At 34.3% G+C, this 63,988-nt stretch overlaps 3 protein-coding genes across 5 annotated transcripts in view; 1 reads left to right on the forward strand and 2 right to left on the reverse strand.

Annotated features, from left to right (window-relative positions):
- The window catches only part of LOC117907734 (alpha-(1,4)-fucosyltransferase), a 10,723-nt gene extending 2,289 nt beyond the window's left edge, over positions 1-8,434 (reverse strand). Inside the window, exon 1 of the mRNA XM_034821377.1 lies at positions 7,818-8,434. Within this exon, the coding sequence (XP_034677268.1) occupies positions 7,818-8,285 (468 nt within the window). The 5' untranslated portion in view covers positions 8,286-8,434. The remainder of the gene's footprint in view (positions 1-7,817) is intronic.
- Positions 8,435-21,972: 13,538 nt separating this feature from the next.
- On the reverse strand, positions 21,973-59,904 carry LOC117907000 (DEAD-box ATP-dependent RNA helicase FANCM). 3 transcript variants are annotated; one of them, XM_034820304.1, is made up of 23 exons: positions 59,753-59,904; positions 59,414-59,672; positions 58,478-58,621; positions 53,903-53,985; positions 53,617-53,731; positions 48,167-48,258; positions 47,238-47,292; positions 47,037-47,158; positions 46,838-46,951; positions 40,229-40,422; positions 39,503-39,633; positions 38,533-38,593; positions 38,316-38,386; positions 37,299-37,348; positions 37,061-37,226; positions 36,762-36,889; positions 36,318-36,653; positions 36,041-36,233; positions 32,437-33,099; positions 31,837-32,310; positions 31,553-31,604; positions 31,158-31,307; positions 21,973-22,807 (listed from the first exon to the last, which is right to left on the reverse strand). In XM_034820304.1, the coding sequence occupies exons 1-23, from the start codon at positions 59,795-59,797 to the stop codon at positions 22,264-22,266; spliced, it is 4,242 nt and encodes a 1,413-aa protein (XP_034676195.1). In that variant the 5' UTR covers positions 59,798-59,904; the 3' UTR covers positions 21,973-22,263. The 3 variants fall into 3 exon arrangements, 2 of the variants coding, with proteins under 2 accessions (XP_034676195.1, XP_034676196.1); XM_034820305.1 differs by lacking the exon at positions 48,167-48,258 and having other exon boundaries at positions 53,617-53,709; XR_004649933.1 differs by lacking the exon at positions 31,553-31,604 and having other exon boundaries at positions 22,723-22,807.
- Positions 51,797-52,467, forward strand: LOC117906425. Its single transcript, XM_034819440.1, has 2 exons — positions 51,797-51,800; positions 52,361-52,467. The coding sequence occupies exons 1-2, from the start codon at positions 51,797-51,799 to the stop codon at positions 52,465-52,467; spliced, it is 111 nt and encodes a 36-aa protein (XP_034675331.1).
- Positions 59,905-63,988: the final 4,084 nt, after the last annotated feature.

Here is a 63,988-nt window from a genome sequence, read left to right on the forward strand (position 1 = left end):
TAGTTTATTTTCTTTTTCTTGAAATAAATTTAGGTTTCTTTCCATCATGAAAATGCATAATACTATATCAATACACAAATAAACACACATAAAATATGTCGCAACTGACATAATAATTTCTTTTATACTTCAAATCATAATGCTATCTTATCCTTCTGGACTAGCTTCTTTATCAGAGCCCATCTAGTTTGGCCAACAAACTAACCACTCTCTTGGCCTTCTTATTCATAAAGAACAATCTAGAACATTTTCGTTAACATTCCTTCCATGCCTCTTTTCAAGGGCCAACGTGAATAGGGCTTTATCATTCCATTATATCTAACTCAATTGATTTATATTTACCACATAGGCATTGAACTAAAAGACATATTTTATCTTGCTTTAATAGGAAATGAGATTACTCAAGGTCAGAGAGTTATTCTAGAAAGATTAAAGAAATTGACGTCGTTTCATACAGAAATAACACTAAAAGATGAAAAATGTGGCTAATGACTTTTAAATCTTCGTAACTAAGTACAAAGAAATGAAAGCATTTATAAAGTACTGGAATTTCTATTGTCAATTCAATTCCTTTCTTTTCCCCAAATTCCCTCATTCTGGGTAAAATGTAAAAATTCCAACTAATCAAGTTTCTAAGTTATTCCAATTAGGAGATCTTGCAATGGATTTCAAAACAGAATAGGTGTTCAGAAATTTTCTCTATTAGAGATTTAAATCCCTATTTGATTCCAATATTGGTTATTGTAGTTTTAATAAGGTTTCCTCATGCTTAGAAAGTTTTTCAAGATTGTACACAATTGCAATACAGCTTAAAAAGAGATTGGAGTTTGATTAATTTAGTCTTTTGGTTTGATTATTACCCAATTTCTTCCTCATCTTCATGCTACCTCCTTTAGTCATTCTTTTCCTCCTTAATTATTATGCCAATCATAAGTGCAGTACAGCTCAAACTAGCCACCATTTCTTCATTTTCTAAACTGAAATGCTTAAGAAGAGATTAGAGTTTGATTAATTTAGTCTTTTGGTTTAATTATTTAAGCCCAAATTACCCAATTTCTTCCTCCTCTTCATTCTACATCCTTTAGTCATTCTTTTTGCTCCTTAATTATTATGCCAATCATAATTGCAGTACAGCTTAAACTAGCCGCCATTTCTTCATTTTCTAACCTGAAAACCAAACTTGTATAACCCTAAAGCCTAATTCTACCTTCCAGTAATCAACCCAACATCCAAAACCAAATTCCAGCAACTTATTTTCTGGAATTCAAGCAATAATTATTTGAACCCCTAAAAATTGGCTTCCATCTTCAAAAACCTAAGCCATAACCTCTCCTAGGCTTCCACCCACCAAATTAAGCGAGTCTCCAATACCTTCAAAAATGTTGTCTCTGTCATGTGTCCAATACCTACTTTTAATCTCACAAATATATTCACATCTCCATCTATATATCTAATATATACAACTTGTAATGAAATTTTCAAATATGACATAATATCTGTAGATAACATTGTGATTCTCAAAATTATCAATACATCAACACATTCACTTTGCTTAGTGACAAGCACAAATAATTATCAGTAATTCAGTTTCTTTAACGTTTTTCTCTATGAATTAAAATTCATATTGGGCACTGAGGAAACAGTTTCTACTACTTTATGGAAGAGACTTGATATTATAGAAGGTTTATATCCAATATCAGAAAATGGAAATACTATTACTATTGCTTAAATGAAATGCATGCCACTGCCACTTCTTCTATATTGCATTCCTGTGTATTTTTATCCTTAAAAATGACTTAGTATCTAAACAATATAATTGAGATATCAATTATTTATGCATTTGATGAGTTTCAACCCGTGTTTGAAACTTAAATCTGCAGGAGAATTCAAACCAGCACATTGTTAACGAAGTTGATTTCAAGTAACCTATTACTAAAAAGGCTAAAGAAAAGCACAATGCTCTCATATTCTACAATTGTTTTTGGGTCATTAATGTGCTTCAAGCTATTTCCCACAACTCTAATAGCTAGAAAATCCCTATAAAAGCATCTCAAAGTACAAAACCCTAATCAAAGAGGCCATCTTCTCCATGTTTGCAACATTTTCAGATGCTCCAACTAGAAGATCCTCTTAATCCTTTTCCTCTTTTGGTGTTTGGTCCTGGCTTCTTGGTTCCCAATACCATCCACATCAGATTTACTCCCACTCAGGCCAAAAAGGTAATTTCTTCAGCATAGATCTGTTAAAAAGCAAGTAATTTCTTGTGTTCATATACTTATAGCTGTATGCCTTTATAATAATGTGTAATTTCTTTTGGTTTATGGTTTTTGGAATTCCTTATGTTTAACTTTTGTTAGCGGGAGGATTCCTCATCCTTCTATTATACTTCTTAATTCCTAATTCAATATATCACATTGTTGTTTCTCATAAATAATAATAATAATAATCTGTATTCCAGTCCCTCAGGTAATGAAAGCTTTAACTCAATACGAACTCCAAGTGGCATCAATTGGGTTAAGAAACAATTTGCTTGACTTGTATTTGGGCATGGTAGATGAATGTTTTGGTGGAATGATGATTTCCTCATATACCACATGGTGCTTAAAGCATTCAGACTCAAATTGCTTATTGTAGTTCCAATAAACATGCTTTTATAAAAAACAGAATAGGATCACATATATAAAGAAGGAATATACAAAGAAGGATGAGAAAATACTCAAAGGAGAACTAAAAGTACAAGAGTTTTTCAAAGAAAGCAAAAGAGTTAAGGTTAGAATACAAATTTTTAATCCAAAGAAATAATTGTACAAGGGACACCACATAATTCCTTGGTGACCACCATCCAAAACGTCATGAGGAAACATAAGCTTTCTCACTTCTTGTTCTCAAATATTTTGGGATTCCTCTTGAGCCAGATAACACAATGTAGCAAAGGTATCTCATCTCCACAAAACTCTCCCTCTAGAACTCCTCCGAAGTCCATAGGAAGGAGATACCCAACATATTATGATGCCTCATGTGGCAATTCACATGATTCAAACCAAGAACACCTCTATCATAACTCTGGTTCAAAGAGGCAGTCAAGGAAAGATATGATTAATTGTCTTCCCACTCATAAAAATAGTGCAGCATCCAGACCTAATGGCTTTATAAGGCTTTTTAGTCCCAAACAAGAAAAACTTCTTTAGTATTGACCTTCTTATTACCTACCAACCATGCCAAAAATTTAACATTTTGAGAAGGCTTAGATTTCCAAATAAATTTGGTTTGAGTAACACAACCAAGGAATCAGATACAGGAAGAACATGGAAGAAGGATTTGGAAGAGAAAAGGCTACTAGAATCCAAGGACCAACACATCTCTTCTTGGGCCACATCAACCTCATTATTTTTGACACATCCCTTAAGCTTTAGGTTTTTCAGGTTTATGGGACTTAAAGGCCTGAATTAGTTTCTTCAGTCCTGGACTTGAGCCATGGACTAGGGCCTCAAATCTATTTCAATTGAACACAGGTTCCCTTATATTGCCTTTGGAGCCACAATTGACTTTCCTGGCAACCATTTTTTGGATTATGAAATTTGGTCCCCTCCTACTTTTATGAGAAACTATCCTTGCATTATATTCAAAAAGTAAGAGTTTGTCCAAAAAAAAAATGATGACAAGCCTTTCAAAAGAGGAAAGATAATATAAAGCATATGAAGCATAAAGGAAAAACCCTGAGTGAAAAGCATTTACCTTCCCATGTGTAAGAAGATAGAATACCAAAGCTATATGGAGCATAAGAGCACCAACAAAATCAACTAGAAAAGAAGCTCCTCTATATGCCTGCCGATCAGCATCTTGATTAGCCAAAGCCTCTTAACCTACATCATGATTTGATGGAAGATGGTGATCTGAGCTGTGCTCTACTTTTGTCCTGTCTAAAACTTGCCAATTGCCTAGAATCATTTCTCGTTAGGCTCTGAAAGCTTCAAAAGTCCCCTTGCCTATCAGCTTCTTGATTAGCATCTTCACCTAAGCCTATTGCATAGAACATAAAGTGTCTACTCAATGTCCTTGCTCTAAATTTCTCCACCTAAGCCTTTTCTTTCCTCCTTGACTTGTGGAGTCACCAAATTCACCTAACTAATTTTACCTCCATCTTCATCCTTTGTAATGGCTGTGAGAATAACAGTATGTGTGCTCACACTATCACACACCTCAAAATCAACATTGTAAGTCTCTTCCCATTTTCAGTGACACCTTAACAATGACTTCAGAATGGAATTTGAGAGGTTAGACAGTGGGTTGATGTTTCATAGACATCAATTATATGGCTAAAACTGCTCATTAGGCTCTGAAAATGTCAAAAATCCACAGGTGGATTCTTACTTCAATCCTCAACCTTGTCAATTTTGATGATCTTACCCCTTCAAATTTTCAAATTTTAAAAAAAAAATAAAAATAAAATCCAACACGTCAGCCAACCCTGTTGATTTTATGAAGAAGACACCCTATTTAAGTGACAAAATGTGGAACAACACTAAGCCCCTCACTCCCGTGGCTCCAATAATAGGCGACCAACCAATGACCAATCTGAAGGACCCAATGTTTCAAATATGTAATGCCTCTAGCCCATAGCCCAAAACAGTTTTTTGATGGGTAAGTAAGAGCTTGTATTAGAAACGCCTAGAAGCGGTGAGAATAGTGCACACAAAGTATACAAACATCGCCCAAGAAACTAGGCAAAAAGAAAGACCCCATAGCCCCAAACAGTTATGGACATTAACACACTCAAGCATTAATCTCAGACATTCCTGAGCTACTAAATTCTGATGTTCCATTTTTTAACACACTCATGCTCTATTCTTGGACACCCCTGAGCCACTATATTCTGTTTCACATCCATTCTCTAACTTCGATGGTCCACTTCTAGCCTCTGTATTTCTTATGTCTTCAGAGAATCCTTCAGATAGAAGAAAACCCACATTGATTGAGCCACTGCAGTTCTCTTCCTCCAGGATGAAAATAGATTTAGTTTACCTTCCTCTTTATTTTGCAGGTCTTCGTGATACAAATTCTTGACCACCCCCATAGCTATTCTTTGTTTTGCAGGTCTCAATAACATGAACCTTGATAAACTCCACCCCCACCCTCACCCTCCAGCCATTTTAGCCAGCCTTTTTCATCTCTCCTGACTACAATTTTCAACAGTTAATCTTCAAACCATCCAGCCCCTTCCCACTGAAATCTGAGTGGGATTAGAGCTCCTCTGTCCCATTCTGTTAATACCATCCATGAATCTCCATAGGCAGCTTTTTTATTAATTTTGGGAGTTTTCCACTCAGAATCTACACTCCATCCTTCTTACCCACAAAGAAGGTCTTTTGAGGATTATTAAACACAAATAAAGCAACAAAACATTCTTGATCAAGCAAGCATCTTTGCAAGGATATTGATATCTAAAGGAGAGAATAGATATGAACAAATCCCTGCCAACAGTGATTTTCCCAAAGTTCCATTGAAAAATCTAAATGTCCCACCATTTCCCAAAATCAATGTCTCTATAAATATATACTTATCATCAAATCTCAATATGATCTTTGATATCAATAAACTTTCCCCCTCAAGCACTGGCAGCTGCTGGTTGGTAGCAAACTATCAATACCAAGACAGAAGTTTTCAGGCTAATGGTTAACAGGATAGAAGCATACTCATATAGAAAACAATGAACTTGATAGAAAAGTTTGCAAGCTGATGACTAATAGGAGTGACCTATTACATAAGCTCTAAAATGTAAGTGGGTTGAAAAAGCTGAGTCAATTTTTTAAACTTCTATAAATATGATGGTGCTAGTGGCCCTATGCACTATAATGCTGAGTCAAGGTAAAAACTCAAATGCTCCAATAGTGAATCACTGATTTAATTGAATAACTAAATTAATGAATAGACCTTCCTCTTCGTCTCAGGTCAATGAATCTTCTCAATTAGAAGATCCCCTTATGGATAATACGAATTCCAGTTGATCAAGCCTAATTCTAATTCATGGGCTGGTCCATCCTATTCAATTATTCACAATCAAGAAAACTAGGTTCTCTTTCAAATAAGCGCTAAAAGAGAAGAAAGACTAAAATGCCAACAGACTTCTATTATTGAATTCATCCAACCCAATAGTACCCATTTTGGGAACATCTCACTAAATGGATTAATAGCCAATCCCTAAAAGAGACTATGTAATGAACTTTGTCTTATGGTGTAAAAACTTAAAAGGTGCATCTTCATAGTGATAATTATATAAACATGTAGGTTGGGGTTTTGGAAGGATTGGTAGAAGTAAAAGCTTTCAGATTCTCCAATTTTCTAGTAGAAAGTGATTATGCTATTGCCATATCATGGGAGACTAAGAAAGAAAGAAGACCATGGAAGTTTGATAAGTGGTTGCACCCCTAACATTTCTCTATAGTTAGGATGTTTCTTCTCTTGGGCTCCTCTCTTAAGTAATCACACGGCATATGCGTTAGCCAAACATGAAGCTAGGCATATGACTTTTTTTATAGGAGATCTTACACCTATGTGAATTATAGTTAGATTTGAGCTTTTGAACTAGTATACATTTACCTACCTTTATGATCCTTCTTTATATAAAGGATTGTGTACTTCTTGGATGGATTTCTTATCCTTATTTGTACTTAATATTTCAATGCAATAAAATTATTGTTTTTCATTAAAAAATAAAAGGAAAAAATAATAGTGATAGTTATATCAACAGTTTAGGAAAAAAGTGTAGTTTGGGAATTTAAGCATTGAGGTGCGAAGAAAATACAGGATGTCACAACTGAACCATGTCATCAATCATCTTAGGTACACCACCTTACTAGGAGAAAAGCACGCTCTTATACCAATGGTCTAGAATTGCAGACAAAATAGCTATTAATAAGCTAAAATTACTTCAAAACCATGAGAAGCTGGTTTTCTGCAAAATTCTTCTATTAATGACATCAATGCTAGTCATAATAAGCTCTGAGCAAAGAATATTTCAAAGCAGATTGAGCTAGATCCAACAGGAAGGTCTATCAATGTTTCTATATCTTTATTGGAAGTAATCAGTTGCATTAAATGTTGACTAATAAGTAGCACAAATTTGAATACAGGACAATGAAATCAATAATTTTGGTTACTGACCTCTGCTCAGGAATTGGGTTCTAAAATAGAAGGAAAAATCTTTGAAGATATTGTATGAATCTTCTGCTGGATTTGAATGAATAAGAAAGAACACACATTTTACAGCTATATATGCATATATACATACATACATGCATACATACACACACATATATATAGACACACAAGAATAACATGTTTGGTAAGACTTTCCAGACGCCATCTCCGGAAAAATTTCCTAAAAAAAAGGCTGTTTTCTGGCAACGTTAAAACTCTTTTTCTACCTTCTCAGAAACCACGGAGGATTCTCAATAAAGAAAAAGGAAAATATAAATACGAAACCACAAATTCAAAATGTGAAAGATCAATAAAAAAATTCCATTAATACAGAATTAAGAGGTTTAGGGGTAAGAAAAAATTAACACAAAAATGTAAATGGGAACCATGTGTCATGTCAAGATTCCAACTCTGAGATGGGATCTCTGGTCTAATCGATTTTAGGTTCTTGATCCAAACCACTTCTCACCACAACATAGATATGAACAGTTGAATTACGATTTGGGCAAGAATAATAATGGATGTGTAATGAGATGGGCAAATTTCTCACACTTCCAGAAAAAATAATAATGAAAGAACAAGAAAAACAGAGCATTGAGCTAAAAAAATATGAGAAGCACCTGAAGTGGAGGAGTGGTGGTCTCAAACAACAAAGCATCAGGCTTGTCAGCAAGAACCGAAGACTTGGTCCACAAACAGCTCAACCCACATCGGCATGAATACAGATTATCCAAATTATCAGGAATCCAAGTCCACCCTTTAACCAAAATCTCAACATGACGCATCTGCAGCACCCCGCAGTCCAGATCACCATCAACGTCTTGCAAAGAAGAAGACCCGTTTTTTATCAATCCCTTGTGGGTTTCTCTGAAGCTGGAACAACCCACTTGAGAGTCCCACTTCTTGAATGCCCCCAAGAGGTCCCTGAAGGGGTCAGAAGAGTGATGATTCAGGAAAGTGGACATGTTAAGGGATGGTATAGAAGTGGATGCAGATGGGTATTGGAAGAAGCTGAAGAAGAGGAGGATGAGGAATGCAAAACCCAGCATTGTTGCAATAGCCAAGGTGTTAACGGACTTCAACAGCATGGTGAGGTGAGGTGAGACTGGGAGCCTCTTTGTCTCCCTCTCTTTTCCAATGGAGAAGAAAGAGAAAAAGGGGAGAGCATGGGAAAGGAGAAGGGTGGTTGCAGAGTTTGATTAAGGTGAAAGAATCGTGAGATTTGTTGGACTGAGTCGTTCAATTTGACTCAGGTGGCTTGCGTTTTCAGACCGACTTCCGTTAATTAAACTCCCTTAACATCAAGGAAAACGTTATAATAATTACCACTTCTTTTTTTTTTTTTCCCTGAACAGTTCATGTGTTATTTTCTTACCAGTTCCGAAAATTCTAAATTATTCAACATATGAAAAATAAAACAAAAATAAAAAATAAGTACTCACTTGTTATATAAATTAGATTTTAAATAAAAATAGGATTATTCATTTATTATTATTATTATTATTGATTGGTAATTGTTTTGACCTGCTCCTCTGAATGTTGAGCCAAGTATTATCCATCATCTGGTACAACACAGAAAGACAACATAAAAAAACAACAAAGATCAAGGTGGGTCCCTCACGTGGACCCCTTTCCGAAGATCAAGTTAATGAGGAGGAAAACAAACAAATGATCAATGGAGTAAAATCAATGTGTATACTTTGTTCATGGTGAGGTTCTCTTCTTATAATTGCCTTTTATTTGAGCATTTACAAGAACATGCTAATGGAAATATTGGTTACTCGACGCCTTTAATGACATTTTTATGTCTCCTTTTGAAGTTTAAGCTATTGAGATGACTATGGAATGATTTTTATGGTTTGTTTGTTTAACAATTGAACATGGGATTAAGTCGTTACCTTGATGTCCAATCCTCTAGGTCAAGTCCCTTTGTTAGTGGTTGTTCTTCCTTTGAGGCCAACTCGTGGCTTGAAGAAATTATGGCGTGGATCAAGTCACACTGAATGCTCTACAACATGGTAGATCTCCTAGGAGGCACAATGATGATTGTTGAATAGGTCTCTAGTGTTTCCTCTATGGTGGTGGCACGTGCCAACTGATCCATGCATCCCTAAGTTTTATAAAGTGGGTATTAAATAAATAAATAAGTAGTATGTACTCACATTTTTTACATCCTTAATTTCTTGAAGGATTTGTTAGTAAGATATTTTGAACGGAGTATATGTGAGGCAAGGGCACTCATCCCTCTAAATCTTGGTGCTTTCTTGTCCTTCCTTGGGCCTGACTAATTTTTGTCAAAGTGGCAATTTCTAGATTGAGGATGTCCTGATTGTAAGGTTTCACTGGTAAGATGAGTGATCGTTAGGGTCGATTTGCATGTTTAGAATTTTGGGTCTTCTTCTAACATGACATACTTCCTTGTCTTTGAGAAATGTCACTAAACACTAGAGGCCAAATACTTGGAGAGTGAAAAAAATAAAAAGGCCTAATCCTTTAGGCAGCTGATTAAAGCCACAAATCGTGGTATAATGACATAATTAGAGAGTGAATTATGTGATCAAAAAGTTCAACTCACTCAAATTGTTGTTAAGACCCTAGCTATGAGCCTAACAGATACCTTGAGCTAAATTCTAGATTTAAGAGATGAAAGGGATGAAAGTTGCAAGAACCGCTTTCATCCATGGTGTTGAAGAGGCTTGATTTACGTCAAAGGAGCTTAAAGGGTTGTGAAATGTGATGGGAAGCACAACAAATGCAAATGGAGTAATACATAGCATGAGAGTTGAGAAATGAAGATGATAAAAAGAGTTAGAGAGCAAGCAAACAAAAGAAAGAAGGTTGAAGACCATAGCTTGAAGTTCAACATGGAAATTGGAATTCAAAATTTAGCAACAACACATACCCTAACTTCGAGGTGAATATTGAAAAACTTTCTAAGAACAATTTTAGGAAAGCTATATATTTTTTTAAAGCTTGAGAAGTCAGGAATTCAATGATTCAAACATTGTACGAATCGATATTAAAATAAAAAAGTTATGCTCATTTGAAGACAACTAGGCATAGTTGAATGACCGTTTTGAAATGAATCCAATTTAAAAATCACATACTAGCTTCAAGACCCTGCCTCATCCACCTCTAGAATTGCATCTTTGGCACTCCATGAGCACTAAGTGGGCTTACACGACTAGAAATCAAGATTTTAGTATTTTAAAAAAATTATTTTTAGGTAATTATTTGGGGCATAAGTGGTCATTAGGATCATGCCACGTACTAGTTTTTACTTTTGCTATAAAAACTCCAATTTTAGGTTTTGGAATATCATATATAAAATTCTTAGTGATTTCTTCAAAGAGATGAACACATTAAAGATTTTCTTTCTCTTTTAATTATTGATTATAATATTGTTTTTAATTTCTTTGAAATCAACAATGATTCTTCCTCATTCTTTTATGGATTGTATATGTGAAAACACACCCATGAAAGGCTAAAAAGCCATCTTAAGGTGTGAATAATGAAAACTTAAGAGTTAGATTTAAAGGGTAACAATGAGTGAAAGCAAAGTAATAATGGATTGAATGAAAGGTTAAGGCACTAATATCGGAATTAAGATACCTTGTAAAGTTAGTTTAGCTTAGGAGATGGTACAATCACGCATTCCTTAATACTAGGGATTCTTGGCAATTCTTGATCTGTAGTTATCTGATGTTTTACCATTGTTATCTATCCTAAAGAAAATCTTCACAAAGTGGTAAAAGCCTAAAACTCTTAAACCTAAACCTAGATTTCATCCCAATTCATCAATTAGGTAATTCAAAACATAAAAAAAAAAAAAAAAAAAAGTATTAAAAGTTAGGATACATATCAACTTTGAGGTATGGAAATTAAGTTGATCTCGTTAGGTCATGCATTTTGATTACCCTAAGACTAATTAAATTATATACATTTGTTTCTCCTAAAGGTCTATACTTGAAGTTAGATTGTGGAACCCCCCAATCTTGATTAACTAAATTAATAATTAATAATTATTCTACAATTTAAATAAGTTTATTTTAGGAAATATTTTTCCATAGTTTATTCTTATTTATTTAAATTAGTTTTTATTATCTTTAGCAAATAATTGCTCTTTCTAATAAAAAAAAGAACCGATCATAAGTTAATCCTAGAGGATGATAACTCGAAATACTACAAAATCATGGTAACCCTATCTCTGGTTTTTCTTTATCAGGATTATCATGAATTTAGGCTTCAATATTTTAATTATAACAAAGACTTGCAGTCAAGAAAATGACACCATTACTGGGGATCAATGTTGTTTAGATGTTTTTGTTGGGATTGAACCCCTAAAAGCAAGACATGATGTAACAAAGATAGGTTTAACTGTCCATTTGCTATCCTTTTGGTGCATTGATATTGATTTGAGGATTCAACCTATGTCTCTTAAATTGTACATGACTTATATGCATTAGGAGTTACACAGAAGATACAAGTCATGGATTCTTTGTAAATAAATAAGTTGTCAACAATTGGTTCATGGATTTGGGCAATATAGTAGAGACTATGGTACATCACCTTCTAATTGGAGGGATGACTTGTCTTGGTTGTTGAGATGGGTTTCCCATGGTGAGTGCACTAGTGTATGTAATGCACATTGTACATGACCTACAATGAATCATGATGTAAGCCTGTTAATTATCATGATTCACCAAGCTACTATACTGTATGCACTTTTAACCTTGAGAAAATATTGAGTTTGTGCCAAAATCAACAGGATGCTTTGACCTATGTGTGAGATCCTAAAGTGGTCATATATTCCTATGAATTAGGTCACTATTGATGGAGGCTAGTGGTAACAGGTATTCTCAATATAGGTACCATGATATTTCAAGGGATTGAAATAGTGTGTTTCCTTGAGTGATCTAAAGGACATGTGATCATAAAATCTTTGGTCATAGTAATTCTTTTAGTAGAATTCAGCATATGCTCCTTAGAGCTAGAGTATGTAAGTTGATCACATAATAAATGAGATTTGTAACTCAAAGATTTGAGAGGTAATCTTGATAGGTGATAACATTACCTTGTTAGATTACGAACACCAGTTCATGAGGAGTCTGCATGCAGTGGATAATAAGTCACAGATCCGAACTTCATCTCATTGTTATTTACATAAATACTAGAGTGCAATTGATTATTTTTAGTGGAATATTGAATTAACTTCAAAATTAGATTCTGAGAGAGTCAGTAGTCTTATGGGTCCTAGTGGTCCACACTCTAAGCTCATGTACCATGATGACATGGTTTATGAGGGTTGGATTGACTCTAGGTTCATACTTGTGTATAAGGGCATTTTGGTAATTATGCAAAGTTGCATAGAGGATAATGAACAAGGTATTTAGATTGGGTTAATTGATTAATTAGATGACCTTATATGGTTAATTAATCAATTAGGATCCTTTTTAGGCTAGATTAAGTGACCCCAGCCTTGATGGGCTTAAGTCACTTAAGCCTAGTGGGCAACCCTATAAATACCCCCTTAAAGAGTTAGGGTTTCCTAATGACTTTAGTTAGTTGTCTTCCATTTTTAGAGAGAGAGAGAGAGATGAGGTTTCCACCTTTCCAAATTTGGAGTGTCAAGATTGTGGTTCTAGTCATCGGACGGAAGATCTTGGGTGTACGAGACCTCCAGACTATTCAGACATGTTCTCCACCTTAAGGAATTAATTTGGGAACATCCAGATCTAGGTATGGGGTTCATATCTCCATATCTATAGTTAATAATGATTTTTATTGTCATTTTATTCTACTATGATAGATTTAGAGATGTCTAGGGATATATGCATGCACCTTACAAGATTCAAGGCATGGGAACGAAGTAATTCAAGGTTTCCAACAACTGGTATCAAAGCCCTAAGGTAGGTTCTAACATGTTACTTATTCTTTTTAATACATGATAAGTAATTTATGGGCCAAGTGGGAGAAATGATGGAAACATTTTTTATTTTAAATGAAATAAAATAAATGTTTTAAGTTTTGTTGCCTATTTAAATTTAAATTTAAATTTAAATCCCATTGAGATATTATTTTCCCTAAAATGTGGGATACACTTCTTGGTCTTGTAACCACCCATCTACAGTCGTAGGCCACATCTCTTAGTGGTAGCTACCCATCAATATTTATTTCGTCTTATTTGATGGGAAGAAGAAATCATGAAATATTCTACATTAAAACTTTAAAGGGATAAGGGTCTCTAGTCTATGAGTTGTTATCGATGCATGGGCATAAGATCTTGGAAGAACTAGCCAACAAATCCCTAATTTTCTTATATTCTTTATTTGCTCCCAAAAATTGCGAATCTGATTGTCATGGCTAGAAATATGATCTTGGATTTCCATTTTCATTATTTGCAATTTTGAGAATTTTCTAACATTTTGGTATCAAAGTCATATCTCTAGTTTGGCTTTCGATTTAGTTTGAAATTTATATTAGTTTATTTAAGGCATTTTGAATATTTGTTGGTCATTTAATCTTTTCGATGATTTTATATTTTGGGTTTCGGTACAATATAAGAAAGAGAAATAATCTTAAGTTTATTTGGGTTCAATTATTTTATTTGTACAAGATGTTTTGTTTTTCTCTATACTGTTATTTGGATCTCATATTTATCTATTGGAGATATATTGATCATATGAATAGCATGTATGGATTAAGTTTTATAAGTAGTATTTAGAATCACTACTTATAATTGTTTACCATTAAGTTTGGTAATTTTTTATGTCATACTAGAGTAACATGTGATTAATTAAGTAATAGCCACAACATTCTTAATTATGATAATGTTGATGACAAATGAAAATTTAATTTTTGTCACATAAAGTTAATGACATCAATATTTGTAAATAAATAAATAAATAATATATAATAATTTAACCCCACAGGGTAATTATTATGTTTTGTATTTATTTAGGATGGGATGGTAAAAAAAAAATCTAGTTGCCCACAGGCCTAAAAAATAAAATAGTCCCATTATAAAGTAATTAAAAAAAATCATTTGTGTATCATATTCTTTTCCCATAGGAAAGTTTATGATAACACATTGATTTTTATTGTTTGGATTAAATTACATGGGTAAATTTTAATATTTGCTTCATTGCATGTTAGTAAGCTTTGTTATTTATTTTGCAGTTCAATCTTTATCTATTCCAAATTTTGATTCATCTTGTGTGCCTTCTCTAAATAGTGATAACTATGCTGATTAGAAGGAGAAAATCCTACTTACATTAGGTTGGATGAACCTTGATTTAGCACTTCATACGGATGAGCCATCGGTTCCTATGGAATCAAGCACCCAAACTAAGAAAACATCATATGAACGTTGGGAGCAATCTAATCGCTTAAGTTTCATGTTTATCAAGTCTAGCATTGGGAAAAGAATTCGTGGTTCGATTCCTAACTGTGCTAAAGTGAAAAAATATCTCAAAGCTTAGAGCAACAGTTTAAGACTTCTGATAAGGCTTTTGCTAGCACCCTAATGACAAAAATGTGTCCCATGAAGTTTAATAACATTAAAGGAGTACATGAGCACATAATGAAAATGAGAGATATTGTTGCTCAACTTAAGTCATTGGAGATTGAGATGTCTAAGTCATTTTTGGTTCACTTCATCATTTATTCTTTTCCGACTAAGTATGGACCTTTTAATATTTCATACAATACACATAATAAAAAATGGTCTATCAATGAACTTTTGACCATGTGTGTGCAAAAGGAATGAAGAATCAAGAAATGATTGAAAGTACTTATTTGGTGAATCAAGAAAAGAAACTAGATAAAAAAGGCAAAAGAAAACAAAACGCATCTCTTAATCAAGTTAATAAAAGCGACAAGTGTTTATTTTTTTGCAAGACAAAAGGACACATCAAGAAAAGTTGTCCCGAATTTAAGGCTTGGCTTGAAAAGAAAGGTAATCTCATCTCTTTAGTGTGTTACAAATCTAATATGGTTCATACTTCTTATAACACTTGGTGGATTAATTCTAGTACTACAATTCATGTTGCCAATACCATGTAAGGCTTATTAAACCAAAGGAAACCAACGAAAAGTGAACACTCTATATATTCAGGAAATCAGATAAGTTAACATGTGGAAACAATTAGGACCTATAGACTTGTTCTTAGATTTGGCTTTGTTTTAGACCTTGAAAGAATTTTTTATGTTCCATCATTTTCTAGAAACCTTATTTCAATTTCAAGACTTTTACCTTATGGTTTTAGTTTTAATTTTGTTGGTACTTCATTTCATTTGATAATAGACAATGTTATTGTTGGTGATGGTATTTTGGATGATGGTTGATTCAAACTTCATTTAAATCCTAACCTTGATCATAGCCTCACAATTATGCATGGAAATGTTGGCATTAAGTGTGGTGTTATAAATGAGAAATCCTCCATATTGTGGCATAAGAGATTAGGTCATATCTCCATTAAAAGAATTAAAAGATTGGTAAATTATGGAATCCTTGAGGATCTTGACTAATTTTGGTATTTGTGTGGACTGCATTAAGGGAAAACATACCAACAAGGCTAAAAAGCAAAATGTCAGGAGGACTTTTAATGTTTTAAAGATCGTACACACTAACATTAGCAGTCCCTATGATATGTGCTTAAATGGTTAGAGATATTTTGTCACTTTTATCGATGACTACTCACAATATATGTATCTTTTTTTGCTTTATGATAAGAGCGAAACACTAGATGTTTTCAAAATCTATAAAATAGAGGTAAAGAAATAATTGGATGAACAAATTAAGATCATGAACTCAGATAGAGGTGGTAAATATTATGGTAGATACACTAAAAGAGGACAATTACTTGGTCCATTTGCAAGGTTTCTACAGGAACATGGCATTATTGCTCAATACACAATGTTTGGCTCACCATCCAAAAATGGTGTGCTCGAAAAACAAAACCGAACCTTAAAGGACATGGTTAGGAGTATGATTAGTAACTCTAACCTCCTATTATCCTTGTGGAGTGAAGTCATAAAGACAACAACATATGTACTAAACCAGGTTCTAATTAAGGTAGTTCCCAAAACGCCATTTGAATTATGGAAATGTTGGAAACCCAGTCTAAGGCATGTACATGTGTAGGGTTGCCTTGCTGATGTTAGAGTTTATAATCCAAAAGAGAAGAAATTAAACTCAAGAACAATCAGTGGATATTTCATTGGCTATGAAAAAAGTCTAAGGGATACAAATTTTATTGTTCTTCTTGTGTTACAAAAATTATAAAATCTCATAATGCAAGGTTTTTGGAGAATGATGTGATTAGTAGGAGCAATGAACATCAAGACTTAGTGTTTGAGGAAAACCGCAATATTGAACCCACTCTTGAGTCTTCAAGTAGAGTAATTATTTCCCTGGATAGTCATCAGGATTTGACAATCTAGGAGGCATCGGTTGTTAATGAACCACATCATAAGGATATTCCGATAGATCCAATTATTCAACATCCTCAACAAAAGAATGTTGATATAACATTGAGAAGATCTACTAGAGAAAGGAGACTTGCAATTTCTTCGGATTATATTGTGTACCTACAAGAATCTAACATTGATATTAGTGCTAAAGATAACCCCATTATGTTTTCACAAGCTATGGGTGGAAGTAAATCCACATTATGGTACAATGCCATGCAAGATGAGAGGGATTCAATAGCTCATAATCAAGTCTAGGATCTTGTTGAATTGCCTAAAGAAGCAAAGATCATTGGTTGTAAATGGGTTTTTAAAACTAAAAAACTCATTGGGCAATATTGATAGATATAAAGCAAGACTTGTATTCAAAGGATTCACTTAATAAGAAGGAATTCATTATCATGATATCTTCTCTCTTATTTCAAAGAATGATTCATTTCAGATAATCATGGCATTAGTAACCCATTTTAATATGGAGCTACATCAGACGGATGTGAAAACAACCTTTCTCAATGGAGATTTAAATGAAGAGGTTTATATGAAACAACTAAAAGGGTTCATCTCAAATTGGAATGATCACATGGTTTGCGAGTTTAAGAAATCTATATATGGGCTAAAATAGGTACCCCATCAATGGTATTTAAAGTTCCATGATGTTATTTATTCATTTGGTTTTATGAAGAATATTATGGATCAATGTATATACCATAAGGTTAGTGGGAGCAAAATAATTTTCTTAGTCTTCTATGTGGATGATATTTTGCTTACTTCAAGTGATTTGGGCACACTTCAGGAAGTAAAGCGATTTCTTTCACAACAGTTTGACATGAAAGATATGGGGGAAGCTTATTATGTCATTGGCATAAAAATTAAGAGAAATAGATCTCAAGGAATATTAGGACTATATCAAGAAATTTATATCAATAAAGTTCTTCGCATGAAGGATTGTTCACCTGGTATTGCACCAATCATCAAAGGTAACAGATTTAGTTTGAGCTAATGTCCAAGTAATGATTTGGAAAAGAAAGAGATGAAAACATTCCTTATACTTCTACAATTGGGAGTTTAATGTGTGCTCAGGTCTATACAAGACCTGACATTGCTTATGTAGTAAGAATGTTGGGTAGATATCAAAGTAATCTAGGTTTGGAACACTAGAGAATTGCAAAGAAAGTCACGCGATACCTTCAAGGGACTAGAGACCACAAGCTTACATATAGGACATTTGATCATTTGGAAGTGGTTAGATATTCAAATTTTGACTTTGTTAGCTGCCTTGATTCTAGAAAGTCAACATATGGATATGTTTTCTTATTAACTAGAAGGGTCATTTCATGGAGAAGTGCAAAGTAAACATTGGTTGCTACTTCAACCACAAAAGTAGAATTTGTATCATGTTTTGAAACAACGTCACAAGTTATTTGGTTGAGGAGTTTTATTTTAAGGCTTCAGGTTGTTGACTCAAAAGACATGTGATCATGAAATTTGTGGCTACAATAATTCCTTTAATGGAATTTTACATGTGCTCCTTGGAGCTAGAGTATGTCATTTGATCACATAATAAGTGGGATTTGTAACTCAAGGATTTAAGAGGTAATCTTGATAGATGATAGCACTACCTTGTTAGATTACGGACACCAGTTCATGGGAAGTTTGCATGCAATGGACAGTAGGTCACGAACCTGAGCACTTGATGTCTCATTGTAATATACATAAGATACTAAAGTGCAATTGACTCTTGACAGTAAGATGTTGAGTCAATTTCAGAATTTGATTCTAAGGGAACCAGTACTCTTATGGGTCATAGTGATCCTCGTTCTAAGCTCATATTCCTTGTTGGCATTACTTATGAGGGTTGGATGGGTTTTTAGTTCACTTTTGTGTATAAGGGCGTTTTGGTAATTATGTAAGATTGCACATGGATAAATGAATGGTATATATGGACTAGGTTAATTGATTAATTAGGTATTGTATGGTTAATTAATCAATTAGCAACCTTTTTAGGCTAGATTAAGTAACTCAAGCCAACGATGACTTAAGTCACTTAAGCCTAATAGGAAGCCTATAAATACCCCTTTAGGGGTCAGGGATTAAGGTTTCTAGGTCTTGCTATTCTCATCTTCAATCTAGAAAGAAAACCATAGCTTTCATCTTAGTGCCTAGATATAAGGAAGAGTCATCGGGCGAAAGATCTTGGGTGTATGGGAAGCACACTAGAATCACATAAGTCACACGCACGAGAATCTCACAGGACACGCACGTGGATAGCGGCATAAGGAGAGATTCTCCAATTTTTCTAAGCATGTTCTTTACCGCAAGGAATTAATCTAGGAACATTCAGATCCAAGTGTAAGCACTTTTTCTTTACATCTTTATTTTATAATGATTTTTTAAGTTATTATTTTCCACTATGTTAGATTTAGAGAGCCCTAAGAATAGATACATGCACTTTATGAGATCCAAGGCATGGAACAAAGTAATTTGAGGTTCCCAACAACTGGTATCAGAGCCTTAGGATAGGTTCTAGCATGTTAGATTTATTCTAGGGTGTGCTAACTCTGTTTTGTAGGGTTGTTTTATTCATCTCAAGGACCAAATGGATGAATGAATGAGATGTTTTTATTTGTTCAATTGAATGAATGTTAATACGATGATTATAATTGTGATTAATTGTTATTTTTTTATTTGAATGAATATGAATGGATATGATCTATGCCTTTTGTTCTCTAGATTGGGTACGATTGTAAGTTCCATCAAAGGAGCATATGAATTTTTATTGTTGTAAAAATTTTAGTTTTTTGTATCCATCTATGATGACCCAAGAGAAAAGAAGGAATCTTGAAAGTTCTTTTTGATATTCTATGGTGGTTAAAGAAAAAAGAAGTATTTTTGGAAATTCTTGGTTTGAGATCCATCATAGCACAGTGACATTGACTTGAACTCAAAATTGGGACTATCTTCTAGTATTTTCTAGGGGCAAGTGACATATGAATTTGAAGCTTAAGAAGTCATGAATCCAATAGTTCAAGTGGATTGCAATTCAAAGTTGAAATGAGGGAGATATGGTCGATTGAAGCAAGGCTACTGAAAGTGCATGGGAGCATAATGATGTCAAAATTGAGCCAAAATAATGGCTACTTCCAATAAGTTTCCCGAGGCATGTCACCTAACATTTTGAACCTTAGTAAGTCAAGAATCCAATGCTTCTAATAGATCACAATTCGGAGTTGAAATGAGGGAAATATGGTCAACCAAAGCAATGTTGTACAAGGAGTATGTTGTTACGTGATTGCATATGGGTCCAATTCCTTTTAGTTGTTTGGGCTGAATTTTGGGCCTTTTCTTGGGCTTAATTTTTGGTGGCAATTGGGCGTTTCTGGTTTTCTCTTTTCACTAACCCCATTTTTTTTATTGTAGGGCTATTTTTGGTAATTTGAATTTTATTCAAATTTTAATTACCAAATATGCAACAAATTCCTAAAGGTCATGGGAAAAGTTTCTATTTTTTTTATTCCCTTATTTTTATTACATGCTCTTGATTAATTGCATATGTAACCTTAAGATATTTTGGTATTTTTAATTGAAAATATTTTTTTTTTTTGTTTTTTTCAAAATTAGAAAACTTATTTAAATTGGAATGTGCATGGTTAGGAAAATTTATTTTAAAAGAAAAGATAAGTTGAAAAAAAGATTAAGAGCTTTCGTACCTTTTTAAAATTAATTCTTAGATATTTTAATTTTATTTAAAATCTTCTCAAATATTTGAGATCTCTAAGAATAAAATCTTTTTTTAAGGAAAAACTTTTATTTTTTCAAATCTTTATAAAATAGTATTTTTTTTTCTATTTTACACAAGATTTTGATTTAAAGAGAATAAGTTAATTTTGGAAATTCATGATAGATAATTTATAATTAAGAATGGTTACCAAAATACGTATTAGAACCCAAAGAAAAGTTATTTGGTATTCTTAGTAAATTTTCATAAAAATATATTTTCCAAGATTATCTTTTTAAACTTATTGTTGCTAAGAAGATTACTATTTCTTTAGAACTATCTATTTATTAAACTTGAGGAAGTTTTCATGTTCTTTCTCAGTGAGAGAAGGAAAATTATACTTATAGTTGGTCCGTTAGGCTCTCCCCCCAAAAAGGAGGAAACCATTTTGTTTGATGGTTCAATGATAAGGAATAAGAGAACAATTCTTTTAGCACAAGAGTCTCGGTTTAAAATTAAATAATAGATTTGAAAAATCTCATGATAGAGAATTTATGATAAGAAGGGTTACCAAAATAACTTTGGAAAGTTTTAGTAATTTAATGAAGATAGAAGATATTTTGAAAATATTTTTCAAAATGGACCATTTAATTTTTTTTTTTTGGAAATAAACATTTTTTGGAGTTTTTCATAAAGAATATTTTATTCATTAAGGAATTACTAAATGGTCCCATTTTTGGTAGTATTTAGTGGAATAAATTATTATGAAATTTTCATGAAAATATTTATCAAGTTGAAAAAGTGTAAGAAATAAATAAAGTAAATCTTATGAGGATTTTTTAATATGAGAAGTAAAAGTTCATTTCTTTGATAAGGTACTCTCAAGATTATTTAAAATCTCATAAATTGATAATTTTCTTATTACACAAGAGCTTACAATTTGGAAAATAAATATTTTTAAAATTTTTATTACCAATAATTTATCATTAAAAGATTATTAGCAAAAGGCTTTTGAATAGAAACAAGAGAAAGAATAGGAAATGCATGATAGAGTGGGGGGCTTGTGGTTCTACTTCTTATCTTTTTGGATATTCTTTATGATATAGTGGAAAGATTCTCTTTTACATATATATATATATATATATATATGACATGATCAAAGTTAATTTTGAGATACTATTTATTGTTCTTGGACTTATCTTTGTAGATATTTCTATACATGTCACTAGCTACTAACCTTTCACCAGAAAATGAAGTTATTTTTTAAAAAAATAGTCCGTGATGATGGTGTCGCCTTTGGAGAAATAGGGTTTGGTGTTGCTTCAGGCTGATGGCCAACTCTAGCCTCTACAATTGTCATGAACCCAAACCTATGTAACCTAGCCAAGTTCTGGTCGTTTTACTTGTATACGTAAATGCTAGTTACTTCAAGACTTAAATTATTAGGTGATGATGGACTAGTTACTCCAATTTATTAGGCTTAATAAATTGGAGTACCATGCATTGAGGTTTGAATTCATCTTCTTCTGAAATTTTAATACATGTCAAATGAAGTTTGCAATTAAATTAAAAGCTTTAGTCTTTAGGTATACCCAACACACAGGCTGTTTTGCTCCATTCCTCAGGGATCAAAACTTTTATTCTGAACCATTTTAATTACAAATGATGAGGACATACAGCATCTGAGTACACTGCCCTTCACAAATATGCCTAGTTTACATGCATTTCTATCATAAATAACACCTGTCTGCACTCCCTAAGATGTTCATCACATTGCTTCTAAGAACAAAAAAACCTTGTACCCATCAAATTTCCAGGCTGCAGTAGTCCTTCACACAAATTCTGCAGGGCATTGCTTGGAATTTTATATTTCCAGACTATTAAATCCCAAGATCAAATGTTGGAGAACCAAAAAGATCCAGACTTTGTGGGTCTTGCTTCTGTGTGAACAACTCTGATTTGTGTCTGAGTAGCATGGTAGCTTGAGCTTCCACTGCATCAAGGTCAAGCCCCTCATAAAATTGATCATCATAGAACACATCTCCAATTGTTTCGATTTTCTCAGCTTGATGTTGCAAGGATGATTCTTTGCTGGCAGCCTCCAACTGAAATTGTCGCTCTAAGTTGATTACAGGAACAGATCCACCTTGATAAATGCCCAATTTTCTTTTCCGACTTTCCAACTCTCTCTCATTTTCTCTTGGGGAAACACTAGTCCATGGTATTGCTTCTGAGGAGATTATTTCTGGGTTGATTTGAATGGAAACCGTATTCCTCTCTGAAGACTGATTTAGAGAATATGTTGTCTTGCTCAAAGAGCTTCCAGTTTCAGTTATCCTGGTCATGGGAGCCAGAGTGCAAGGACTAAAATCAGCAGAAAAGTTTGGCTGCCTCACAACTGGTGATTGACTGAGTAAAGAACGCCTGTTATAAAAGATCAATTAGTTTCTATATAGCCCAATAAGAAAGCACAGACAATAAAATTCAGAGTAATTCTAAAGAATGAGAAATGAAAATTCATCATCTGAAGATTTTAGGAATGGACCAAAATCAAAACAAAAATATTCCTCCATGGAATAGTTCATCACAAAATAGTAAAATGAGATTCTAATAAGGAAAAGTTGTCATGTTCGGTTGTAGGTTAACAATTACGAGTTACACAAATATAAGAAAAGGTGTTTGTAGTAATGCACCCACAGTTAGGAGTGGGACAAATCTTAAGACATGACAGCAGTAAGAGGCATAGTACAAAAGCAAAGTACATTTGAAACTAAAGTGGTCAATTTCTTGGTCCATCTGATGTTTCCAGCCTCCTCCAAGTTCAAGAAATTGAAATTCTCTATATTTAGAGGCGTTTTGGTAATTCAAGAGAACAACCTCTTTGATGTCACAATTGGTAGTCCTTACGTACAAGACTTTTCTTTTGTCAAATTTTAGACCCCAAAACTTTATTTGAGCGCAGAGATTCTGGCAACTGGATTTCTGAACCCCAATCTATGTGTTTCAATGAATTGTCAACAAAGGAACATTGCAGATTATTTGTACTCAGTTGATGGTGAGATTCCATTTATTTCCCCGTTTTTGAAAAACTCTCAAAAGCCTTAGAGCCACTGAGGCTATCACCATAATCATCATGATCATTATTTTACAATATTTATTGTGTTTCTTTTGGATTGGAAACAGCAATTCATTTCATTACAAATGAAACAAATAGGATTAGAGGAAAGAGCTATCTATCAATGGAAAAAATAAGAATAGAAAAAACGAATAAAAGAACAAAAAAGGGCATCTCCCTCCCAAAAATTCTAACTAAACTTAAAAGGCATGAAATTCCGTACAAATACCTTTAGCAATGAAGCCCCTTGCTTGATCAACCAATTTGTTGTCCAGTTAGCTCAACAGGAAATCTAAGTTTAAGAACAGCCCAAATCCCTAGACAGATCAATTGCTTTTGTGTTTGTGAAAGTCAAGTTTTTAAGGTCTCACTTCTCTAGTGAGACCCACAATATAACTAAAGCCAAGTCTCCTACCACAAAGAATCCATGAATACCCATAGATCTCACCAGACGCAATCCTAGTCTTGCCATATTCTTCTGCAATGGGGTGCACATCTTTTCCCTCAACTAGCAATACTCTATATCCTCCTCATTCTAATTCTACATTCTTTCCTATAATAGAACCATCTACTGATACCAAAAAAAGAAAAAACAGAGGAAACAGGAATATATTTTCCTTTTAAACTGAAAGCCCAACCACTTATTCCTAATCCTCATCTTATCTTCAGCCCACTAGTTTCCTCTTCCTGTCCAGATACTTTCCTAATTATTCACAACCAAACCCTCCCCCCTCTGCTTCCCTCCCTCCCTCCCCCCTAGCACACATACATCCATCTACAAGCTCTAACATGTTTTCATTTCCACAAAAACTCCAGAAGAAATGGATTGCCTTAACCTAGCCTGCTTTTTAATAGATGACAGATGTTCTCTACTTCTAAATGTTATCCTACATCAGCCACAGACTAAGTCCTTTTCTTGCAGGGACATACAGTATAGTCTCAAATCCTGCTTAAGGATAGAAGAAATATAAATGAGAGAAAGAGCAAGATAGGAGATTCATCAATTGAAAATCATTTTTCTATATTCGTTTCTGGCCTCATTCACTAAGATGTGAAGCAAAAAGGAATAAAAAAAGGATATTTGGCAGCCAATTTTAACCTATGTTTGTTATAAGAAGCTTCAAAATATGTGAAGCACACATTTCAGGCATGACATGCCAAGGGCTTGTGTATGGGATATGTTTACAGCATACTTATTGGCTAGACATGTACCTAACAGGGTTATCCAACAATGAAAAAATAAATAAAATTCCTTACTTATTGTAGGTAACCTTAGACGCACATTGGACATCTTAGTGATATCCTTCAATCTGGCCAAGTGAATAGAATGGGGAAAATGGAAATCAAGGCCCTGTTTGTATAATTATTTGTTGAGCTGTAAATAGAATAGGAGAATTATTTTCCTATTAAGTTAGTTTTCTATTTCTGTAAATAGATAGTTTTATGATTTAGGAATAAGTTAGTTTAGGAATAAGTTAGTTTTGTATTATGTCTCTTGTTTCCTATTTCTTCTCTTGTAATCTCTTATATAAACTGTGTGTATAGTCAATCTAATATACAAAACTTATTATTTTTCATCCCATATTTCATGTCATGGTATCAGAGCTGTAGGTTTTAAGACCTGCGCATCATTCTGGCCTTCACAGCTGGATTTTTTTTATTCACGTGTTCTTTTACCAACCTTCATTGCTTCTTGGTTTTTTTTTTTTTCGCAATCTGCCTTAATTCCTAAGAGATTAGGTTTTTTCGTGGAAGATGTCGGAGGTTGCAAAGACGACTACTACATCACAATTGGAGGAGATTGTTCGATCTCAACAACCCGGGGAATTGCAAAACATTTAGGCTGCGTATAGGCTGGATGGAAAAAATTACCTTAATTGGTCTCAACTTGTTCGCATTGTGCTGAATGGGAAAGGGAAGATCAGCCATCTTATGGGTACAGGGCCAAAACCAGGAGATCCTCGTTTTGAAGCATGGGATGAAGAAGATTCTATGACTCCTGAGATTAGCGACACATATATGTTCTTGGCTACGGCTAAGGATATTTGGGACGTAATCCAACAGACGTATTCAAAAGCTAGAGATGCGGCTCAAGTATATGAGGTTAAGGTGAAGACGATTGCTGCAAAACAGGGAAGCAAAACAGTTACTAAATATGCTAATCAATTGAAAGCTTTGTGGCAAGAACTTGATCATTATAGGGTGATAAAAACCAAATATCCTGAGGATGCCGCTGTTCTAAAGGATTTCATTGAACAAGATAGAGTCTATGATTTTCTTGTTGGGCTTAACCCAGAATTTGATCAAGTGAGAATCCAGATTCTTGGCAAGCAGGAGGTTCCATGCTTTAATGAGGTGGTCGCACTGATTCGAGACGAGGAAAGCCGAAGGAGTGTTATGCTTGAACCACAAACCTTGGATGGATCAGCCCTAGTTGCAAAAACAGAATATTCAGAGCAAGAAAAGAATGATTTGCCTAAACACTTAAGTAGAGACAATCAGTGGAGGGAGAACAAGGACAATCTTTGGTGCACCTTTTGCAAGAAACCAAGGCACACAAAAGAGAAGTGTTGGAAGTTGAATGGTAAACCACCAAGTCATGAATGGGGAAACCGTGGAAGGCAATAAAGGCCTCAAGCACACATGGCAGAGTAGCCCAAAACTGAGGAAAATTCAGCAACAGGCGAGTTCAATAGTGAAGAAATGGAGAAGCTGAGAAGCTTGTTGGGATCCTATAACGACCCGCACCCAACCATGTAGATATTGTCCGCTTTGGGCCCAAGGGGGACCTCACGGCTTTAAAACGCGTCTACAGGGTTAAGAGGAGTCTTTACATATATAGCGCCAGGAACATTCTCTCCTATCCGATGTGGGACATTACAAACACCCCCCCCCCATGCAGACACAACGTCCTTGTTGTGTCCCATGGGATTGCAAGGGCCAAACAAACAAACACCCCTTGGGTCCAAAGCGAACAATATCTACACGATTGAGAGCGGGTCGTTACAGATCCCTTGACAAACCTACTGGAACTTGTTCTTTGGCTCTTTCAAGTACACCTTCACTCTCTTTTTGCATAAATGCCTCACATAGGGTTTATGATGACTCTTAGATAATAGACTCCGGTGCCACAGACCATTTGACCTCCAAATCTCAACTTTTCCATACCTATACCCCAAGCCCAAGTAACAAGAAAATTGCAGTGGCTAATGGCTCTTTAGCTACCGTTGCAGATTTTGGAGACATATACATCACACCTACCCTTATTCTTAAAAATGTCCTCCATGTACCAAAATTATCGGCCAACCTTGTTTCCATTCAAAAGCTTATCCATGATCTTAAATGTTATGCTATTTTTTTCCCTTCTTATTGTGTTTTTCAGGAACAAGGCTCGGGGAGGAGGATTGGACTTGCTAAGGAAAGGAGCGGTCTTTACCACCTTGAATCATCTCAGAAAACTAGTAATAATTTGTTGTTGTCTTTTCTCAGTTCCTCAAATAAAGATACCATTTGGTTGTATCACCTACGTCTAAGTCATCCATCTTTTAGGATTTTAAAGGTCACATTTCCTCATTTGTTCCAAGGATTAGATATTTTTTAGTTTCATTGTGAAACTTGTGAATTGGCAAAACATACTCGTGTATCTTTTCCTATTAGCAATAAAAGAAGTTCTCATCCTTTTCATTTGATTCATAGTGACATATGGGGCCCTTTTACTATACCTAATGTTTCTGGGGCTCGTTGGTTTGTATCCTTAATTGATGACTGCACTCGGGTTACATGGATCTTTCTTCTTAAACAAAAATCTGATGTTAGCATTGTTATACCTAATTTCCATTCAATGGTTCAAAACCAATTTGGGGTTATAATAAAAAGCTTTAGGACAGACAATGCTAAAGATTACTTCAACCAGATTTTGTCACCTTATTTTCAATCATAGGGTATTCTCCATGACTCATCATGTGTTAACACACCCCAACAAAATGGGGTAGCCGAGAGGAAAAATGGGCATTTACTCAACACAACCCGAGCCTTACTCTTTCAAGGGAATGTTCCTAACTCCTATTGGGGGGAAGCTGTTCTTGCTGCCACATACATGATAAATAGAATTCCCTCACGAGTGTTAGACAACAAAAGCCCCGTAAAGATACTTAAGAGTTTCTATCCGCACTTTAGAACCTCAAATGGGCTCACTCCTAGAGTATTTGGGTGCACTGCATTTGTTCATGTCCACAGCCAACATAGAGACAAGCTAGACCCCCGAGCCATAAAATGTGTCTTCCTCAGTTACTCATCCACTCAAAAAGGATACAAGTGTTACAATCCCTCAGCCAAAAAATTTTACATCTCTGGAGATGTCACCTTCATAGAAAATAAACCTTTTTTCCCCAAGTCCTCTCTCCAAGGGGAGATTTCAATGATGGAAGATAGTCCTTGTGAGTCCTTTGAACCTCTTGACCTTCCTCATGTCTCAACCCATGGTGATGAAGAACCTAAGTTACCCAATTTTATCACTGAACCTGTGTCATCCCCTATTCCAACCAGTGTCACTTGCAATTTTCCACAGTTTCCTAAGGTGTATTCAAGGGAAAAGGTCATTCCAGAAACAAAAGCATGTCCAAGAATCCAACTCAGACCCTGGGAATGAAATCACGGTAAGATCAGACCCACCTTTACATACACAACCTGGTGAAACTTCCACTGACTCAACAAACAACCTAGACCTAGACCTTCCCATTGCTGTCAAAAAAGGCACCAGAGAATGCAATAACCAACCACTATATCCACTATCACACTATGTGTCTCTTAAGCACCTATCACCAACCCACAAGAATTTTATTGTGAGTCTAAACACCACTATCATCCCTAACACTGTTTCTGAGGCATTAACAAAAAGGGAATGGAAGGATGCTATGAGAGAGGAGATGAGTGCATTAGAAAAGAATAAAACATGGGAGATTGTTGAAAGACCGAAAGGAAAAAACATTGTTGATTGCAAGTGGATTTTCACACTGAAATATAAGGCTGATGGATCTCTTGAGAAACATAAAGCAAGATTGGTAGCCAAAGGGTACACTCAAACTTATGGAGTTGATTATCAGGAGACTTTTGCTCCAGTTGCAAAAATGAATACTGTAAGAATCCTGTTGTCACTGGCTGCCCACTACAATTGGCAACTCCTACAGTATGATGTTAAGAATGCATTTCTTTATAGTGATTTAGATGAAGAGATTTACATGAACATCCTACCGGGATTTAAGGGAAACACAGGTAACAAGGTGAGCAAGCTGAAAAAGGCCCTTTATGGGCTAAAACAATCTCCTAAGGCTTGGTTTGGGAGATTTGCAAAAGTCATGAAAGAGTCTGGGTATAAACAAAGCCAAGGTGACTACACTCTCTTCATTAAGCACTCGGCTGCAGGGGGAGTAACTGCTCTTCTAGTCTATGTTGACGACATTATAGTGACTGGAAATGATGAGAGAGAAAAGCATGAAGTGAAGTAGAGGTTAGCAACAGAGTTTGAGATAAAGGAACTAGGGAAACTAAAGTACTTCCTTGGTATTGAGGTGACATATTCCACACAAGGGATCTTCATCTCTCAACAAAAGTATATGATTGATTTATTGGCAGAAACAAGGAAGATTGGGTGTAAACCAGTCTCTACCCCAATGGATCCAAACCACAAGTTGGGAGAAGGTAAAGAAGAACCAATGGTGGATAAAAGAATGTACCAGAGGCTGGTTGGCAGGCTCATATACTTTGCTCACACTTGGCCAGACATCGCCTACTCGATGAGTGTGATCAATCAATTCATGCATGATCCAAGAAAACCTCATCTTCAAGCTGCTTACAAGGTGTTGCATTACTTGAAAGGCAACCCCAGGAAAGGAATTTTGTTCAAGAACAATACTCTTGCTCTAGAAGCATACACCGACGCTAACTATGTAGGTTCCCTAGTGGATCGAAGATCAACTACAGGGTATTGTACTTTTCTTGGAGGTAATCTGGTAACATGGAAAAGTAAAAAGTAAAATGTGGTAGCAAGGTCGTCTGCAGAATCAGAGTTTAGGGTCATTGCTCAAGGGTTGTGTGAACTACTTTGACTGAAGATTATTCTAGATGATTTGAGAATCAAGTGGGATGGTCCTATGAAGCTCTATTATGACAACAAGTCAGCTATCAATATTGCTCAAAACCCTATACAACACGATAGGACAAAACATATTGAGATTGATAAGCATTTCATCAAAGAAAAATTGGAGGAAGGAGGAGTGTGTATGTCCTATGTTCCATCAGAACATCAATTAGTTGATATCCTAACAAAAGGGCTGAACAGTTCAATGTTTCACGATCTTGTATTCAAGTTGGGAATGGAAGACATCTATTCCTCAGCTTGAAGGGGAGTGTTGAGCTGTAAATAGAATAGGAGAATTATTTTCCTATTATGTTAGTTTCCTATTTTTGTAAATAGATACTTTTATGATTTAGGAATAAGTTAGTTTCTTATTATGTCTCTTGTTTCCTATTTCTTCTCTTGTAATCTCCTATATAAACTGTGTGTATAGTCAATCTAATATACAGAATTTATTATTTTTCATCCCATATGTCGTGTCATTATTTTATATCTAGTGTTTTATTTTTAATTAGTCTACATATTTGTATAATTATTTTTTAAAATGACCCTTAAAAAACAAGTGAAAATAATTAAAAAATATTCTCTAAAAACACCTTGTTTTCTATTTTTAAGAACAGAAAATAGAAAACATTTTTTTTATTGTCAAATGTGTTTTCCTATTTTTTTGTTTTAAAGAACAGAAAACTATTATTGAGAACAATTGCCAAACAGTCCCCAAGTCATAATGAGGTTGTCCCCTCAACAGTATTGGAAGAATTGTCAATTGGAAACAAGCTTTCCTGTTATTTTCCCAACCCTCATTGCAAAAGCAGATATTAACTTGGAGAAAATGCTTTGATATGGAGCAACACAATAAAATTATCTTCACCCACTTAATTAGAGGATCAAAGTTCAGAAAGTTTAATGGATTATCAATGAAAAACGGTTCAAAGAGAATTGAACTTACAACAGTAGGTCATTCAAGTTCTAAGAAGTTTTAGGTTGCATAGATAAAGAATGGAAGGAGAAAAGAGATTAGAGTTAAGAAAGCTACATTTTAGGTTAGAAAAGCAGAAAAGTCTGGCTGCTAGTGGGTTGAAATCATGATTATAACAACAAGAAGAAACTAAGTAATCAACCATATAATAATGAAACCAAAATGCTTAATCATTAGTCAAATTCTAGTCTCATTTTGGTGTGTGTGGCCTTCACACTAATTTAAAGTTCCTAAATGGCTGGTTTGCACCTTGCAATCACTTAAATTATTCTAAAAAAGAAAACTTTAAGAAAAATATATATAAGTTTACAAAAATAAAGCTTCTTCTAAGTAAGAAATTTCCAGAAAATTAAATTTTTTATATTTGAAACAGTACTAAACTGGATCCAAAAAGAAATAGCCCCGTAGTTAAACCACTGCTAACCTAAATAAAAACAGGTAAATTTCCTTTATACCCCTTGTACCTTGCCTCAGTGTACTTAAAAAACCCTTTCTGTTCTAAAAACTATACTGAGAGAGAGAGCAAGGGAGAGATGATTGTCAAAACCTGTAAATTGCCATCATGTCACTTCTACTATCTTCAGCTTGAGTACTTGTTGCTGTAGGATCTATTCTGTCATCTATGAAACTATCATCATATGAATTGTTGTTCTGGTCATCTTCCTCATCATCAGATACTTCAGCTTCTGAAGATACCCTGATCACAACAAATTGCAAACAATTCAGCATCATAAAAACATCACAAAGACCCTGACTTAGAATTTTTCACTGACTTGTCAAGCAGTTTAACTTAGAATTTCTCATTTCATTTTGTTTCTCTAGCTAACAGAACCCTATTTCCATTATTCCAGAACCAAGTTTATACATGGAAGAGAGGAATAAGAAAAAAGGTGTCCATTGACAACATGTAAATTGTCATTGATCAACCAAGCATGTACATACTCAGCTTCCTCTTCAATAAATGCTCTGACATTGTCAACTGGCTTTTGTTTACCTGAAGGCACCAAAAGATGCCAAGTATCAGTAAAGAGTTCATAAAAGACAATCGGTTCCTAAACAACTCCCAATGCTGAGAACTTTCAGTTCAGGTCTTCACTTAAATAAGAAATGAAGCATAAAACTTAGAATTCAATCATTCAGAAAAGCGCTGGAAAGAAAAGAGCAACCACATGTAACAATAGTGTTAAAAGCTTAAAGATGCACATTGAGACAGAAGTTCAAGTTACCTCTGTTATGCTTATTTCTGATAGGAATAATACTAGAAGTTTCGGCAAGGTTTCCTGAAGGGTCAATAGAATTTTCTTTCATGCTCTTCATATTCCTCCTTTGGCCAGTGTCCCCATATTTGCGCAACCTTTTAAACTTCCTTTCCTGCTTGACACTTGCTGACTTGTCTCCAGAGCTTAGATGCCAGTCTTTGCTACAACTATTGTTTGTCAGATTTGCCAAGGGAGTTTTGACTTCCTCAACAATTGGAGAAGAGGGATTGCTTCCTCTTGCTTTGGCACTAATGTCTGGCTTGAGTATAGGAGAGTGCATTCCATTACTAATTGGAGAATTCAAGGTATCTTGTCCAGAGGTACTAACATCCAAAGTGACCTTTTCATTCTTTCCAGTCAGTAACATTTCAGAAAGTACTTTGGCAGGTGAAACAAGATCTGGAACAAGAAACTCATTTCTTGGTCTTCCATTTGATGGCCCTGCAAAATCCAATGTTTTTTCAGCATGAACTTTTCCCTTGTATGATAGTTTTACGCAAACAACATTCCAACCTCCAACCTTACAAATATATAAAAGCATATCAATGTTTGAGGAAGAATACTGACCACTTTCATTTATAGGAGACTCTGGAACAACGCCGCTTTTGATCAAATTAGTTAACCGTGGACTAAGGTCAGTGTCTCCAATATCATCACTGGACTCAGCAGCTAGAAATATTGGTGTTTTGTTTGCCACAAGAGTCTCAACAGCAGTATCTCCTTCATGTGACAGACTTCCCTTCAAAATTGGAGTCTGAACAATCTCCTCAACCCCATCCAGTTTTTTCTCTTGCTGGCCGAGAGAGTTGTGTAATTTGGATATTAGCAGAGTCTCGTCCATTGTGCATCTTGCCTGGCCAGAAGTCCTCAAGTTTGCAACGGCTTTTTCTTCCATACTTTGTCCTTTGTGCTGTCCCTGTGAAGTCCCACTATGACAAGAATCTTGCTTCAAACAATTTAGCAACATACTACTGCTTGCACTTGCACACTTAGAATGTGAAACTTCCTTTGAAGGAATTAAGGGAACAGATAAAATTAAGACATTTCCAAGAGTGTCAACAGATACAAAATCGGACCCAAATAGATAGGAATGCACATGAGGATTGTTGCCTTGGGAACTAGACATGCTATGCTTCTCCTTGGTTTTTGTGTTCCTTATAGGTGATTCTTCAGAATAAGACAATTCTCTTATTGGTTGCGCTTTTGGGGAATCACCAAAAATAATTGAATCTGGAACAGCATGTTGAAAATTTTCATCACACAAATGATTAAATTTGAAAATCTGTAGAACAACATAAATTTTCATCACTTTGACCTAGAAAGATCATTGCAAATAGAAGATAGAACAGATCGACATTGCTAGAGCTGAATTGACAAATTGTAATTTTCAGATCGTATTCTGCACCAGTGAAAGAAAGAAGGAACAAAACCTGAATTGAAGCAATAAAGCAAACAAGTTCAAGACCTAAAAATTAGCTGAGAAGAGTTGACTCTGAACTCAACCTGCAATATTTTCACTTGAGATTATATACAAACACATAGAGATGCCTTCAAATGTACACGCCAGAGTACAGACAATAAGGCAAAACATTATGCACGTTGCCTGTCCAGCAATTTCAGCAAATTCCTAACAGTTAAAAACAACCTTAATCAGCCAATGATAAGGTCAGGATCAAACAATGACTGCCTGGAGGCAACAAGCTCACTGGGAAGACCCACCTTTCAGAAAGGATAGGTGCAAGGTAAGGAAGAGGGCAACATGAAAAGGAAATCAACTTCATGAAATGCTACTATTGTATAGTCTTGACCATAGTTGTTAAATCGTAAAACGTATCATGTATCGTCTTCCTATTTTTTTGTATCATGTATCATAAGTTTTTTTACATAGTGAAAAATAAATAGAAAGAATATGCATATATGTGCATATATATTGGAAGCTTGTGAAGTATAGAGTAATATATAACCAATTTTATGAACGATAGTAGGATTTAAAGAGTCAAACTATATCATGCCATATGAAATACAAGACTTTTAAAAAGTTTAATTTAACAAAATATGAGGTTAATGTATAGGTTCATCACAAAATCCACAAAAATAATCTTTTAAAATTTTTAATTTTGATTTTTAGTTCCAAATTCTAACTAGACATATGTACTTTATGAGTAGTTCATATATATGTCTTTATGAGTCATCTCAAAAGTTTCAACTTTTCATGATTGACATCGTTCATTTTTCAAATAATAATAAAAAATAAAAAATATATTAAATAAAAGTCTTTATTCATCAATCACCATCATTTTCAATGTCAACATTTAATCTATTTAAATAACAATATTGTGATATTCATTGCAAGAATAAATTTACCTAACTTAGATTATGGCCTTTGATACTATGAATGTAACTTTTCATATAATATTATTTTATATTATATCTCACTCCCTTTTATAATCAATTTCTAATCTTTTTTCATATTTTAAACAATTAATATAATAATTCTTTCAACAAAATAACTTTTTAATTTGATTTTTCTTAATAATTATGAAAAATAGTTGAACGTGTATGTATAGTTGTATAGTTGTATAGTTGTATCATGTATCGTATTGTATATCATAAGATACATTTAGGATTGTGATACATATTGATTTTTATAAAATGCATCATATCTTGTATCGTAAGGTTTTAAGAACTATGGTCTTGACAGCATCAATGTTACAAGGACCCTATTGTGACTAGAACATAGAACACATTACCATATGGCTTAAGAGGGGAACATTCCCATGGTATGTCCTAGTTCCTCACGACAAACTATCTAACTAGACTCCTATACTCCAAAAAATACCATGAAAACACTATTTTAACATACAACTGCCATAATATCAAATCTGGAATTCAACCACTACTTAAAAGGAAAATTCATGAGGATACATTATGAGCTAAAATAATTTATTTTCCCAAAAAGCTAGCTAACTTGGTCAGATCATTTACTCAATGAGTTTGATAAAAAAAAAAATCTTTATTTAAATTGGGTAATGTTAAAAACCAAATGGTAGATCCTTTTCATCTATTAGAGAAAGCTGGCAGCCAACTGATGCAACCCAACCACAAAAACGATAAACAGGAGAAACAACAAGAAAACGATGACACTGCATTAGCTTGAAATTTTTCTTTTAGGAAATTTGATAAATGTTTTAGTGTTCTCTTTTTCATATAACCCAGAGGGTTTCATAGGTTTAGATAGGTTTGTAGAAGAAGATTGGAACAAGATGGTTGAGCTCTACTGTTTGGAGGAAAAAAAAATATAATCCTTTTCACCCCTTACCATCTTTAAAAAGATTTAGAATATTTTAAGAAAATACAACCTGCTATTATTTGATTAATATCTAAAGATTGAATCCCAAAAACTCAACAAGAGAACTGGGGAACTCAATCGAGTTATGTTGACTGATTTATCATCATGTTATCCAAGTTCTCATTTCACTTCAACAGCTCCAGAAGTCATTTAAAAAATTAGAAATTAAAAGAACTAGATTGATAGGAATACACATTCTAAAGATGCAAGATAATGTACTAACAATTAATTCATCAGCTAGGGAAATAAAATAATACAACAAAAAAATAATAATAATAATAACAACAATGCTCGAGCCAAAATTTGAGGCATGTCGAAGTGTATTAATTGGCAATCTGGAAAAGAAATATATTAGGAGACTCGAAAAAAAAAAATAGAAGTAATCACCATTAAGCATTAACATCTTTTACCATTTATATTTCCCCTGAAAATTAATTGTGCACTATATGTTCATTTGTCTCAAGGAACAAAGACCACCATAAAAACAAATAAAAGGATTTCTAATTAAATTTTATTACCATGCACAAGTGAGCATGCTTGTAAATAAATTAAAGACCTTCTAAAAACAAATAAAAGACCTTTGTAACTCTTGTTGCAAATCAAATGCTTCCACACACTTTAAGGGGGAAAAGGGAAAGAAAGAATCTTCCCTTAGGAAGCTCCATTTGACAGTGTGTGAAAAGAGATCAACATGCCCTATAATGACCAAACCAAATCATGGAAAGTTTCCTGAGATCACAAGTTTTTTTTTTTTTTTTTTTTGATAGGTGAGATTACAAGTTCTATTGCACAAGCCATTTGAGTCGTTGAAATTTCTGTTACCTTTTCTACTTTCCTCATGCTGTTCAACAGTTTCTACTGCCAAATGCTCATCCATAGAGGCTTCATCTTTTCTGAAAACACAAGGTTTGTTGCACAAGCCATTTGAGTTGTTGAAGGTGATGTTGCCCACTCTACTTTTGTCATACTGTTCAACAGTTTCAACTCCCAGATGCTCATTTGTGGAGACTTCACCCTGGACTCAATGTATAAAAGTCATATTCACAATAGTATAATATAACAGGACAAAAAAATATTAGCAAAAAAATCTGGAGCAAACCTCAACAAAGAATGTTTTGCTGTTTCCTGAAAATGATAGACCTTGCAAATGTTGCATCATGTCAATCAGAATCTCTGTTCTGAATGAATGTGGTATTTTATGCACTCCAGTGGGAAATGCCTGAAAGGGTGGAAAAGCAATAAGAGATGGTCGCCATGTTATCTTTCCGGTAGTGCCAAAATACTTTGCAAGAACTTCAGTCTCAACATTGGTTAGCTTGTCTGTAGAAATAGGTGCCTGGATAGGATGATCATCTTTTCCTTTCCTTCCACGAGGAACAAACTGTTCAATTGATAGCTCAACAAACTGAACTTCAGGTTTGAAAATGTGGGGAATCTATAAATTAAACAACACAGTACACAAAGTTAAGAAGGCAAAAACCTAAAAATAAAAAATAAAATAGGGACAAAAGGAGTTACAGGGAACCAGGACTGTAAAGCTTACCATTCTTGGACTAGAATGGAAATTAAAACTATTCATCCCCCCATTTCGCATGTGTTTCCTTACAGTCTTGCTGTTTGCTTGCTTTCGCATGTAACCCTTCATTTCTGACCCTTCACAGGCTAAAACTAGTAACACTCGTCAAGGAACAAATAGAATAGGAACAAAAGAATCTACAAAAAAAATGTTAATAATTTCAAAGCCAAGAAATATAAAAAAGAAATAGTAAGAAGAAGTTGGTGGTATGCTCGTATCAATGAAACTGACAATCTGCTCCAGACACATAAATGATAAAAGGATATCAACTCGTCCATCATGTTTCCTTCCAGTCCTCCCCATGCGTTGAATCATTCGCAACGGTGAGATATTAGCATCAAAACATATTACAAGATCAACTTCCATGATATCCAGGCCTTCTTCACCAATTGACGTGGCAATAATGACATTGAATCCACCAGCGCGAAATTTCTGTAGGAGAAAAAAGTAAGCCAACAAAGGAGAAGGACCTGAAGGAAAAACAAACAGGAGTACAATAATCACCTCCAAAACTGCCTGCTGAACTTTTTGTGACTGACCTTTTGATGCTTTTCCTGTAAAACAACAATATTAACAGAGGTTTTCCAAAAAAACGGGCTGACCTAATTCAATTACTGCCCACTGGGAAACAAATTATTTCTAAAGAAACGAAAGGCACTGAAACAGAAATTCCATCAAATCATAAAAATCTTCTTCATTGCAAGGATTTGCCATAATCTTTCAAGAGCACATTTAAAATGGGATTCTTATAACTAGTACTCTATAATACACACACACACACACACATACATACATATTTGGAAAATAAGAAATTCAGTTGAAGAGAGGACAAGAAACCAGAAAAAGACAGCCAAACATTCAAGAACTAAAAAAGGATAGGGGAGCACCTCAAGCCTAGACCAATCTCAATCAAAGAATACATCCCATCATGTAATGGATGCTCTAATAAGCTTGTTGAAAGCAGGGAGACAAGAGAAAACCATGAAAAAGAGAAGTTTTCACCTGATATTCTAGCAAGGAAATTCACAAGAAACCCCACATCAATTTTAAAGTCTTCTCCTTTCAGGTTTCCAAAGGCACCCAACTGCTTAAAAAATTACTTTCCACACAATCTTTTCTTCTTTGGCTGAAAATATTGAAAAAGCAGCCAGATTTCCCATTTGAGCATAATAACATGAACAATCCTGAACCAAGCACATAATATTTATCCATGCAAAAGTACAATAAGTGAATAGGGGCTAAGCAACACCCTGTTGCATTGCCATTGCCCACTATCTGTTGTTAAAAACAAAACAATGTTAACAACTATGAAAACATGTTCACAGAAATTATTGTTCATTTTTTCATATAAAAAATATAAAAAAAAATTAAGAATTTGCCAAATTCTCCAAAAGTTGGTGTTTGGAATTTTATGTGGCATGAATCACCCCCTCTAGTCCTAAGAATCCAATATTACCAGGGATTTTAAACTAAAAGACATACTTGATGCAAAAAGGAAAGTAAAAGGACAAGAGTATAAACCTGAGCTTTGGCCAATAAACTGGGTAGCTTTAACTGACTCCCCAATCTTTGCTAATGCATCCATTATGTCCCTGAACGTGAACAATTATTGTAAGCAAAAAAAAATATTTATGCATCAAATTAAAGGAAAAAATCGTTATGTACACAAGTAACAAAAGAGATCTGAGAGTTAAAATCAGTATAACAATACAATCGAGTTTAAAGAAATCTTCTTCACCTGACACTCCCCCTAAAATTTGAAAAAATGATTACTCTTGAATTTTGTGGATTGTTTGCTTCTGCATCCACATATGTAGTCGTCACATTCCCCAGAATAGAAAAAATCATGGTTAAATATAAAACAGCAATAAACTTAAAACTGACTACATTTCCATGTATCAATTATCAGAAGTAAACAAAATTTACAAATAACAAAAATATCATCTCTATAGAACATTGGAAACAAAGTCCCATGCTGGTGATGATGAAGTCATTATCAGATTAAGACAGTGTGAGGAATGATTAATGCTGCAGGAAAATTAACTTAATTTTTAAGATTTGTCCAAATCAGTGATCGTACTGAGTTGAATCATCAGAAAGAAAATAAAGTCATCTAAAGGAAGCTGAAGCATTGCAAAAATGAAGCAATGGTGCCTTAAAGTTGATGGATTTTATCATGTTTGAAAAACGTTCATCATAATAACATAAGCAGAATCTTTTAATAGTTTTGATATGTAGATATTGAGTGAAAAAGCAGTACATATTGCTAGATGAAATTATGGAATTTGAATCTTTTTCAAATACAATACAGAATTGAGTCAAAAAAAGACCAATTGAAGCTTACAACTATGTAGACCTTCATGAAGCTATTAGGTGGCAGTTTAAAGGGAACTGAAAATAAAGAAGTTTTGAAGGTTGTTATTCTTTTACTTGTAATTTCCATTTATTTACAACCCTAGTTGGCTGGCACTGTGCACACTTCCTGTATTGTGTGGTTCATCTCCTTCTGGTTTTTCAATATACACTTTAGTTACTAATAAGTTATCTTACCTAATTTTCTAAAAATGTTTAGAAAACATATTACATTGTTAGAATAAAGCTTCCAAATTCAAATTCAAAATCTAACCTCCACAATGCCAGAATAGAGCCACAGCACAAAGCAAAAACTACGTCAAATGCAAATAGAAAAATGATGTGAATCCACTTACTGAAATGATCAATCAATATGTCTAACATTTTAGACAATTTTGGATTTGGGGTGCCGTTAGACAAGCTTTGCTGCATTAAGCACTTGGCTTTCCAAAGAACTTCATTTTTACTCATAAGTCTTGCAAAAGGCCTGCAACAAGCTTAAATACTGTCAACAACTATATGTACCAACTTAAAGATTGTGTTTAGAAGTCCTAAAAATTGATACATTGTGCAAGGACTCTAGCAAAAATTATAGTAATGTTGGAAAAGAACAATAATATTCTGATAAAAAAAAAAAAGACCAATAATATAAATTGATTCCTACAAGCTCATTCACACTTCAGGAATATAAAATATGAACTTTTGAATTTGAACAAAAGAATGCATTGTCTGATCTGTTGCAGATGGGTCCACCAAAAAAAATTTTATGACATATAGAACAGCCACATAGGTTCTCAAACTCCATTGAAAAATTTAACAGCCTGAGATTTCTTTCTCGTCCTGTTTTCCCATTTTATGAGTCAAGTGAGCCCTAAATGGGTGACCAACTGAGTTGGTTGTTTAATGTTAGTGGAATCTGGATATTAAATTTAGCTAACAAATGATTATGAATTTAGTTAAATTATGTTTGTATGAAACTTAGCACAGATGAGTATCCTGGAAGTTGAATTTGAAATGATCAATTGCTTAGCTAAAGTGAAAAAGATGATACACAGTGCAGTGAGGGCTGCACAAGGACATACCCTTGTTGCATTTTTTCTTCGAGCATCTCGTGGGCTGGCCTTATTCCATGACTGGAAAGTAACTTACGAATATGGTAAAGTGTAATAAGAGCTCCAAAATAACCTTCTACTTCCCCATACTTCATGTGAGGAAGGGCTAGTGGCGGTGCTTGACGAAATTTATCCCTTGAATTAAGCAAATCACATGGGCTCAACTGTCAAAGGTCAAAGACAAGTTTTAGAATCAAGAAAACTTAGAGATATGATAGTTATATTTGGCATTTAAAAGAGAGAGATCAAATGGCTCTGCACTTAAAAGATATAAAATTATTTTTTACATCATAGTGTTGCCATTTTAAATTTTCCTTGTTGATTTTTTTTATCTTTTTTATATTGATTCATTATACACTACAGTTCTTCTAAAGAGAACTTCTAGTTAGAAGAAAACATGAGGAAACATAAACACATGAAGATACAAAAATCCAAGACTACTTGCCCAAATGGATGTGCAAATATAATAACTATTGAAAGAGAGAGAGAGAAAACCTTAATTCTCATTCATATATTGTTAACTTCTTACAATAGAGAAATATATATACAAGGCTAGGTTGAACTAACTACCATATATGTGACCTATATTAAGAAAGGAAAGAAACTTGTACACTTTAAATACATTATACTCAACACTCCCCCTCAAGCTGGAGCATATATGTCATATGCACCAAGTTTGTTACAAATGTATTTAATCCTAGGACCTCTGAGAGATTTAGTGAAGATGTCTGCTAGTTGATCATTTGAATTATCAAAACTTGATATGATCTTCTCTCTAATGAATTGACAGTCAACTTCAATATGTTTGGTCCTTTCATGAAAGACTGGATTGGATGCAATATGTAATGCGGCCTGATTGTCACAGACTAGCTTTATCTATTCATCTTTTCCAAATCTCAATTCCTGAAGGAGTTGCCTCAACCATATGAGTTCACATGTTGCCAAAGCCATAGCTCGATACTCAGCTTCGGGGCTTGATCTGGCCACTACATCTTGTTTCTTACTCTTCCAGGATATTAAGTTACCTCCAATAAAAACACAATACCCTGAGGTGGAACGCCTATCTGAGGGTGAACCAGCCCAATCTGCATCTGTGTAACCAACAATTTGGGTATGGCCCCTGTCTTCATACAACATACCTTGGCCTAGTGTTCCTTTAATATACCGAAGAATGCGGATCACAGCATCCCAATGGTTGTCACATGGTGACTGTAGAAATTGACTAACCACACTCACAGGAAAAGAGATGTCTGGCCGAGTGATGGTGAGGTAGTTCAGTTTGCCTACAAGTCGTCGATATCTCCTAGGATCTCTTAGAGGCTCCCCCTGTCCTGGTACAAGTTTGACATTTGGATCCATAGGAGTGTCAACAGGTTTACATTCTAACATACATGTTTCTTCCAAGATGTCTAAGGCATACTTCCTTTGTGACATAACCACACCTGAACTGGATTGAACTATTTCAAGTCTCAAAAAGTACTTAGAGTTTGCCCAAGTCTTTGGTTTGAAAGTGGTTGAAAAGGTGTTGTTTTAGTCTTTGGATACCCTCTTGGTCACTGCCTGTAATGACAATGTCATCCACATAAACTACCAAATAGATGCACTGGCTCGAAGAGTTATGATGATAGAAAACTGAATGATCTACTTTACTCTGAAGCATTCCAAACTCTTGAACAATTGAACTAAAACGCCCAAACCATGCCCGAGGAGACTGTTTCAAGCTATATAGAGAGCGGCGTAACGTGCACACTAAACCAGACTCCCCCTAAGCAACAAAATCAGGTGGTTGCTCCATATACACTTCCTTGAGAAGTTCACCATGAAGGAAAGCATTCTTAATATCCAATTGATAAAGAGACCAATGACACATAGCTGCCATGGAGAGAAATAAGCGAACAAAAGCAATCTTGGCAATAGGAGAGAAGGTGTCACCATAGTCACAACCATAAATCTAAGTATAACATTTAGCAACCAGGCGGGCCTTAAGGCGATCAACCTGACCATCAAGACCAACTTTAACAGTGTGGACCCAACGACTTCCAACTATAGATTTACCAGGAGGTAAAGAAACAAGATCCCATGTGCCATTGGAGTGCAGAGCAGCCATTTCATCAATCATTGCATGTCGCCACCCAGGATGAGAAAATGCCTCACTAGTGCTCTTAGGAAGAGAAACAGAGGATAAAGTAGAGACAAAGGCAGAATAGGATGAAGATAATCGATGGTAGCTCAAAAAATTATCAATAGGATGAGGATTACAAGTAGATCGATTACCTTTCCGAAGAGAAATAGGTAAATGGTCAGTAGATGACAGGGCCGGGGTAGGAGAAATCGGTGGGACAGGAGGTGAGTCATTAAGTACCTCAACTGAAGAGAGAGGAGGAGCAACAGCACGATGTCGACGAAGATAAACCTGAAGAGGACAAGAGAGCGCATCTGAAGGGGGGGATATATAGGGAAATGGCAATACTTCAAAAATGGGAAGAGATTCAGAGGATGAGAAGAATGGAGAGTCCTCAAAGAAGGTGACATCAACGAAGAGAAAATAACGATGAGTGTCAGGGGAATAACAACGATAGCCCTTCTGAAGTCGAGAGTATCCCAAGAAGATGCATTTCGTAGCCTTGGCGGAGAGCTTGTCCTGTCCAGGTGTGAGAGTATGAACAAAACAAGTACAGCCAAAGACACGAGGAGGAAGGAAATAAAGAGGTTGGGTAGGAAAAAAGAGGGAATGAGGGATTTGGTCATGTAATATAGATGAGGGCATACGATTAATCAAGTAACAGGTTGTAAGAACAGCATCCCCCCAAAAACGAAAAGGAACATGACTATGCAGAAGGAGGGTACGAGGTGTCTCAACAAGATGTCGATTTTTACGTTCAGCAACCCCATTTTGTTGAGGAGTATGAGCACAAGATGACTGATGGAGGATCCCATGTTGGGACATAAAAGAAGTAAAGGGTGTAGAAAAATATTCCCGAGCATTGTCACTATGTAACACTCGAATAGAAACATTGAATTGTGTTTGGATTTCAGAATAAAACTTCTGGAAAATAGAGAATAACTCAGCTCGATTTTTCATTAAAAATAACCAAGTACATCTTGAATAATCATCAATGAAAGTGACAAAATACTGAAATCCTAAAGTAGACGCAGTCCGACACGGACCCCAAACATCAATGTGGACAAGTTCAAAAGGAGACTTTGTCCAATTATTCAAATGCTTTGGGAACGAGACACGAATATGTTTCCCAAGCTGACACACGACTCACACGCAAGCGACGACAAAGTGGAAAAACGAGGGACCATCTTCTAGAACTTGGAGAGACTAGGATGACCCAGACGATTGTGAATGAGAAGAGGAGCATCGGTGGAAATGCAAGCTGCAGGAGATGAAGGTGATGTGAGGTGATAGAGGCCTTGAGACTCACGCCCTATGCCAATCGTCTTCCCCGTACTCCGGTCCTGCAAGATCACAGATTTATTAGAAAAAATGATAGAACAGTTAAGAGTGCGAGTTATTTTGCTGATAGAAATAAGATTAAAAGGACACTCAAGGGCATAAAGGTCAGAATGGAAAGGTAAGGAAGGGAGAGGATGAGCCAAACCAATACCTTTAGCCATAGTTTGGGAACCATTAGCTAAAGTAACAGTAGGTAAGGCAAAGGTAGTAGTAATAGAGGAGAAAAGATGTTTATTACCAGAGATATGAACAGATGCTCTAAAGTCTAGAATCCACGGGCCAAGAGAAAGAGACTGAGTAAAGCAGACAAAGACATTACCGGTCTGGGCAACAGAAGCAACAGAAGCTGATGTGGCTGCCTGATATCGGAGATAGGCATCATAATCATTACCAGTAAGGGTGATACTCTGAGATGTGGAGCTCGCAGCGGAGTCAGGTCGAGATAGCAGAGGATCAGATGACTAAGCAATGTGGGTAGTGCGAGGAGGCCGTCCATGTAACTGATAGCAACGATATCGAGTGTGACCAAGCTTATTACAATAGGTGCACTGAGGACGTTGTCCTCAACCCCAATTGCCACTACGTCCTCCTCGAGAGTTAGTCTGAGAGGCTAACACAGATGAAACTGAAGGACCACCAGTCGACAAGGTCTGAGTAGAGGAAAGGCGTAAGAGACGAGCGAACACATCATCCAAAGATGGTATTGATGAACTAGCAAGAATCTGATCTCGGATAGACTCAAGATCTGGACAGAGGCCAATGAGGGTTAACACCATAAAGAACTTGTCAGTCTGTATTTGTTGAGCTTCAGCACCATTAGTGAAGGGCATCAAAGTTAAGAACTCCTTAAGAGACGCAATCCAGCCAATATAAGTAGACAGATCCATGTCCTACTGTCTCATATGAACAATATCATAAACCACCTTATAAAATCGTTGAATATCATTCATGTATAATCCTTTAGCCTGAGTCCAAAATTTAAAGCAAGTTTTGTAGGCACGAAGATGATGGAAAATTTTGGGATCAACAGATTACCATACTACGCTGCATAATTGTGCATCGATTTTCTTCCATTGCACTTTGTCAACATCAGGTATAGCATCCTCAGGTGTAACAAGACGATCCTCATAACCTTGTCCCATAAAGCAGAGTTCCACGGACGCTGACCAGGAGAGATAATTCTCACTACCAATCAATTTTTCCGATGTGATAGTAGGAGATCCAGAGATGACGGATGTAAAAATAGGATTTTTAGTCGCCATATCCACTTCACCTGAGATTGAATCACGTTTGGATCGAAGAGAGCCCTAAAGGGAGGTCGGATCACAGCTGTGGAAGAAGAACTTGGTATGTCGGGACCCAAACAAAGGAAAAAAGTGACTGGAGATGAAGAAGAGGCCTTCCCAAGGCCCACACAGGTCTCGGCCAAGGAAGGGAGCTGTCGTCGGAGGCCAGAGGAGGCTGAAAGAAGACCCGAGGAGGCTGAACGAAAACCCGAGGAGGCTGAAAGAAAACCCGCGGAGGCTGAAATGCCAAAAAAAGGGAAAAGCAGGGTTCGGAGAGGAGTGACGGAGGCTTAGAAGTGCAAGACGGCGCTGGACGAGCCTGGTGGAAGAAACTCGGCACCAGAAAGTGGGCCACGTGCCCTCACGCACTGGCACGTGGGATTCAAGCCACCAGAGAAAAGTGGCGCATGGGAGGCGCGTGGGTGGGTTTTTGGCTCCGGTGCTTTGAGAAAAGTTGCAGATCTCCTCTTTGCGCTCCTGATGATGTGGTCGATGTCAGAAAATATCACCGAAAAAAAAAGTCACCAGAAAAATGTTGACGATGATGAGGGTTTTCTGACCACGATATGGCTGACCGGAAAGCTTTGGGAGATGGAAAAGGTGACCGGAATGAATTACACGGGTAAACCAGAAAGAATAAAGTTTTCTCCCTTGGCTCTGATACCATGTTGAAAGAGAGAGAGAGAAAACCTTAATTCTCATTCATATATTGTTAACTTCTTACAATAGAGAAATATATATACAAGGTAAGGTTGAACTAACTACCATATATGTGACCTATATTAAGAAATGAAAGAAACTTATACACTATAAATACATTATATTCAACAATAACAATTAAACTAGCAAATGAATAACATGTATGAGACCAAGTTGTCACATGAACAAGTTTGTTCATATATTTGTGATTATGCCACAGAGCCACTTAACACTAATTTCCACTGATCCAGCAAGTTGCCACTAAACACCAGAAGTTATTAACCTCTCTCTCTACGTCTTCCAAAGAAGCCTAAGGATACTATGCTAGTCTTGGCACCTTGGACCTACAAGAGTGCAGGTTAGTTTAACACTCCAAAAACTTCGACCAATCCTGATTTGTCCATTATCAAGATGATCTCTTCAACAGATGCATGTAGAAGTAGGTATAACAGATCATTTCAACTAAGGATATTTAAACCCAATAACAAATCACAGAAGCATACCATGAAAGGGAGCCAAATACAAGAACCACCCAATTCCAAGCAATTGCTACTTTCAATTCTCAAACACTCAAGATTATGAAAATAAGAACCTAATGGTTCTTCTCTTATAATATTATTATTTTTAATTATCAGTGAATGCTTCCAAGATACTTTTTCATCATCTAGATAAACAACAAAAATGCAAATTACAGGATATCAACAAGTAAAATTTCACAATAAATTATGCAACGTGGAAACTGACACATTTGCTCACCACACCACAGAGAGAAGGTGCCTAATAGTAATACTGCAACTTGAAAGTGAAATAATTTGCAAAAGAATTGTTACTACTTGAAACCATGTATACATGTATATCTGCAAGTGTATTTGAATAAAAAATAATACAAGGGGGTGTACTAACTATATGGACAAGAAGTAGAAACTTCCAAAAAATCCTCAGATTTGCCATTTCTCTAAGGGATTCAAATGGAGCCTGACACCCATTTTATGGAAATTTCCAGCAAGAATTTTCATAACAATGCATTATAGCATGTGGCCAAGAGAAATGGAAATGCATAACAAAACTTATTAATCAAATTAGATCATGGAGAACTTCCAGGGAAAAAATTTAAAATAAAAGGGACCATACAGTTTGCAAGTCTCTATTCTGAAGCACTCCAACTGCACAAAGCCTAATCACAAATGGTCGTATTACTTCTAATAGCACATTGTTTATCTCAATAGCATCTTGGCCCATCGCAACCTAGCATAATTGGAAGGAAGAAGTCAAACCCTTGAGAAAATAAGTGTGAATAATCAACTCCACTAGAGAAAAAACTAGAATGTACCTCTATTAATTCAACATTCCTGTTATGCACATATGGGCTGACATCATGATCACTTTCATTACGATACTCAAGCGTCGATATATGCAAATTATCAATTATATTCTGGATAGATTGCTGCTTTGCTGGATAATTTCCTTTGACATAAGGTTCCAAAAACTTCTGGAAAATTTATACAACACAAGTAGAAGATAGGTAACTTACATCCTGGTGTTGCTGTCAAAGCTAAGATTCTCAGCTGCACTGGTGCCGCCATCAACTACAAATTCGAAGCATTATTAATACCAAAACCAGAAAATGCATCCAAAAAATACAAAACACTGAACTAACAATGACAGGCATAAAATTCATCATTTTTCCTACTACAATGGACTATTAGGTATTAATATTTTTATATTTGTAGATGAGGAATACTAAGCCTTATCTTTCTGCTGTATCCAGGATGAAACAAAAATGACATTCTTTTGTTCCATCTCTTCATTTTAAAAAAAACATGTGAGTAATTATAATCCAATTCTACATGTTTGAATTTTACTCAATTGACCATTGAAGTTGACTCATTGGTTTTTTTAGGATTAAGGCTCAAAATTAGACTAGCCTATAGTACAAACTCCAAACTACAGAATGGATAACCAACTCAGTGCTCTGCATTAGATTGATCCAAAAGAACCAGTCAAGATATGATATGGTCACTCTATCATTGCAGCAATTGCAATTTTACCCATTATATGAACTATTTTGCCTATTAAAAAGGGGAAAGGGAAAAAAGGAATCATTGTAGCAATTGCATTCATTTTTTTCATAAACAAAAGAAAAACCAGTATGATTAAGACTTCATGGAGTGAAAAATAGGAGGATGCAATGAACAGAAGGGTGAAAAAAAAAAAGATGACAAAGTAAAAATGATATATAATTCCAACGTAAATGTAAGATCACTTGGCCATTTAATGAGGGGCAGCACAAAAATCAATACTAAGTCATCTATAATTAGATGAATATGTTCATAGAACAAAAATCAGGAGCTTCAAGCAATAACCATTTAGAAGATTGACTTCTGAAACAGGGGTCCATCGTAGAATTCAAATCTATCAGTTAAATATGATTGAGGACAAGAAATAAACACAACAGCAAACCTCACGAACTGCTGTGCAATAGGAATAATTTCCCAAAGCTCGATGAGCCTCATCAATCACCAAACACACCAAGTATTTTACCAGACATATACCTGCAAGAAATTACTTAGTAATGAAATCTAGCAATAGAACAAAGAACCAAAGAAAATTACTCGAAATAGTGGCATAGAAGTTATAGTCACTTGTAAAATAGTTGAAAAGCTAAACAATCATGCTAAATGAATAAGGGGAAAGAGAAAATTATTAATTTCCAAAAATATTCACTGCAAATGCAAATTATTGGAAACAGTGTCTAATTGGACTGCATTTCAACATGTAACATTGGGGATCAACCCATATGTGGCTTAGTGTCGGCCTCATCTTTAGGCAAGTAAGGCAACAGCCCAAGGCCCCCACTCCATAAAAGGCCCAAAAAAAATTTATTATTGCTTTATTTACACATTAAGTTTTTATTAGATATTTTTAAATAATTAATGATAATTTTTTATTTTAATTAAAATAAAAAACTAAAAGAGAAAAAAGAGAAAGAAAAAGCCCAAATTTTCAAAATTATCTAAATAGTTTGTCTTGACATATTAACAAATATTAATAAGTAAAAGTTCAGTAAATAAAATTATTTGTTTTAAGTGATTCAACTAGCCATTGTAGCCATTAGCATTTATTATTCTAATTTTATTGTTCCAAAAAAAAAAAAAAAAGAACTATTGATTTCATGAAACTTAATAAGTTTTTTTATCTCCTTCAACTTCCTTCCTTATTTTTATCTCATACCATCTCCACTTCTTTCTTTCTCACTTCTAATTCTTTCTTTCTCACTCACTTCCCTTCTAATTCATCCTATTTACATGCTTATACCAATTATTTCAAAATTGAAACTCTACTTGCTTTGTACTAAATCTAAGAAGTCGATTCCTATCAAGTTTGTATTTCATCAAAGGTCTAAGTACAATAGCACATTTGCATAATTTGTTTTAATTTGTGGTGCCAGCTTTTTTGCTTTGTTGTCTTGTTTTTTTTTTTTTTTTTTTTTTTTTTTTTTTTTGATAGGAAATGACAAAGGGATATATTGATAGAAAAAAGTACAAGAGAAGGATGAGGAATCCTCCCACCAAAGAAAACTAAACTACAAAAATACAAAAACAAGAAAATACACAGTAAAAACATACAAACTCTCTAGATTAGACCAACCCTTTGGAATTGCACACCGCTATCCAATCAAGTTGTAACACATTAAGGGGAGTTCCCTTAAAAACCTTGGAACAAAAAGCCCAAAGAGAAGCAAGGAAATGAATAGAACCCCAAAGATATTCTGAATTCCTTGCTTTATCCTAAAAAATCCTCGCATTTCTTTCTTGCCACACAACCCAAATTAAAGCGATGCTCGCAGCTTGCCACAAAACTATTCCTCTCTTAGATAAACCAAAACCATTATAATTGATGGACAGCATGTCGAAAATGCTCCTCGGGAGAACCCAATCCATCTTGGCTAATTGAAATAATCTGTACCACAACCCCATCATCAAAGAGCAATGTAAGAAAAGATGATCTGTTGATTCTCAATGCTTCATGCACAATTTACAAATATCAAGACTAAGAGCTTTGTAGGGTCTTTTCAATTGTAGCAAGTCATTAATATTTACCTTCTTGTGTGGCACTAACCAGAGAAAGGACTTGACTTTGAAAGGGACTTGAGAATTCCAAATGAACTTAGTAGGGAAAACTGGAGGAGAACCAGAAAATTGGGATAAGGCTAGAAAGAAAGATTTGACTGAAAAAGCCCTGAAGAAGATAAAAATCAGGATCTCGCATCTGAAACCAAAGGTGATAGATGCAAACCATCAAGTGACCGCATGAGGCCTTCTAAATCTTCTATCTCAGAATCGGAAAGGTTACGGCGGAAATTAAAGTTCCAAGAGAAATGACAAGTAGTTTCGAGATTGAAGAAATAGAAATTGTTAGCCCAAGGGTTCTCCTAATCAGGTTTTGATGATAACAAACCATGGTTAAGTGACTAATTGTTTTAAACTGTTAAGAATCTCAGGCTTAATCTCAAAAATTCATCAAGGACCAAACGAATACGGGATCGAGATCATTTGGAAGACTTGTGATCATAGGAAATGAATGTAAGATGATAGCATGAGTGCACTTAGGATGTTCATACCTTTTCATGCATCTTAGAAAACTCGGTTTATTCTCTAAAACTTGATTTTCTTTAAAACCCGAGTTTTATCAAATATACCTTAGGCAAATTGATTCAAAATTGGCATATTAACTCACCTAAAGACTTTGCCTAAGTATTGGAAAAGAAAGAAATCAAAAAGGATAGGTTTTCGGGGCCAAAAGGCTCAACCGGTCGTGGCTATGGCCAACCGGCTCAACCGGTTGGGGAACCGGTCGACCGGTTGCCCTTGTCCGGTCGAGGTCCGGTCGAGGGAGACACAAAATTTTCTCTCTCTCCCAGTAGCCTTCTCTTCCCGGTCGAGCCTCACCCTCGTCCGGTCGAGGTCCGGTCGATGTCCGGTAGAGGCAACGGTAACCTGCCATGCATTAAATGCACCAACGGCTAGTAATCCGGTCGACCCTTTGCTCGTCCGGTCGAAGCTACTTTTCTGCTGTTTTTGTCTCCCGAGCTTAGAATCCTATAAATTGAGAGCTCCTCTTCATTTATGAACAAGAGAACAATTGCATTCAAAGCCCACCTACCTGTTCTTGATCAAAAAGCTCTCATTTTCTTTCTAAGTGCATCAAACCATCACTTGCATATTCTTAGTGCACTCTTGCAATTCATCCTAGCTTTCTCTTGTACTTGAGCCATCCTTAAGCTAGGTTGAGAGTTTCATCCTTGTGTAAACTGAGTGTGAAAGCCTTCAAGTGGTTCAAATCTTGAAGAGATTGTGTAAGAGCCCATTGGAGCCGGAATCCAAGTGTAAGACGATTGAAAGCTTGATTGAAGCTTCAAGTTAGTGGAACCCTCACTCGGTTAGGAGATTGAGGAGAGTGGACGTAGGCAAGGAAGGGCCGAACCACTACAAACCCGAGTTTGAATTCTCTAACTTTATCTCTTTCCTTTATTTATTTTGTGCATATATTATTGTGTGGAAAAAGATTTTGAAAAACCCAATTCACCCCCCCTTTTGGGTATTTTCCTTAATTAATTCATAGCCTTTGTTTTATCAGAAATATTTTTATCCAAGACTACTCTAAATAATCTTGGATATTGGGATCCCAAAAGTTGGTCCCCCCACCATAAGTCCTCCCAGAACCGAATTCTTTCCCCATCTCCTACCACAAACCGAGTAAACTTGGAAAACTCCTAAAAGACTTGTGCAATAGCCTTCCAAGGACAACGATGTTACCATCTGACTAAAGTGTTAGCATCCCAACCATTAGAGTGTGATCCATAAATGCTTAAAATAACCTGATACCATAGAGTTGAACCCTCTCTAGGGTACCTCCACAACCATTTCCCTAAGAGAGCGAGATTCCTTAGAGAAATCTTCTCAAATCCCAATCCCCCTTTTGCCTTCGGATTACACACTACATCCCAACTAACTAGATGATCTCTTTTACCTTCCCCAACCCCTGACCATAAAAAATCCCTTTGCAATCTCAATTTTTGCAACCACTAAAATGGGTATCTTAAACAAGGAAAGGAAGTAGCAGGGCATGTGGGTGAGGCAAAATTGGATAAGAGTTATCCTACCTCCAAAAGATAAATAAGTCTTTTGCCACCCACCTAATCTTCTCGAGATCCTCTCAATCACTGGATCCCAAAAGCCACAAGCCTTGGGATTCCCTCCCAAAGGAAGATCCAGTTAGAGTATAGGCCAACCAGAAGCCTTGCAATCAAGCAACTCAGCCAACCTAAAAATTGTTGTCTTGTTTTGTTGTGTTGTTCTATGGTTTTTTTTTTTTTTTTTTTTTAACATGTTTGCTAGAAAATATGAATCCAGATATGAAAAACTTTAAAAAAATAAAAATAGATGATAATTGAATCTCAAAAATGAGCAATCGATATATATGATGAGTTATCTGATATTGATGGTTTGGATTTATTTTCAGAATTAAATGTTTTAAGGGAATTTGTACAAAGCAAAACAAACAATCCAATTGACCAATTACATATAAAAAAAATTAAATTCTTTTCCAAATGCATGTATCGCTTATAAAATATTATTAGCTATACCAATGAAGGTTGCTTCTGCAAAAAAAAGTTCTTCAAAATTAAAATTAATAAAATCTTATTTACGATCTACAATGTAACAAGAAAGATTAAGTGGATAAGCTACTTTATCTATTGAAAAATATATTTTAGCAAAACTTGATTACAAAGAATTAATTAATAAGTTTGAATCTTAAAAAGCAAGAAATATAAATTTTTGAAATGGAACTTTATATTATATAAATGGATAAATAATATTATCATATATAATATAAAAAAGCCTAATTGAAAATGGTCGCCTAAGACCCTATTTCATGTTGAGCCGCCCTTGATGTCGTTTTAAACTCATCTTACAAACTCTCACTTTTAACCAATACTGAAGTCAGATCTAAGGACAAAAGAAAGAATATGACATAGAACTTAATTAGCATATGCAGAGAAGGAAGAGTGTCCAGACTGACAGCTGATAATAATTTTGACCTGAATCAGAGAAACAGAGAACTAGAAAGCAATATTTCTATATCTACAGTTGAAGCTTTCCAATCTGATTACAGATCTTTTCTTGGATTGGCATGCTTAAGAGGCTGAAGAAAGTGTGAATAACAGTTGGGTTTTCAATGAGGAGTTTTCTGACTAAAACTTGAAGGAAGCTTTCACCAAATCAGTCTCAGAGTGATCCACAGTCTCATTGGAGATGATCAACTACTCTCTGTTGGAATTTCATAGATGGCCTAAACGAAGGATGATAATCTAATTTTCTTCTTCCTTTCTCCTTGTGGTTTCCCTTGAATACTTTCCATGTAAATGGTGTGTTTTTTTGCTAAGGTTTTATTAATACATCCCTATTTGCATATCAAACAAAAACCAACAATAACAACAAGGGCCACACTTGATATGCACCAAGCCCCTTTTTATGAGGTCTGTATCCACTCATTTATTTTCTACAAACCTACAGATTTTCCAATAGAAGTTATTTCACCAATCATACAGGCTCTTTTCCTTTTTTTTCGAAAGTTAGATTCTTAACATGTACTATATCCTTCAAAATTATCAATGTATCAAAACTGAGACAGTTTCAATAACTCTCTCCCCAAAATGTGAAAATTTTTCCACAAACAAAATTTGTTTCAGTATTTCCTATCATAGTTCTCATCTTCAAATAGATCATATATAAGACTATATATCAGATATTCCTCCAGCTTTTCAAAATAACATAAACCAACAGCTAGGCCACAGTCCACTCAATAGTCATTCATAAATAAATTATAGGTAGAGTATAGAGATCTACCAGATTGAATATCCTTCTCCAACACTTGAGGTGTAACAAAGAAAACTCGTTTAGCTTTCCAGAGGCCAGCTCTCCTTGTAGGACTTGTTTGACCTGTCATATCAATGGTCCACTCCTGCAATCAGTTTGATCCAAATCTTTTCAAAATATGTAAACTATTCTGCTAATGGAATGATCCAACTAAAGACAAACATTTAAGCAAATGTGATACAATTCCATGGAAAATGGACTAAAAATTTTGAGCATACAACATACACCTGTATGGAAAACTGAGAAAAAACCTTACTTGTGGTATTCCTACTATATTATGGCATGCTTCTATTTGTTGCATGACAAGCGGCCGAGAAGGAGCTGCAAAAACTATCTTCCCTGTCATAGAAACACTACAAATACATATCAATTTATTCTAACTTGAATCCTCAAACTGAACTTCATAAGTAAAACAAAATGCAAATAGTTGCAAAATGAAAGGGAGAGTAATATAGTAGGCTTCATGCAAAATTGACTGAAGATCAACTCCTTTGTGTACTTCTCAAGACAAAAATAGCTTGTTAGTAGGTGCTTTAGTACAGAACTCCTCCTGAGTGTTGTTCCACTGCACAACCAATGAGTTAATAGCTATTCCTCCCATTTAGTGGAGCAAGGTTTTATTTTTGTCACATAACAGCTTAAAGGCATTCTCTTCGGCTAGCTTTAGCAATTGAGTTCCCTTTTTGAGTGGTAGCGCTCCACCTTTAACTAGTTAGTCTTAGTATTGATGAGAGTAGCTCATTAAATATCAAATAGCTAATGTTTTAAAAGGCTAAAGGCAGTCTTGAGACATTTTTCCCAAATGAAGCAAAACATAAACCTCAAGGCAAAACTATGGGTATGCCGCACCCTTAGAAGTTGTGAAGGACTTCTCCACACCCTTACAAGCCGAGGAAACACCAAGGCGCTCCTCAGCTTACTGGAAAAAATCTTCCACCCCCCTAAAAAACCTCTCCCCTCAAAGAAAACCAAGGAGAACCCCTTTTCTTCCACTGAAAATATAGAGCAAAGCAAGAAACGCCCTGCTTTGTTACTGCACAACTCCAAAAAGTAACATCTACCCCCCTCTACCCAAGCTTTTCTAAAGGGTTCCCCATCCTTGGTTGTGCAACAGGTCTCATCCCCTTCCACTAGCAAAGCTAAGCCCTTCCCTCCAAAATTAATCCACAAAGAAAAGTTTTGGCTGTTGGGATTTTGTTTCTCCTGGACCTTTGATAACAAACCGACGACGTGATTCGGAATGTGGTCCACATTCATTCCATCAATTTAGGAACGAGGAGACACGTTCGGAACCACATTCGCATCATTACCCCATGTTTTGTGCATGCTCAAAGCAAATTCTGTGATGGAAAGAGTCTTTTAAAGGGCAGAGTACTAATGGGTTGGGTCCCCTAAGCCTTCAATCTCTTTCAGTCTCAAAAAAACCATCTAAGAAGAGGTTGAGAAAGGTTTAGAAGCACCTAAAACCCAAAGAAAATAAAATAAAATAAAGACACTGTTTTTAACCCGTGAGTGTGTGAGAATGGCAATGGAGGGAGGTACGTTTTCGATCTATCTTCAATTCCGCTTATGATCTAATTGCTATTTCAGGATTGTTATGAGCATGTTTTAGAGAATTTATGTCTTATAGTGGATTTCTTAAGCTTGCATACCAGATGCTCATCACCACTAGAGGAAAATCCTTCTGTTTGTTTCATGTAAACCTCTTCCTCTAGATTTCCATTGAGAAAGGTCGTCTTCACATCCATTTTTTGCAACTCTAAGTCAAAATGTGCAACCAATGTCATAATGATACAAAAAGAATCTTTCTTAGATATAGGAGAAAAAGTCTCCTTGTAGTCGATTCCTTCCTTTTGAGTGAATCCTTTAGCAACGAGTCTTGCTTTATATCTTTCGATGTTGCCCAATGAATCCTTCTTTGTCTTGAAGACCCATTTACATCCAATGGCTTTTGCACCATCAGGCAACTCAACAAGATTCTAGGCTCTGTTAGATGTCATAGAATTCATCTCATCTTTCATAGCATCATACCATAAATTTGACTCTTTACAACTTATGGCTTGTGAAAACATTTTAGGATCATTTTCGACTCCAATGTTGTAGTCCGATTCTTGCAAATACACAACATAATCACTAGGTATTGTTGTTTTTCTTGCTTTGGTATATCTCCTTAATGTTGTATCAACATTTTCCTGAGAATCATGTTGCTCAACCGGTTGTTCAACAATTTCTGGTGAATCTTGAACAACTTAATCTACTGAATTGTCATCAGCAATTTGTAGAACTTCAATGATTGGTTATGTATTAATATTATTCAACTCAATATTGCATGTATAATAAAACAATAAATCATACACAAAATTATGAAATAAATATTATAAGCACATAAATATCTAAAATTAAATCCATAAAGAACCTTTAAATTAATTTAATGTGCAAAATTATTTAACTTAATGTTGTATGCATAATAAACCATAAAAAAATATACATACAAATAACAAAAATAAATAATTTAGCACATCAAATATCCATAAAGAAATCCATAAATAAAAAGATCTTAAAACGCTAAATTTTATGAATTTCCATTAAAAAAAAAAAAAAAATTAAGATTGCTTCTAGGAGGAGTTGAACCTGGGCAACAGCTGGGAAAAGGTAAGGCTGAGACCAACTGGGCTATTGCCCCTTTTCTTATTTCTTTTTACTTATTTCTTCCTTCTTTACAGTCAAAACGACATACCCCATGTAATCATCTTCTACCTTCAACAAGGTCTGTTTGACCCATTTGTGACCCAAAATGAAACCGACGGTTTCCGTGTATTCCAATAGAAATCTCATTTCCTAATGATTTCTAACCATATTTTTCATCAAAAACTCCAAAATACCAGAACTCTATTTTTTTAATTAAAAAAAAACACAGATTGCAAAAACGAACAAGGCAGAGGCATATATTGATATTGGAAATATACTTATTGGAAAAAATCTTCCACCCCCTAAAAAACCTCTCCCCTCAGAGAAAACCAAGGAGAACCCCTTTTCTTCCACTAAAAATATAGAGCAAAGCAAGAAACACCCTGATTTATTACTGCACAACTCCAAAAAGTAACGTCTACCCCCCTCTACGCAAGCTTTTCTAAAGGGTCCCCCATCCTTGGTTGTGCAGCAAGTCTCATCCCCTTCCACTAGCAAAGCTAAGCCCTTCCCTCCAAAACTAATCCACGAAGAAAAGTTTTGGCCTCTCTCACAAATCTTCCCAAGCACCTTACCTTTGACCTCCTCTATTGAAATCTTAAAGGATTTCAACTCGACTATGAACTAGCACTTTCCTCTAGGAGAAACCACATCCATTTCACTTCACATTCTTACAAGAGCAGGTCATGTTTGTGAACTAGGTTGATTATTTGAATCTTATTTAGAATTTACAAGTTTTTTTTCAAAAATTCCCTTTTATAATAAGTTCCTATACTTTAAACTTTCCATTTTACAAAAATTATTGTTTTCTAAGAACTCCTATATACATATAAGATCTAACAAAAGGAGGCGCATTGAGGTACACGAAACCCATACAAATGCCGCCCAAAAGCACAAAAAAAGACCAAAAAAAAAAAAAAAACACCTGAAGCAAAAGGCAAAACAATAACAAGTTTTAGATAATTTGTTCCAACTGCTAAACATTTTCAAATGATCTACAATTTCTCTCCTTTCGTAGCCCAAAATAAGCACAATAGAGCCACCCTCTATCTCTTTCTTCTTTTCTTACCCACACAAGTTCCCTACCAACTTAAAAAGGCCACTCAACTATAGAGGGCATCACCCAAAGTACGATAAAATAATGAAAACAATCAAATGCCACAATGTCGTTAATATAGCACAATAAAGAAATATTTGATCAACTAATTCTTCTTAACTCTAAGATAACATCTATTCACCAAGTTAAAATTCTTTCCCAAGTTACTTCCTATGTAAAGAAACTCACTTTCATCAAGACCCAAGAATTCTAAATAACCTTCATGGGGAAATTTTTCTCTTTATCAGGCTCCAAATAAGAATAGAAAGCCTTGACTGAAAAATCAACAAAAAAATTTCCAAAGTTATATCTTTTATTTTTTTATTTTTTTTTTTGGTTTTATTGAGTTTGTAAGGTTTTCTAAAGTTTACAAATAAGGCTAATTGCTATAAAACAAGATTGATGATGAATAATATTAAATTTTCTTCAAACCTTGCAATTTCGAGTAGTAAGATTTCATTATTTTTCTTATAAGTAAGACTTTTAGAAGGTGTAGTGGGACTCTAATGTTCCTTATCTTTTCTTCTTTTATCTCTTTTCATTCTCTATCTTTTTTTTTTCTTGCTATTATAATTTTATTCCTTATTCCTCTCCTTAAGTCCTAAAAGATTAAAGCCCTAGTCAACTCTATTTGATTCTCAACAACCACCCTAAGTTATTGTCCATCAAACCGAACTCCCTACCAAAGTCCACAATCGCTAGCATCCAATAATTATATCTCCAAGACCCTCAATAACCACTGGCCACCCAAGACAAAAAACTTCTTTACCATATTAATTCGACACCTAAAACTTTAAGTGTGCCAGAGCTCCACAAGAAGAAAACTGTGATGATATTACTGATCTCCTTAGTCCTTCCTATGGGGATAAAAGCCAGACAATTGAAACATATGGTGAGATATATAACATTACAATTGGTGACAGTGTTGTTGCATGATTCTGAATTAACAATTAAAAGAATGATAATTACGCCAAAGGATGAAAATTAATGACAGAATTGGAGGTTTGGAGGAGGTAACAAAAGAATTAGTGCAGAGAATCACATTACCTTCAGGAAACCATCTGAAATAGTTGTACATAACAACAGCAGCAATAAGGGTTTTGCCAAGACCAGTTGGCAACGCCACCAATGTATTTGAAAATAGAGCTGTCTTGGTTATAGATAACTGATATTTACGCATAGGAACATTAACTGCAAAACAAGCAAAGAAAAATCAATGCATAACCTTTTTTGTCAAGCCATATCATCAGTTCATAAATTCATAATAAGAAATCTATATCTAAGGTTGATTTTGAGGACCCTCTTGCATCAAAATCAAGAACAAGAAGTATTATGTTGATGATATCGATAAGATTAAATAAATTCAAACTTACAAAGCCATATTCAAAGCAAATTATCAGGACCCTCTTGGGTCAAAACCAAGAAGTATTATATTGATGATATTGATGATATTAAATTTTGTTTTAGAGAAGCAAGAAGATGAATTGCTATGCAGAGCTGAGAGCTCCAATAAAATAATAAAAAATCCTAAGTTTTTTTCCCCAAAACCTACTTTCACGCAGCAATCATTTAATAGGCTAACACCCACCGTTGCTCATTAAAATCACCCATACCAAATGCAACAAATATAAGCATAACCCACTATTGAAGTTCCCCAAAAAAAATAGCAAGAAAGAAATCAAAAATTAAATTCGTTCCTAGAAACCCAGTTCACAAAATGACCCAGAAACAAAATGAAAAAAATAAAAGTAAAAATTCATGTTTTGACTGTGAATAGAACTCGAATATGATCAACTACCAAGTGCAACAAATATAGGCCAACCCACTTGGGAAATTATGAAAAACACAAGAATATGAATGGACATGCAATTAAAACAGTAGCACAGCAACAACAAACACATGAATAATCCAAAATTCAATTTATCCCTGAAAACCCACTTCACCAAAATCATCCAAAAAACATGCTTTGGCTGTTAACAGAACCTGGATATATCCAAGTTTTGGCTGCCTCAGCATCAACGTCAATGCAGCACAGCCCTTCATCACCAACCAAGTTACTTTTATCTCTATCTAATGTATCCCCATTCTCCAATGGCGGTACAGCGCCGGCGGGGCTGATGAATCTATCGAGAGTAGATTGCTTAGAGAGCTTGGGTTTGTTGTTGTCCGAGCATGAAATCGAGGGTTTCGTGGTTTGGCAAGCCACATCTATCTCTCTAAAAGCTGCTTCCCAATCGAACTCCTGGAGAGAGATGAAGGATGGGTTTAAAAATTTTTTAAAAATTAAAAAATTAAAAAAAGAGGAAAATGAAATGAACTGACGTCGTCATCGTCGACAGTAATGAGGTGAGGAGTTGTTGAAGCCATTGAAGGGGAAAAAAAACAAGAAAATGGAGGTAATAGGAGTATCTGGTTCTGGTGTCTCTTTGAACTGAGAATTGTACAGTAGAAACCCTTGGCCAAAGGAGAGCTAATGGCGGCAAGACTAGAAATCCCCCCCTTCTTTTCTTCATTCCATTTAAAAAAAAAAATTGACATAATTGATTTTTATATTTCATTTTTTTTTAACATTTTCTAAATACTTATTCCGCAATAAATATTTAAATATTGTTTTATTTTCCCACCTAAAAACATAATGTTAATTATTTTCCAAAATTGAAGCATTAAAGTACTATTTTTTAGTTTAAAAATTACCATTACCATAATGCACCCCAATTAAATATAAGATAATTTCTTATACAAGTTGAAAATAAAAAAAATGCTTTAAAAATGAGAAAAAAAATATTATTATGGCATGTTTTGAAAATTTTTTAGAACAAATTTTGAAAAATGTTCTTTGATTTTTATGGAACAAAAGTTTGTTTTGCAACCTAAAATAATTTTAACATGTTTTTAATATTTTAAATATATTTTAAAAATAATTTTTATATATAGTGTTTTATTCTTAACGATTTTACATAATTGTATAATGATTTCTTAAAACAGTCTTATACAAACAATGAAGACAACAAAAAACAACTAAAAAATATTTTTTTAATATACCCTTTTTTTTTAAGTACACAAAATAGAAAATAGTTTTTTGTTATCAAAAGTATTTCATATGTTTTTTCTTCTAAAAAGCATAAAATTATTGTAAAAATTAATTATCAAACAGATCCTTATATTTTCTATATTATACTAGTTGGCGGAATAAGATAGGATATGATATGTACATTTTTTTGTTGTCCAACGCCTTTTCTATATTTTTTGTTATGGAGAACATAAAATTGTTCTCAAAAAACAATTCTCAAACTATCCCTTATATTTTTTATGTTTGATTGATAGGATAAGATAGAATACGATATGTATTTCCTAATATATCATATCTCATTGGATAGGAAATACATATCCTAAATATGATTTTTAATAGGATATATATCATATGAACATGATATTTTAAAGTAGCATATCAATAGGATATGTTATGTTATACTCAATAATGAAAATATTGATAATCACAGATACATCGGTACTTCGATTTTATGAATATATCTAATATATTAGAGATATATCATAGATATTTTGGAAAAAAAGATTTTATGGATATATCCGATATATTAGAGATATATCATAGATATTTTGGAAAAAAAAATATCAATAGACCTGAAATTGATCAAAATTCATGAGAATGTAAGAAAAACTTCGTAGAAATGAAATTAAAAGTATAATAGACATTTTAAATTTAATTTGTTTAAGAATTTAATATATGTATGATATAATTTATCATATTTGATAATAATATCGTATGTGTCAATAAAAAATATGAATTTTATAAATATATATTTATTATTAAATTACATCAAATATTATTTCATATAATAATATTGTGATATTTAATCATAATATGTCTAATTTTAAAATATATATAATATTAGAATTATGATTTATTTAATTCAATTATATTAAATGGAATAAATTAAATAATGATATATATATATATGTATATATATATATATATATATATATATATATATATATATATATATATATATATATATATATATATATATATATATATATTTCTTATATTTAATTAATATATAAATGATACAAAAAAATTAAGAAAATTATTATCATAATTTTTATATTTTTAGTAGTAAATTAAATTAAATTTCAAAATAAAATAATTAAAATTATTTTGTTTATTAAAATATTTTGTTTTTATCACGAAATTAATATATATTTATTCTATTGCACATATTATAATATATGAAAGGGTAGCCCAATGGTGAACAGTGGGGCGTCATGAAGGCTTGTTTGGGGCCTTTGGGGTTTGATTTGAGTCTCGCGCCCTGCAAGTTCAATTTAAATTTTTTTTCATTTGACTTTTGATTGGGCAGCCTCAAAGATAGGTGATTTTCCGCCGAAAAAACGGTGATTAAGTTATAAAATCAATGCTTTTTTCATGATTTCGTCGGCTTATCGGCAAAAACCGATATAGCGCCAAAATATCAACGAAACACACCGATTTTTCACTCCGTCGATTTTTCGCCTGCCCATTTTGTATAGTCGATCACCGATACGTGATATTTCAAAGAAATTTCATCAAAATAATTGGAAATTTTCATCCATGGTTATACCGTGTTTATATTTAATTTGTAAAATAAATAAAAAAATATAAAATATATTTTATTTTTAATGTTTAAAATAAAAATTATATCACATTCCAATATTTTATATTTAAAGAACTGAAAATTTACTTATATTTAATAATATTCATTATTAAAATATTTAAACTTTATAAATAAATATTTTTTATATTATGTTATTTAGTATATAAAAATAATTTATATATTATATATTAATATTAGTTTATAAAAAAATTTAGTTTTTCTTTTTTAACCATAAATTTATTTTGTAATAAAAAAAAATGTATTGTAAAATGAGTATATAAAAAAATAAAAAATTGATAAAAATAAATAAATTTGTGATACTTAGGATAGGTATATCTCATATCTTAATATGAGATATTCATATTCTATGTAGAAGAGATAAAAAAAAAAAAAAGAAAAAAAAAAAAGATAATATTTGGTTTAACATAGGGTATGATAAATGATTGATAACTTATCTTATCCTATCACCAATCATGAGATAGAATATAATATTTGTTCTCTTATCCTATCTCATACTATTTCGGGCCAATCAAACATGACCTCACTTAAAAACATTTTCTTAACTTTTTAAGAGTTAATCCAATTAGAAAGTAAAGCTAAAAATAAAACTCATATGGGATTTTAATATCACGAAAGTTTCACTAATTATGAAATAACGTTTTCATACATTATAAAACAAAATTATGAAATAAAACTTAATTTTCATTATAATGTTTTTACTAATGCAACCCAAATTAAACCAAATAGGTTTAATCAAGATGATACTTGATCCAAGAATAAATCATATTTATCTGAAGTCTCATCCAACCTGAACATGATCAAAACTTTTTCCTAAGCTCAAGTTGAAATCAAATTATACTTAGGTTACAAAAAAATATATGAGTTAGACTTGGGTTGGGTGAGTTATACGATTTAGTGAAGTCAAAATTTAAATCGGATTAGGTTATGCCCAATGACACACAAAAAAAAAAAATATATATATATATATAACGTATTAACATACTAAAAGAAAGTTTGTTCGGAAATTTACATTTTACTATGTGCAAGCATAAATCATATTTATTATTCTCATTACCATCAAATGCTTTAATATAGACCAATAATTTGATACAAGATAAACTATTTAATTTTGAAAGATAAGAAGTCAATTTATCTATTTTTATACAAGGTAACTTGTTTAAGTAATAATTAAATTTTTAAATTTAACCAAGTTTAAATATATTGGAGTGGAACATCTCAAGTGGAAAAAAATCCCTCCTCATTCTCAAGAGGTTAATAATAATTTAACACCTAGTATTTTAACAATCTAATGTTTCTTATGAAACATCACATCTCATATATCTTTACAAAAATAAATAAAAATACCAATGCCAATAATTAAGTAAAAAATAAAAAATAATTAAAAAATGTGAATAAAGCTAAAATCAAAGTTAAAAACTATATATAGATTACGAGTGTCTTGCAAATAAATGACTTGTTCACAGTTGATTCATAGGTCTAGACAACCCATTAGAGGTTGTAGTGTACCACCTCCTAATTGGAGGGATGGTTGATATTAGTTATCGAGATGAGTTTCCCAAGGTGAGTGCAATAATGTGTATGGTTACGCATTGGATATGACCTATAATGAGTTATAACTTAAGGTTATAAAGTAGTCATAACCTCACCAAATTGTTTCATTATGTTATCTCTTAATATTAAGATAATATTGAGCTTGTGTTGAAGTTAATAGTGACTTTGACCTACAGATGTGATCGTAAGATGTTGATATATTCCCTATGGATTGAGTCACTGTTGATGAAAACTGATAACAATAGGTATTCTCAATATAAGCATCATGATATCTCTTGGAATTGAGACAATGTGTCTCATTGGGTGATCCTAAGGAGATGTGCTCATGGAAACT

The sequence above is a fragment of the Vitis riparia genome, chromosome 18 (genome assembly GCF_004353265.1).
Source record: "Vitis riparia cultivar Riparia Gloire de Montpellier isolate 1030 chromosome 18, EGFV_Vit.rip_1.0, whole genome shotgun sequence".
Classification (NCBI taxonomy): domain Eukaryota; kingdom Viridiplantae; phylum Streptophyta; class Magnoliopsida; order Vitales; family Vitaceae; genus Vitis; species Vitis riparia.

What these genes read in the sequence shown, in the direction of transcription:
- LOC117907000 (XM_034820304.1), bottom strand. Translation starts at nt 59,797, where the DNA reads ATGGCTTCAACAACTCCTCACCTCATTACTGTCGACGATGACGAC. An exon ending in AGAATAGAGACTTGCAAACT is followed by an intron (nt 40,423 to 46,837) that starts GTATGGTCCCTT and finishes GACCTTTGACAG; the next exon opens with TTGAGCCCATGTGATTTGCT. An exon ending in GAAACATGATGGACGAGTTG is followed by an intron (nt 36,890 to 37,060) that starts ATATCCTTTTAT and finishes GACGAGTGTTAC; the next exon opens with TAGTTTTAGCCTGTGAAGGG.